We start from the raw sequence: 72,089 nt of genomic DNA on the forward strand, positions 1-72,089 counted from the left end.
GGAAAGTTTGCTGAACAAGGAAGTTAGCCTTCCAAGAAAGGGAGGTTTCAGTAGAGAAAAGGAAAAACCCAGATCTTAGTGCACCCACAATAAAGAGTGATGTATAACAATATACCTATTTATATTAAATTCAAATTTTAATAAAAGCTAAACTTTACTAAGTATTTACTAAAGTTAGCTTCTCATGTTAAGCACTTAATGTGTACTATTTCCCTTAATTCTCATAATCACTTTATGAGGTCAAATGAATTCATGCTCATTTTAAGTATATGTGATATTTAAAGTAGCTTAATAACTGAGCTTATAATTGTGAAAGAACTCATGTGTAGATCTTTATTACTCCAACTGGATGGTCCTGACCATTTCACTGTTCTTTATTTGCTATGTTCAACTTATTTGGTATCAATTTGAAAATACAGCACACTAACATATATTCAAATTTCTTCAATTCATTTATGAATGAATTATGAGTGGGAGCATTTATAAGATCCTGTTATGCCCTGAGTTTGTGTTCTGACTCTATCTTACAATAGCTCTTTGAACATGAATAGATCATTAATTTTTTGAGAATCTCTGATTCCTCATTTATATATAACAGAGATAAAATAGAAATTAAATATTAATTGCCTTGGCAATCTTACAATGTCATTTTGTCTACTGGACTAGGTATTATGTAGAAATGTAGACAATAAAATAAATTATATGTATATACAGTACATACATATGTATATACATATATAGTCATTATTACTGGAAAAGTTTTGACAGTCCACATGGAAAGAATAGAACATTAAAAAGATAAGGATTAGCTTATAAATGAAATGTTCATGATGTAATTCATGAACCTACCAAGCAAGTAGGAGCATTCAAAGAGAAATATTTGGAAACTTATCTGGAAATGTTGAACTATAATAAAGCAAAACATTAGTGCCAGACAGAGTATTTCAAAAAAAAATTCACCTTCCAATGGCCAGAGATAAAAACAAATTTCACCAGCTTCAATTCCCCTGACATTATTGTCATGTGTCCAGTGTTCTACTGTATCTAATACTTTGCAAAAAGAAAAAAAGGCTAAGTATTCTATTTTTATTAGTGCAATGAATACTCCACTATCTCTGCCTCAGTTTCCTGAATCAAAATGATCATGACAACTTTCCAACTGATGTATGAGTAAATATTTGTGTAGCCTAAGGTGATGATGGACAGGATCCTTCAAATTTAAAGCAATGTCTGGAAGATGTTCATTATAGAGGACAAAAAAAGACAGAACAAACTATAAACCACAGTCAATATTAGAATTATACTAAAAATGTTTACAGGTTATATATTGAGAATAACAGATCCATCATTATAAATGCAGATACATTTCCTCTTATATCAGAGGATCTGTAAGTGAATGCTATAAAACACAATTGAAATAGTGCAAAACTGCAGAAGTATCAATTTAGGTGATCTATAGTACAGAGAAAATGGAAGCCACAATGTCCAAGTTTTTGTCATGTTAATTAGCCTAACTCCCTATTTCACACAGTCAATAAAAATTCAAGGTAATTCCCCAAATCTGTGCAGGACGTGAGAGTAATCAATGTTCACAGTCCAGTTGTGAGTTAAGATGATCCAACGTTGAGGTTAACTGACAAGAAGGTAAGAGAGACTAAATCTATATGCCTTTCATCACAAATAAGTGCTACCTGAGCGAATAATAAGAGGTCAATGAATCAGTAGCTAGGTTTAAAATGTTTACTGTCAATAGAACTTGCAAATACTCAAATAAAAGTCCAAATAGCTTTCTAAATTATTGTATTAATGCATCAGTAAGTAGCTTTTGAGTATCTACCATCTATCCAAAATTGTGTTGCTGTTAGCTCCTGTCTTGTTTCCTCTTCAGTAATTGCTCAAATCTACACATTCACCTTTATCCCCAAGCAACATACCTGTTCCAAATCTATTCTAGTTTGAAAGTCAAAGCCAAAGAGAGCAGTGTGGTTGTCAGTAGCCTCAGGTGTGCTCATCATTAGAATTAGTCCCAATGATTGTAAACCTATCTGTCCCCAACGAGTGATCCCAAAGCACTTGTAGTGTCCCGGCTAAAGCTTTCCCATATAACCTACTCTTATCTACTCCATTACACAAACACTGTAGACCAATTGACTGTGTTTAGATTTAAGTTTCACTACCTCTAACTCACATTTCTGGCACAACCAGAGCATGTGGGTGTTCCCATGACATTTTGCTGATCTCTTGCTAATGCAGTGAGCTGAACCCTATTTCCCATAAGACACACATTCCTCTCTTAGTCATTGTCAAGATGAGGCCTAGATTACACCAATTGTTTCAAACCAGAATGAGAAGATTTAACCTTTATATTCCTCTGGTTTGGTATAGGAAAAGTATCCTAAATCATATGCTGATGGGAACCTAGAAAGTCATCTATCATTATCCTTTCATTAAAGATAATAACCTGACACTCACTGTCACTGTGATCTTGGATGAAGTGGAAGATTGCCAATACTCATTACTAGGATAGTCACACTTCAAAGCTCACGTTAATTCTTCTTTCCCATGAAAGTCTGACAGCAAAGGAGTAATACATAGGTAAAATGGACCCAGATTATGGACAGCCCTGAAAACCATGCAGAAGAGTTTACAATTTATTTGATATGTTGTTTCCCTGAGTAGGAAAAATCTAAGTCAAAGTAGAATTTTAGTCTAGTGACCATGCACTAATTTCTTCACAAAATAGCTAGTTTTTACTTATGTCTGATGTAACTTTTAGTAGTGCTATATTTCAATGTCAAGAGATTTCCTATTTGGACAAAAAATTATTGTCCCCCTGTATTTTATGGAGTTGATAAAGCGAGGTTGTTTAGATTAATGGGCAAAGTATCCATTGTCTATAATGCCTTTGAGACCATCATTGACCAAAGAGTAATATTTTGCAGTATTCTTTACCTACCACCTCTTGATCAAGCAAACATGCTCTTCGTTCACATATCTCTTCAATCATCCTGCTTCTGCCTAGGATAGTTTTTGTCCTGTGTGGATAAAAATAGAATGACTTCTTAGATCTGATTTGCCTGGGGGTTAATATTTTTAATTACTTACCATATTTTCTCAAAATACCATTTTTCCATAATAACTTTTTTATTATTGAAACTTGATTTTTTTAAATATGCTACATTTATTTTGTTTTCTGGACACCCAGGTTCTGGAATCCAAAAAAAAAAGGATACATCTGTATCTATCTCCCCATGAAGTTGCAGATATAATTAGCCATCTAAATCTTTAAACACTTGCTAGGAAAGGTGGGGATGTGTACTCAGATATCCAACCCTCTCTTTAAAATTCAGACTTAAATCCTGATAATTTACAAATTCCTATATCAGCTCTGAAGACTCTGAAAATTACAACATAAATCTCTTCTAGATATAAAGCTACATTCTCCCATACCATCACAAAATAACCTCTCATGAGAGGCAGCAGTAATCTCTAAAAGAAGTGGGACAGAAAAACTCATAGAGATATGTAGAGAATCTTAATTGAACTTTACCTGGTTACTCTATCTTGATAACATCTAAACGTATCAGGGAAGTGCAGGTGTATACTTGAAGCAGTGATCAATGGCACTAAGAAATAGACTGGGTTTATTCATAGAATATCCCTGGCATAAAGGTCATTTAAATACAAGACAGATACGTACAGTTTGTCTTGATAAATGGCCTCACCTAACATAGAGGAAAACATGGTGCAGAGAAACATCTGATTGAGATAGTCAGAGTCTATCGTTCTATGCACAAGATTATGAACAATCAAGAATATCATGATAAAATCAAGAGGAAATAAACTAGATACATATATGTACAGATACCAATCTTTATCAGACATTTTTTTTTTAAAGGGAGAGTACCTCAGAAAAAAAAGACTTATGAAAAAACTTATCAATAAGAAAGATAAAACATCAATTTAAAATGCTAAGTAAAAGCATAATTTAAAATTATTTACTATACAAATAAAAGAATATTTTGGGAATCATACTTTGTGTTTCCACATAATTCAAATAGATTCTATGAAGTAAAATATATTTAAAAAAAATAAGACAAAGGGTTAAATATAAAACTAAACAAAATATATAAAATAATGATAATTAAGATATTGGACATCAAGCAATAAAGAACAGTGACTCCTGAGACAGGAAAAAAATGAATTGAGCCCTACAGTGACTCAACTTTATGGGAAATACATGCAGAACCCACTGTATCCCTCTATTGAGGAGATGAAGCTTGAAGTTTGGGGAAGCCATGGAGACTAGTGTACACAGAACAGACTAGCAGAAACAACAGAGCTGCATGAAGAGGGAGTTACATGTATTTGCATAACTCTTGTAGCTTCCTGAACATATAATCATAACTTTTTATGTTCTTTCTATTAATTCTATCACTTATCATTTTTCACTCACTTTTGATTTATTGATTTTTTTTTTCTTGTTACGAATTGTCTTATCATGATTCTTTGCATTTCTGGTAATTTCTGATTTTATGACAGAAATTAATTTTATCTTTTTGGATAAATCTTTATATTCCTGTAAATACTTTTGAACTTTGTTTTTTTGACACAGAAATTTATGTAGAAGCCATTTGATGCTTTCAGGTCTTGCTTTTAGGTTGGCTAGATGGAACCAGAACTTCATTAATCTAGGTTTAAATTTTTTTCCTACTCGTGAGGTTAAGACCTCTCTACTCAACATGATTCTCCCTGAAATATGATAGTCTGAGTCTGGGTAGTGTTTACAACTGCTGTTCTTGGCATTGTCTAATTTCTGGACACTGTTCTAGCCAATACGTTGAGGTGGTTCTTTCCCCTATCCTCAGATTCATGCACTTACCAGTACTTAATTAAATTCTCTATGAGATTATCAGATTGGATTACAGAAAACCCAAGACCCATGTATGCTGCCTGAAAAAGTCATTTAAGTATAAAGACACAAATAAAGGTGAAAGGTTAGAAAAAGAGACCATGCTAACACTGGAAACAAAGAAAGCTGGAGTAGATATATTCATACTAGATTAAGGAGACTTCAGAGCAAAGTCTTTAATGAGGAATAAAGAGGATCATTTCATAATAACAAAGAGGTCAATTTATAGAGATTGTATAACAAAAATGTGTATGCACCCAATAGGAGAGTTTTGAAGTACCTGAAGCATAGAACTGCAAGGAAAGATATGTAGTAGACAAATCATCAAATATATTTAGGGATTTCAATATTTCTGTTTCTGTACAAGCAGAGATAGAAAACCAAATAAAAATATAGAAGACTTGAACAACAAGATTAGCCAATTTTGACCATTCCATATTTATAGAATAGTCCAAACAAGGACAGCAGCAGAATATACATCTTTTCCCAGTGCACATGGAGCCTTCAAAAAGATGGGTCATATTTTGGGTTGTAAAAATTTGTTCAATAAATTTAAAGGAGTCAAGCCATACAAAGTATGCTCCCTTATTACAATGGAATTAAAGTAAAAATCAATAACAAAAAAATGCAGAGAATCCCCAAATATTTGGAAACTAAGTAACACAATTCTAAATAATCAACTGGTTAAACATGAAATCAAAAGTGAAATTTAAGAAGTATTTGAAATGAGATACAAAATGAAAGTACAACATTTTAAAAGTCACAGATTCAGCTAGAACAGTACTTCATGAGAAATTTATAGAACTAAGTTCTGTATTAGAAAAGAAGATGATCTCAATCAAAAGCTTTAGCTTTCACATTAAGAAAGTAGGAAAACAAACTATTAAACTATAAAGAGACTTAAAGTAAAAGAAAACCAAAATCAGATAAATCAAAATAAAGAAAATATAAATAAAGATCACACAGAAAATAAGCAAAATAGAGAACAAGCAAGAGAGGGAAGGAAACAGATCACAATGAAGGACCACTACACATTTATTAGGATGTTTAAAATATAGAAAACTTACTTATACCGAGTATTTTTTATCCACTTTTTAAAAATAAATTTATTTACTTATTTATTTATTTACTTTTGGCTGTGTTTGGCTGTTGCTGTACATGGGCTTTCTCTAGCTGTAGTGAAGGGGGTTACTCTTCATTGTGGTGTATGGGTTTCTCATTGCAGTGGCTTCTTTTGTTGTGGAGCATGGGCTCTAGGCATATGGGCTTCAGTAGATGTGGCACACAGGCTCAGTAGTTGTGGCTCTGGGACTCTAGAGCCCAGGCTTAGTACTTGTGGTGCATGGGCTTAGTTGCTCCATGGCATGTGGGATCTTCCCAGACCAGGGCTTGAACCCATGTCCCCTGCATTGGCAGGTGGATTCTTAACCACTGAACCACCAGGGAAGCCCTTAGACCAAGTATTGTCAAGTGTGTGGATCAACTCAAAATTTCATAGACTGCTGATAAGAATGCAAAATGATGCCACCATGTTGGAGAGTAATTGGCAGTTTATGAAAATGTTAAACAAACACCAATCATATAACTCAGCTAGTCCACTCCTAGGTATTTACTCAAGAGAAATAAAGCATGTGTTTACATAGTATTCTACATGAATATTTATAGCAGCTTTATTTACAGTAGCCAAATACAAGAATCAACCCAGATGTCCTTTAAGGAGTGACTGGATAAACTAATCATTGTATATCCATACAATAGAATACTACTCAATAATAACAATAAAAAATAATAAGGTATCAATCCATCCAACAACACAAATGAATAAGTATGTTGAATAAAAAAATAAGCCAATGAAACCCTTTAAAAAACAGAAAAGTATACATGTTGTATGAATCATTTATATAAAAAATTCTAGAAAAAACAAGCTAGGCTATAATGAGAAAATTAGATTTATAAGTGCCTATGAATGAAGGAAGGGAAGGAATTCTGAGGGAGTATGAGATTAGGAAGGGACATCAGGACAATTTGGGATTGATGAATATCTCCATTCTCTTACTGCAGTGTTGCTTAGTGAATGCATATGTATGCCAAAATGTATCAAATTGTATATTTTAATGTGTACAATTTATTGTATTTCAATTTTACTTCAATAAATCTCTCTGTGTGTGTTTGTGTGTGTTTAAGGAACTGGTTGATAAACAAGAAGAAAACAAATAAGTGGGATGAGATAAGAAAGATGTTAAGAAAAATAATATTTCAAAAGCAAAATTAAAAATAACATTAGAAATAATAAAAGGCAGACAAAAATGAATGACCTTTAATAATTTATTTAGGGATAAATTTGAGAACATATAAAAAAATCCTGATGAGATGTCAGCAAGATGACAGAATAGGAAGCCCCAGACCCTTTTAACCCTCATAGAGACATTAACTAAACAGCAATACATGGACTAATTTTGTTTCTGAGAAACCCAGAAATCAGTTAAGAGGATCTTATATCCAAGGTGAGTGCAAAACCAGCCACATTAAAATTTATGAAAATTGGTGGCACTCACTACCATAGTTGCCTTCCCCAGCTCAGTGTGTTGTGATCAGGAGAAATGTTTCAGTTCCCAGCTTCTTTCTGGGGAGGGAAAGACAATATTAACACATACATCCAAGGTTCATACATTTTGAGGGGCTGCCCAAGGGACTGCTTTCTACCCTGCCTGAATCTCATGCTGAGAGGAAATGTCACTAGGATGGGGACCACTGAGAACAAAGGTGGTGGTTTGGAGAAGCATGCACTAACACGCAATAGTCCCTTCCTCCAGCTCAGTATGGAACAAGTGGGAGAAAAACCACTAGTGTATTCTCTCTGAAAAGAAAATGATCTGATGTACATATCCAATATTTAGGCTTTTTGGGTGGCCTGCCTGAGGGACCAGTCTTTCTGTCTTGCCTGAGTTAGAGCACTGACAGTGTCCCACATATTGTAAAACTGGAGAGGCTGCTGAGGAGAAAAGGAAGTTGAGCAGTTTGCAGCAGTCCAGAGAACCTGCAGCACTGCATACAGACACTAGAGGAATCAAGAGGTTATGAAATCCTAAAAAAAAAGAAAGAGGCAACCTTCTCTAATAGTGAATTTACCCACACAAGCCCTGAGAAGATTCATCCACTGAAAATGTTTGAGAGGCCCCAGCATCTCTAGGTGGGCTGATTGGTGAAGGTTTTTCCCTGAATGTGGTCAGTCTATAAAGACTGGGAGTGGAAGCTATTTTTTCAAATGTGTGGATTCTAACACAAAGTTACAAAGCACATGAAGAAATACAGAAACATGGCCCAATCAAAGGAACAAAATAACTCTCTAAAACCAACCCTAAAGAAATGGAGGTATATGAATTACCAGAAAAAAAGGTCAAAATAACCAACACAAAGATGATTGACATGCTGAGCAAAGCAGTGAACAAAATGAGAATATTAACAAAGAAATAGAAAACATAAAAAATAATGAAACAGAAATTTTGGTGCTAGAAAATACAATAACTGAACTGATAAATTCACTAAAGGAATTTAACAACAGACTAGATGAAGCAGAAGACAGAATCAGTAAATTTGAAAACAGATCACCCGAAAGTATCCGGTCAGAACAGCAAAAAGCAAGAAAAAGAGTTAAGGAAGCCTAAGTGACACCATCAAATAGGCCAATATTATGCATATTATGATAATCTCAGAAGAAGAGAAAAATGGGCAGAAAGCTTATTTGAGGAAGCAATTGCCAAAAACTTTCCAAATCTGGAAGAAGGAAATGTACATTCAGATTCAAAGAGCCTGGTGGACCCTAACTAATATAAAATCAAAGAAGTCCAAACAGTCACATTACAATCAAATTGTCAAAAGTCAAAAACAAAGAGAGAATTTTCAAAGAAGCAAAAGAAAAATCACATATAAGAGAGCTCCCAATGGACTCTCAGTGGACTTCTCAGAAGAAACCTTGCAGGCCAGAAGGGAATGGGATAATTAAAACAGAACAACAAAAGAAAAAAAAAAAAAAAGAAAAGCTGCCAACCAAGTGTAATATAACTAGCAAAATTATTCCTCAAAATGAAAGAGAAATAAAGACTTTCATAAATTAACAAAAACTAAGAGAGTTCATCACCAATAGACTTGTATCACAAGAAATGAAACAGGGAGTTTTTCAAATTGAAACAAAAGAAGTCTAGATAGCCCTGTGAAAATATGTGAAAGTACAAAGCTAACTGGAAAAGGAAAATATATAGACAAATACAGAATACTGTAATGTACTGTAATGGTAGTGCACAAATCCTTTAATTCTGGTAATGATATTAAAAGACAAAAGGCTTTTTAATGTAACTATAAAATATATTAATGCATAAACCATATAAAAAGATGTATTTTGTGACATCAAAAACATAAAGTGTATAGGAAGAAAATTAAAAGTACAGAGTTTTTTATGCTATTGAAGTTATTATCAGCTTAAAATAGATTGTTATAATTATAAGATGCTTTATGTAAGCCTCATGGTAACCACACAAAATACCTACAGAGGATACTGCAAAGAAAATGAAAATGGAATAAAAACATGTCATTACAAAAACACAAAGGAAGATAGAAAGTAAGAGAGGGTCAAAAAGTGACAAGATCAGACAGAAAGCCATTAACAAAGAGTCAACAGTAATGCCGTATTTACTGGTAATTACTTTAAATTAAATGAATTAAACTTCCTAACAAAAAGATATAGAATGGCTGAATGAATGAAGAAAAACAAGATCATACTATATACTCTCTATAAGAGACTCACTTTAGATGAAAGAACACACATATGCTGAAGTGAACAAATGAAAATAATATATTCCATGCAAATAGTAACCAAAAGAGTGCAAGATGGTCGTTTATGTTAGACAAGGTAGACTTTAAGTCAAAAACTGTTCGAAGAGACAAAGTAGTATATTGTACAACAATAAAAAGAGTCAGTTACCTGGAAGACATTGCAAACTTAATTTAACAGCAAAAATAGGATTATACACTATGACCAAGTGAGATTTACCTTGGGATTCAAGGATGTTACAACATTTTAAAATTAATGTGATAAATCACATTAACAAAACAAAAGATAAAAATCACATGCTCATCTAAATGGATGCAGAAAAGCATTTGACAAAATTAATACATGTTCATGATAAAAACACCAGGAATAGAAAGAAATTATTTCAACATTATAAAAGTCAAATGGAAAACACACAATTAACATACTCAGTGATGAAAAACTAAAAGCTTTTTTCTTCTAACATCAGTAACGAGGTAAGGATGCCCACTCCAGACACTTCTATTCAACATAGTATTGGAAGTCAGAGCTAGAGCAATTAATCAAGAGAAAGAAATAAAAGTCACCTAAACCAAAAAGAAAGAAATAAAATTATCTCTATTTGCATACGACATGATATTATATGTAGAAAACCTTAAAGATTATACATATACACACACACTAATTTATTAGAACAAATAAACAAAGTCAGCAGAATTGCAGGATACAAATCAGCATCTAAAATAAGCTGTGTTTTTGTACATTAACAATTAACAATCTGAGAGTAATGAAGACTATAATCACATTCATAATAGCATCAAAAAAAATAAAATACTTAGGAAAGAACTTAGGAATAAACCAAGGAGGTAAAAGACTTGTTGGCTAAAAACTACAAAACATGAGAAAAATAAATGGAAAGACATCTTAGTTCATTGATTAGAAGATTAATATTGTTAAAATGGCTATACTACTCCAAACGATCTACAGATTGAATGCAATCCCTATCAAAATTTCAGGGATATTTTTTGTGAAAATAGGAAAACACATCCTAAAATTCATAGGAAACAACAAAAGGTCTTGAAGAGCCAAAACAATCTTGAGACATAAGAATAATTTCGCACACCTGACTTCAAAATATATCACTAAGCTACAGTGATCAAAACAATATGATGCTGGTATAAAGACCAATGGAACAGGGCAGACAGCCCAGAAATAAACCCACGAGTATACAGTCAAGTAATCTTTGGCAAAGGAGCCAAGAATAAGCAATTGGGAAAAGGATAGTCTTCTTAACCTATGGTGTTAGGAAAACTGGAAAATTATATGAATAAGAATGAAATTGAATTCTTACTTAATGCTATAAACAAAAATCAACCTAAAATGTATTAAAGACTTTAAAACTCCTAGTAGAAAATATAGAGGGAAACTTCATGACATTAATTTTGAGAATGATTTCTTGGATATGTCACTAAAATCATAGGAAACAGCAGCAAAAATAGACAAGTGAGACTACAGCAAACTAAGTAGCTTCTGTGTAGCAAAGGAAAAAATCAAAAGAGCAAAAAGACAATCTAAAGAATGGGATAAAATATTTGTAAACCATATATTAGATAAAGGGTTAATATCAAATTATGTAAATAAATTGTTCAACTCAATAGCAAATTAAATAAATTGATTTTAAAAATTGACAAAGAATTTGAGTAGATACATATACAAATGTCAATGGGTATATGAAAATGTGTTCAACATAACTAATCATCATATAATAATGTCTGAACATTGCTGTCCCCCTAAAATTCCTTTGTTAAGATCTCAACTCCCAATGTGATGGTATTAGGAGGTGAGGTCTTTGGTATATGACTAGGTCATGAGAGTGGAGCCCACAAGAATGGAATTAGTACCCTTATAAAAGAGGCCCCAGAGAGCTAGCTCTCTCTTCCAATATGGAGACACAGCAAGAAGTCAGTAGTCTACACTCAAAAGAGGGCCTTCACCAGAACCAGACCATGCTGATGCCCTAATTTTGAACTTCCAGCTTCTACAACTGTGAGAAAAAAATTCTGTTGTTTATAAGCCACTCATTCTGTGGTATTTTGTGATAGCATTCCAAAGAGACTAAGACGTCATGTAAATGCCATTTTAAACCACACATCTGTTAGAATGAGCTTTATCAAAAGACATAAAATAAGTCTTGACAAGAATTTAGAAAAATTGGAACCCTTGTGCACTATCATTGGTGGAAACATAAAGTGGTGTTGCCACTAAGGAAAACAGTTTGAAGCTTCCTCAAAAAATTTAAAAAATGGAACTACCATATAATCAGCAATCCCAGTTCTGGTATATATCCAGAAGATTAGAAAATAGGATCCTGAAGAGATGTTTGTACTGTCATGTTCATTGTAGCATTATTCACAATAGTCAAGAGGTGAAAACAACCTAAGTGTCCAATGACAGATGGATGGATAAAGAAAATGTGGCATATACATACAAAGACATGTTATTCATCTTGAAAAAGAAGTAAATACTGTCATACCCTACAACATGAATGAATCTTGAGGACGTTATGCTAAATGAAATAAACCTGTCATATAAGGACAAATAATGCATAATTCCAATTATATGAGGTATCTAAAGTAGTCAAACTCATAGAAGCAGAACATAAAATGGTGGTTATCAGGGTTTGGGGGAGGCGAAAATGGGGAGATGTCATTTGATGAGTATAGAGTTTCAGTCGTGAAAGATGAAAATTTCATAGATCTGTTGTAAAACAACATATATATAGTTAACAATAATGTACTGTACTCTTAAAAAATTAAGAGGGTTGATTTTATGTTATGAAGGGTTTTTTTTCCTTTTACCACAATGCAAAAAATGCTGATGAAGACTACAATTCATTCAGAAAAACAAAGATACAACATTTGAAGAGATGGTCTTAAAAATTGAGAAGAAAATAAAAGAATTTGAAGCAATATCTAAATTTAAATTATAAGAAATCATTTATTGGCCAAAGAAAGGTTTAAATTCATAGATCAAGAATTTTAATAGAGTAATAGAATAAAGATAAAAGACACATAGTGATAAAATTAATTGCTGTATTATTGATATAAAAATTAAACCTAATAAAAGGGGAAAACGGATACCTTTTGTAAAGGAACAAAAATCAGAATAATTTAGACTTCTCTTCTGCCTCCCTAAATACCAGAAAATAATGGATATAATCTTGAGCACATGGAAATTAATGTGAACCACAAAATAATAAACCCAATCCACAAAAGCAAAAGAGTAAGTCCCAGCATGACAGCTGTGCAAAAGGCTTAGAAATCATTTAGGCCTGATTGAGGTTAAAAGACATGGGCCTTCTGGATAAAAATATAAGTATACCACAAAGGTTTCTTTCTTATTTTTCCTACACAACTGGTCTGAAATTATTGTACTAAAATTCAAATTTAACCACATTGTTCTTCCTATCCCACAGTATTCAAGAGTTACCCATTACCTTCAAAAGAAACTTTAAGAATGACATACAAACTTAAACCCTGAATACATTTGCAGCCTTACCACTTTCCTGTTATATTTTCTTAATTTTTAGCAATATTAGTATGCTTGCATGTCCCTAGCTTAATCATGTTCTTCCTATTCTTTGTGCTTTGGTCCTATTCTTTCTGAATTGAGTATCTTCCACATTTGTCTACTTTAAGCTTCACTTCAATGGCTTGTTTATCTTAGAAAATGTTTACTAATAGTGTCTGCCTTAGTTAAATATTGCATTTTGTGCTCATCCTCTATTATCCCATATTAAAAAAAATATTTTTCTTACAGCACCACTAATATGGTGTTGTGATAATTTATTTTATTGTCTACTATTAGAGATATAAACACCTGAGGAGTAAGTCTTGTCCATCATTATTTTCCTAGAACATGTAATAAATGCAGAATATCTGTGTATGTGCATGTGTATATGTGTTTGTATGTATTTTTATTAAATATTTGTTGGATAAACCAATGAATAAAATTAAAAACTGTGCCTGTCTAACACCATACACAAAAATAACCTCAAAATGGATTAAAAACCTAAATGTAAGACCAGACACTATAAAACTCTTAGAGGAAAACATAGGCAGAACACTCTATGACATAAATCACAGCAAGATCCTTTTTGACCCACTTCCTAGAGAAATGGAAATAAAAACAAAAATAAACAAATGGGACCTAATGAAACTTAAAAGCTTTTGCACAACAAAGGAAAACATAAACAAGAAGAAAAGACAATCCTCAGAATGGGAGAAAACATTTGCAAATGAAGCAACTGTCTGACAAAGGATTATTCTCCAAAATTTACAAGCAGCTCATGCAGCTCAATATCAATAAAACAAAGAAACAAATCCAAAAGTGGGTGGAAGACCTAAACATGCATTTTTCCAAAGAAGATATACAAATTGCCAACAAACACATGAAAGGATGTTCAATATCACTAATCATTAGAGAGATGCAAATCAAAACTAAAATGAGGTATCACCTCACACTGGTCAGAATGGCCATCATCAAAAAATGTACAAACAATAAATGCTGGAGAGGGTGTGGAGAAAAGGGAACCCTCTTGCACTGTTGGTGGGAATGTAAATTGATACAGCCACTACGGAGAACAGTTTGGAGGTTCCTTAAAAAACTAAAAATAAAACTACCATACAACACAGCAATCCCACTATTGGACATATACCCTGAGAAAACCATAAATCAAAAAGTGTCATCTACTACAATGCTCATTGCAGCTCTATTTACAATAGCCAGGACATGAATGCAATGTAAGTGTCCATCAACAGAAGAATGTATAAAGATGTGGTACATATACACAATGGAATATTACTCAGCCATAAAAAGAACCGAAATTGAGTTATTTGTAGTGAGGTGGATGGACCTAGAGTCTGTCATACAGAGTGAAGTAAGTCAGAAAGAGAAAAACAAATATCATATGCTAACACATTTATATGGTATTTTTTTTTAAAAGGGGGGCTTCTGAAGAACCTAGAGGTAGGACAGGAATAAAGGTGTGGAAGTAGAGAATGGACTTAAGGACATGGGGAGGGGGAAGGGTAAGCTGAGACGAAGGGAGAGAGTAGCATGGACTTATGTACATTACCAGATGTGAAAAAGATAGCTAGTGGGAAGCTACCACATAGCACAGGGAGATCAGCTCGGTGCTTTGTGATGACCTAGAGGGATGGGATAGGGAGGGTGGGAGCTAGAGGCAAGAGGGAGGAGATATAAGGATATATGTGTATGTATAGATAATTCACTTTGTTGTAAAGCAGAAATTAACACAGAATTGTAAAGCAATTATACTCCAGTAAAGATGTTAAAAAAATAAATAAGTAAATTGTGCCTCCTTCCATGTTATTCCAGTGTTTTAGCATTCCTCTGAAACTATTTACTTAATTTAAATATTACCCTATTTTCTTTTTCTACATTGAGATAGAAAAAATATTCATCATAATTTTCACCTCAATCCTTCTGATATTAATTATTGTTGTCTATACAAGGATAAAACTCCATGAAGATAGGCAGAGAATAACTAAGAGTTAAAAGCTGAACCATCCCATAGCTCATATAAGCTTGGAAGACATTCAAGTTTCAACAAACAGAGCAAGAGTCTTATTTGAACAAGCAGGGCATTCAGTGGAGAACCTAGAATCATCACACCATGATAACAGGGTCAAAGTCCTCCTAGAGCAGTGGTTCTCAACAAAGGGAAGTTTTGTCTATGAGTGGACATTTTGTAATGACTAGAGACATTTTTGTTTGTCTCAACTGTGATGAGTGAGAGGTACTATTCCTATCTGGTGAATAGAAGTTTGGGATGCTGCTAAATATCCTACAATTCTCAGGAAAGGCCCCTGCAACAAAGGATTATCTGGAGTCAAATATTAATAGTGCTGAGATTGAGAAACATTATCCTACATCTAAAGGCTACCCTAAATCTTTCCTAATAAAACTTAAAAGTCTTAAAAGGATCAAGCTGATTGGCAAGAAACTTAATAGCCTTGACTTCCAAAACACTCTTAAATGAGTCAACAACACCATACATTCAAATAATATGGTATTCCCAATATCCAGCACTCAATAAAAAAAAATTACAAGGAGTAAGAAGTGTAAATTACACCCAGGAGAAAAATCAAGTGAAAGAAACAAAGCAAAAATGACAACGATGATGGAATAACTTTAATAAAGATATTAAGCAGGATTCTAATAAAAATTTAAACAGCTTTTAAAAATATGCTTAAGGATTTAAAGGAAAAGATTAACATAATTAGAAGAGTCATCAAGGAATTTAAAAGAACCAAATGGAAATGTTAATTTTAAGCATTCACTAGATTATATTAATAACAATTAGATACTTCAGGAATGATCAATGCCTTTAAATACATTACTGAAGCACAGAGTTATGTCTAATGAAAATTGTAAGGTAAGGTAAAAATTAAATAAACAGAGCCTCGATGATTGTGGACAAATAAGAAGTTCTCTAATACACATTTAATTAGAGGGGAAAAAAAGGAAGAGAAAGAAAACTATATTTGAAAAACTACTAACCAAAACAACAGCAAAAAAAAAACACACCAAATTTGATGAAAACTATAAATTCACAGATGTAAGAACATTCCAATCAAAAACAATATAATAATTGTTTCTTTGGGTGCACATACAACCCTCACTAAGATAGACCATATTCTAAGTTTTAAAATAAATCTCAATAAATTTAAATAAATTAAATCATAGAGTATTTCAGAATTAATCTAGATATCAATAAAACAAATCTGTATTTTTAAAAATCCCCAAATATATGGAAATTTTAAACTACACATCTAAATAATGATGGGACAAAGAAAAAAATTGCAGACAAAATTAGAAAATATATTGAAATAAGTTGAACTGAACAAAAATGAAAACAGATCAGATCCATTGTTTCCAGCTTCTGTTTCAGTATTTAGAGATCTGAAAAGAGTTTACTCTGAAGATTTTACAATGAAAAAACAAACAAACAAAAAACCCATCAGACAAACTGCTAATTCATTAGATTTCTTGAAGCCATAAGAGAGTTTAGGTCTCAGGGCAAACAACGAGTCCAAAATCTAAGGAGAGCCAGACACCTGCAGGGAGGAATGAGACATGAGCATTGTTTTATCCAAAGTACATACAAGCAGACACCAGAAAGAATAGTAACCTGATAGAATTCAGTTAGGAGTGGTTGGCAAATTGGTGGAGACGAAGTGTGCACTGGTGAGAGTATGATGCCCTCGAGTAGCTAAAGAAATTGGATAAATCTGTACACTGGGACTTGTGTTCTTCTACAAGGATTTCCATAACAAAGTACCACAAACTAGATGACTTAAAAAAAATTTTTTTTAAATATTCTTTCACAGTCCTGGAGGCTAAAATTCCAAATTCAAGATGTTTGCTGGGCCATGCTCTCTCTGAAGCCTTTAAGGGGTGATCCTTCCTTGCCTTTTCCAGCTCTGGTAGCCCCAGACGTTCTGTGGTTTGTGGTAGCATAACATCAGTCTCTGCCTCTGTCTTCCCATGGTCATCTGCTCACTCTGTCTCTTTTCTTCTTTAACAGAACTAGTTCTATTGGATCAAGTACCCAATCTACTCCAGCATGACCTTACCTTACTAATTATATCTGCAATGATCATATTTCCAAATGAGGTCACATTCTGAGGTACCAGGGGATAGGACTTTGACATGTCTTTTGAAAGGACACAATTCAATGCATTACAGGGCTCAAAAAATTCGGGAGGGAGTCCTAAGATCTAGGGAAGTGGAACATCAACCCCTGGGGAAGTGCAAGAAAATCATTCACGTCCTTCTCTCCTGTTTTCTCTCTATAAAAAAGCTTTAATGTCTGGAAAAGAAATGTAAGAAACACTGATTCCCATTGTGACTGAGGTGAGAAAACAAGAAATAAACATTCCCAGCTCCCATCTAGAGACTGATATATTCTTTTTTTGGTTGTTTTTCTGTTATTTGTTTGTTTGTTTGTTTGCTTTGCTTTGTTTTAACATTTTTATTAGACTATGGTTGCTTTACAATGGTGTGTTAGTTTCTGCTTTATAACAAAGTGAATCAGTTATACATATACATGTATCCCCATATCTCCTCCCTCTTGCACCACCCTCCCTTCCACCCTCCCTATCCCACCCCTCTAGGTGGTCACAAAGCACCGAGCTGATCTCCTTGTGCTATGTGGCTGCTTCCCACTAGCTATCTATTTTACATTTGGTAGTATATATATATCCATGCCACTCTCTCACTTCGTCCCAGGTTACACTTCCCCCTCCCCATGTCTGCAAGTCAATACTCTATGTCTGTGTCTTTATATCTGTCCTGCCCCTAGGTTCTTCAGAACCATTTTTTTTCTTTAGAATCCATATATATGTGTTAGCATATGGTATTGGTTTTTCTCTTTCTGACTTACTTCACTCTGTATGACAGACTCTAGGTCCATACACCTCAGTACAAATAACTCAATTTCGTTTCAATTTATGGATGAGTAATATTCCATTATATATATGTACCACACCTTCTTTATCCACTCTTCTGTCAATGGATACTTAGGTTGCTTTCATGTCTTGGTTACTGTAAGTAGAGCTGCAATGAACATTGTAGTAGATGATTCTTCTTGAATTATGGTTTTCTGAGGGTATATTCCCAATAGTGGGATTGCTGGGTCATATGGTAATTCTATTTTTATATTTTAAGGAACCTCCATACTCTTCTCCATAGTGGCTGTATCAATTTACATTCCCACCAACAGTGCAAGAGTGTTCCCTTTTCTCCACACCCTCTCCAGCATTTATTCTTTGTAGATTTTTGATGATGGCCATTCTGATTGATGTGAGGTGATACCAATTGTAGTTTTGATTTGCATTTCTCTAATGATTAGTGATGTTGAGCATCCTTTCATGTGTTTGTTGGGAATCTGTATATTTTGTATGGAGAAATGTCTATGTAGGTCTTCTACACATTTTTGGATTGGGTTGTTTGTTTTTTTGATATTGAGCTGCATGAGCTGCTTGTAAATTTTGGAGAATAATACTTTGTCATTTGCTTCATTTGCAAATATTTTCTCCCATTCTGAGGGTTGTCGTTTCATCTTGTTTATGGTTTCCTTTGCTGTGCAAAAGATTTTAAGTTTCACTACGTCCCATTTGTTTATTTTTGTTTTCATTTCAATTTCTCTAGGAAGTGGCTCAAAAAGGATCTGGCTATAATTTATGTCACAGAGTGTTCTGCTTATGTTTTCCTCTAAGAGTTTTAAATTGTCTGGACTTACATTTAGGTCTTTAATTCATTTTGAGTTTATTTTTGTGTATGGTGTTAGGGAGTGTTCTAATTTCATTCCTTTACATGGAGCTGTCCAGTTTTCCCAGCACCACTTATTGAAGAGACTGTCTTCTATCCATTATATACTCTTGCCTCCTTTACTAAAGATAAGGTGACCATATGTGCATGGGTTTATCTCTGGGCTTTCTATCCTCTTCCATTGATCTATATTTCTGTTTTTGTGCCAGTACCATACTGTCTTGATTACTGTAGCTTTCTAGTATAGTCTGAAGTCAGGGAGCCTGATTCCTCCACTCCATTTTTCTTTCTCATGATTGCTTTGGTTATTCAGGGTCTTTTGTATTTCCATACAAATTGTGAACGTTTTTCTTCTACTTATGTGAAAAATGCTAGTTGTAGTTTGATAGGGATTGCATTGAATCTGTAGATTGCTTAGGGTAGTATAGTCATTTCCACAATATTGATTCTTCCAATCCATGAACATGGTATATCTCTCCATCTGTTAGTATCATCTTTAACTCCTTTCATCAGTGTCTTACAGATTTTTGCATACAGGATTTTTGTCTCCTTAGGTAGGTTTATACCTAGGGTTTTGTTTTATTGAGCAGTGGTAAATGGGAATGTTTCTTTAATTTCTCTTTCAGATTTTTAATAATTAGAGTATAGGAATGCAACAGATTTCTGTACATTAATTTTGTATCCTGCTATTTTACCAAATTCATTGATTAGTTCTACACGTTTACTGGTAGCATCTTTAGGATTCTCTATGTATAGCATCATGTCATCTGCCGACAGTGACATCTTTACTTCTACTTTTCTGATTTGGATTCCTTTTATTTCTTTTTTTTTTCTTATTAACATAGCTAAAACTTTCAGAACTATGTTGAATAATAATAGTGAGAGGGGACAACCTTGTCTTGTTCCTGATCTTAGAGGAAATGATTTCAGTGTTTCACCATTGAGGACTATGTTGACTGTGGGTTTGTAATATATGGCCTTTATTATGTTGAAGTAAGTTCCCTCTATGCCTACTTTCTGGAAGGTTTTAATCACAAATTGGTGTTGAATTTTGTCAAAAGCTTTTTCTGTATCTATTGAGAAGATCATATGTTTTTTCTCTTTCAATTTGTTAATATGGTTTATCACATTGATTGATTTGCATATGTTGAAGAATCCTTCAATTACTCGGATGAACCCCACTTAAGCATAGTGTATGATCCTTTCAATGTGGTGTTGGGTTCTGTTTGCCGGTATTTTGTTGAAGATATTTTATCGATGCTCACGAGTGATACTGGCCTGTAGTTTTTTTTGTGTGTGTGTGACGTCTTTGTCTGGTTTTGGTATCAGGGTGATGGTGGTCTCTTAGAATGAGTTTCGGAGTGTTCCTCCCTCTGCTATATTTTGGAAGAGTTTCAGAAGGGTAAGTGTTAGCTCTTCTCTAAATGATTAATAGAATTCACCTATGAAGCAATCTGGTCCTGGGTTTTTGTTTGTTGGAAGATTTTTAATCACAGTGTAAATTTCAGTGCTTGTGATTTGTCTGTTTATATTTTCTATTCCTTCCTGGTTCAGTTGCAGTAGGTTTTGCCTTTCTAAGAATTTGTCCATTTCTTCCAGGTTGTCCATTTTATTGTCATAGAGGTGCTTGTAGTAATAAATCATGATCCTTTGTATTTCTGCAGTGTCAGTTGTTACTTCTCCTTTTTCATTTCTAATTCTAATGATTTGAGTCTTCTCCCATTTTTCTTGATGAGTCTAGCTAATGGTTTATCAGTTTTGTTTATATTCTCAAAGAACCAGCTTTTAGTTTTATTGATCTTTGTTATTTCTTTCCTTAATTTCTTTTTCATTTATTTCTGATCTTATCTTTATGATTTCCTTCCTTCTGTTAACTTTGGGGGTATTTTGTTTTTCTTTCTCTAATTGCTTTAGGTTTAATGTTAGGTTGTTTCTATGAGATTTTTCTTGTTTCTTGAGGTAGGTTTGTATTTCCATAAACTTCCCTCTTAGAACCGCTTTTGCTGAATCCCATAGATTTTAGGTCATCCTGTTTGCATTGTCATTTGTTTCTAGGTACTTTTTGATTTCCCCTTTGATTTCTTCAGTGATCTCTTGGTTATTTAGTAGTGTATTATTTAGTCTCCATGTGTTTGTATGTTTACAGATTTTTTTCCTCTAATTCATATCTAGTCTCATAGCATTGTGGTTGGAAAATATTCTTGATATGATTTCAATTTTCTTAAATTTGCCAAGGCTTGATTTGTGACCCAAGATATGATCCATCCTGAAGAATGTTCCATAAACACTGGAGAAGAAAGTATATTCTGTGTTTTTTGGATGGAATGTCCTATACATATCTGTTAAATCAATCTTGTTTAATGTATCATTTAAAGCTTGTGTTTCCTTATTTATTTTCATTTTGTATGATCTGTCCATTGGTGAAAGTGGGGTGTTAAAGTCCCTTGCTATGATTGTGTTACTGTCGATTTCCCCTTTTATGGCTGTTAGCATTTGCTTTATGTATTGAGGTTCTCCTATGTTGCATAGATATTTACAATTGTTATATATTCTTGTATTGATTTCTTGATCATTATGTAGTGTCCTTCTTTGTCTCTTGTAATAGTCTTTATATTAAAGTCTATGTTGTCTGATATACGAATTGCTACTCCAGCTTTCCTTTGATTTCCAGTTGCATGGAATATCTTTTTCCATCCCCTCACTTTCAGTCTGTATGTGTCCCTGGGTCTGAAGTGGGTCTGTTGTAGACAGCATATATACGAGCTTATTTTTGTATCCATTCAGCCAGTCTATGTCTTTTGGTTGGGGCATTTAATCCATTTACATTTGATGTAGTTATCAATATTGATGTTCCTGTTACCGTTTACTTAATTGTTTTGGTTCATTATTGTAGGTCTTTTCCTTCTCTTGTGTTTCCTGCCAAGTGAAGTTCCTTTAGCATTTGTTGTAAAGCTGGTTTGGTGGTGCTGAATTCTCTTAGCTTTTGCTTGTCTGTAAGGTTTTCAATTTCTCATTGAACCTGAATGAGCTCTTTGCTGGGTCGAGTATCTTGGTTGTAGGTTCTACCCTTTTATCACTTTAAACATGTCCTGCCACTCCCTTCAGGCTTGCAGAGTTTCTGCTGAAAGATCAGCTGTTAACCTTGTGAGGATTCCCTTGTATATTATTTGCTGCTTTTCCCTTGATGCTTTTCAAAGTTTTTCTTTGTATTTAGTTTTTGATAGTTTGATTAATATGTGTCTTTGTGTGTTTCTCCTTGGATTTATCCTGTATGGGACTCTGCACTTGACTATTTCCTTCCCCATATTAGGGAAGTTTTCAAATATAATCTCTTCAAATATTTTCTCAGTCCCTTCCTTTTTCTCTTCTTCTGGGACCTCTATAATTCAAATGTAGGTGCATTAAATGCTGTCCCAGTGGTCTCTAAAACTGTCCCCAATTCTTTTTTTCTTTATTATGCTCTGCAATAGTTATTTACAATATTTTATATTCCAGGTCCCTTACCCGTTATTCTGCCCCAGCTATTCTGCTATTGATTCCTTCTAGGGAATTTTTAATTTCATTTATTTTGTTGTTCATTTTTTTTTTTTTTTTTTTTGGCTCTTTAGTTCTTCTAAGTCCTTGGTAAACTTTTCTTGTATTTTCTCCATTCTATTTCCAAGATTATGGATCATCTTTACTATCATTACTCTGAATCCTTTTTCAGGTAGACTGTCTAGTTCCTCTTCATTTGTTTACTGGTGGGTTTTTAACTTGCTTCTTCATCTGCTCTGTGTTTCTCTCTTTCTCTTTTTACTTAACTTACTGTGTTTGGGGTCCCGTTTTTGCATCCTGCAGGTTCGTAGTTCCCATTGTTTTTGGTGTCTGGTCCCAGTGACTAAGGCTGGTTCAGTGGGTTGTATAGGCTTCCTAGCGGAGGGGACTGGTGCCTGTGTTCTTGTGGATGAGTCTGGATATTGCCTTTTAGGTGGGCAGGACCTTGTCCGGTGGTGTGTTTTGGGGTGTCTGTCTCCTTATTATGATTTTAGGCAGCTTCGTTGCTAATGGGTGGGGTTGTGTTCCTGTCTTGCCAGTGGCTCGGCATAGTGTGTTCAGCATTGTAGTTTGCTGGTTATTGAGTGGAGCTGCATATTAGCATTCAGATGGAGATCTCTGGGAGTGCTTTCACCATTTGATATTGCATGGAACTCGGAGGTGTCTCATGGAGAAATATCTTGAACTCAGCTCTCCTACCTCAGAGTCTCAGGCTTGACACCAGACCAGAGCACCGAGACCCTGTCAGCCACATGGCTCAGAAGAAAAGGGAGAAAGGAAGAAAGATGAAAAGAAAGAAAGAAAGAAAGAAGCAAAGAAGATAAGATAAAATAGAATTATTAAAATAAAAAAAATTATTAAAAATAGAAAAAACTAAAAAATAATAAAAAGAGAAAAAAAGAAAAAGAAAGAAAGAAGAGTGCAACCAAACCAAACAACAAATCCACCAATGATAACAAACACAGAAAAGTAAACTAAAAAAAAAAAAAAAAAGCAGGTAGACAGGACCCTAGGACAAATGGTGAAAGCAAAGTTATGTAGACAGAATCACACAAAAAACATACACTTACGCACTCACAAAAATAGAAAAAGGAAAAAATATATATATATATATATAAAGGTAGAGGGTAACCAAACCAAGAAACAAATCCACCAATGATAATAAGCTCTAAATACTAAACTAAGATAAACATAAAACCAGAAACAAATTAGATGCAGAAAGCAAACCCCAAATCTACAGTTGCTCCCAAAGTTCACTGCCTCAACTTTATGATGATTTGTTGTCCATTCAGGTGTTCCACAGATGCAGGGTACATCAAGTTGATTGTGGAGATCTAATCCACTGCTCCTTAGGCTGCTGGGAGAAATTTCCCTTTCTCTTTTTTGTTCGCACAGCTCCCAGGGTTCAGCTTTGGATTTGGCAGAATCTCTGCCTGTAGGTCACCTGAGGGCATCTGTTCTTCGCTCAGACAGAACAGGGTTAAAGTAACTGCTGATTAGAAGACTCTGGCTCACTCAGGCCCTGGGGTGGTAGGGGTATGGAATGTGGGGTGAGCCTGTGGCGACAGAGGCTGGCACAATGTTGCAACAGCCTGAGGCACTCCGTGTTTTTTCCCTGGAGAGTTGTCCCTGGATCTTGGGACCCTGGCAGTGGTGAGCTGCACAGGGTCCTGGGAGGGGAAGTATGGATAGTGACCTGTGCTTGCACACAGACTTCTTGGTGGTTGCATCAGCAACCTTAGCATTTTATGCAGGTCTCTTGTGTCCACGCTGATAGCCACAGATTGTGCCCATCTCTGGAGCTCGTTTAGGTGGTGCTCTGAATCCCCTTTCCTTGTGCACCCTGAAATAATGGTCTCTTGTCCTTTAGGCAGTTCTAGACTTTTTCCTGGACTCCCTCTCAGCTAGATGTGTTGTACTATCCCTCTGCAGGTTGTGTTCATGCAGCCAAACCCAGTCCTCTCCCTGGGATCTTACCTCTGAAGCCTGAGCTTCAGCTCCCAGACCCCACCCCCGCCCCAGTAGGTTAACAGACAAGACTCTCATGCTGGTGAGTGCTGTTTGGCATGGATCTTCTGTGCAGGAATCTCTCCTCTTTGTCCTCTACACCCATGTTGCACTCTCCTCTGTGGCTCTGAAGCTTCCCTCCACCACCTGCCGTTTGTGCCAGTGAAGGGGATTCTAGTGTGTGGAAACCTTTCCTCCTTCACAGCTCCCTCCCATAGGTGCAGGTCCCGTCCCTATTCTTTTTTCTCTGTTTTTTTTTTTTTCTTTTTTCTTTTGCCCTACCTAGGTACGTAAGGAGTTTCTTGCCTTTTGGGAAGTCTGAGGTTTCTGCCAGCATTCAGTAGGTATTCTGTAGGAGTTGTTCTACATGTAGATGTATTTCTGATGCATTTGTGGGGAGGAAGTGATCTCCACATCTTACTCCTCCACCATCTTGAAGGTCCCCCTTTGATACATTCCTTTTTTTATGATACTCCTACCTATCCTTAGTTTAGTGTGTGTGTGTGTGTGTGTGTGTGTGTGTGTGTGTGTGTGTGTAATGATACAGAGGAACAGATTTAACTAGGCTCAGTCATTTAATATTTAGTACAAATTTGTTTTTTTCCATCAACTAGGATTGGGCAGAAAGAAGGGGAAGATTTTCTTAAGTTGAATCTCCAACAACAACACAGTTTAGCAGAGGGCATAACTTCATTTTTCACACTAGCATGTTCTGGTTATCAGTTAATTTTTATTTTAAGTAAAAATGTATTGACAGCAGAATTCTGGAGTGTCACATTTAGGGGACTGTCTGGCTTTGGGATAGCCTTGTTCTCTCATTGAAATAGCCATTGCTGTGATCCATCAAACAGTGGTTCACTCTATATGTATTTAAAACCCAAATTTCATGAGAAATTGTGGTGTTGCAGAATCACTCTCACTGTGGCAAGATAAGATGTTAATGGACCCTGCTGCCTTTCTATGAACTGTCACCGGAATATCCCATTAATCAAATGAAGAATAAGCACTGGACCAGAAAATTCAAAACAGAGGAGCCAGTAGCAGTAAGTGAGAAGGAACTCAATTTTCCACTTTCTGAAAGCCCATCAGTTTGTATGCTGATATTCTAAGTTCCAAAATATGAAAACAATAATGTTGGTTACTAACCTAAATATTATTCTTAAATGAATAGCAAGAAATCTTTTAATATTTATAATGACTTAGAGAGGCTGAGCTTTCACTGAGGCAAGTTTCAAATGTGTGAATGAAATAGAAATTTTATTTTTTAGTAAAATGTATCAATCATCAGTGAAAGTAGAAAGGAATGATCCAGAGACTCTCCAGTACCTTCATTCTCCCTGGTAACATCTGAGGCTATGAGAGAGATACAGGTATACCTCCAAGGCAGTATGAGACACTTTTACTCCAATGAGGATTCAGACTCTAATGGCTCATGTTTTAATTTTTTAAATGTAAGATTTTTAGAGCTATCATGGCAAAGGTATGGAGAATGGGTATAAGTCTCTTCCCTTTACCATTCTTAGAATGAGAAATGTGTTACTGACTTCATACCTTCCCTTCGCTCAGGATTCCTTTCCTTAGCTAAAATGTACTAAACACTTACCAGGTGTCAGGAATTCTGGCAAGCACTATATATAATTAATTTTATTCAATTGTCACAATTACCTCTTGGGAGGGTATTGTTATTATTTTCATCTTTCATTTCATGCAACTCATGGTACAAAGATATTTTGATGAAATTCCCACAGATTTCTAAATTCTCCCTTTCTTCTTAACTTCTTTGCAACATTCCCTCCAAATATCACAAATACCTAAATACCACAAGGGATATTGCATAGTGTTGGTTGGGGCTAATTTCTTTTAACTGATGGACAAACTAGCTGAAAGAACTATTTTAATTTTTCCCAAGGAATATATGATTTTAAGAAGGAACTATTGAAAACCATATGCAGCAAGTACAATAAAATCTCAGTGTCTTACAAAAACAAAGGTTTGGTTTTTGCTCCTATATTTGACCACAGTAGTTCATCTAAGTTTCAACTCCGTACCTTTTTTACTCCATATGCACATACTCTAGTTGGGGTATCCCTCTCTCATGTCAGAGTAAAGAGAGGATGGCCACAGAATAACTTTTAAAACTTTGTCTTGTAAGTGGCATATATCAAATTTGTTGACCAAGTCTGACATTAGGAGGATGATAATCTTTGAGTAGGTTGGTATCCTGAATAGAATAACGGTAAACATTTTGAATGATAGTATAATTTATTGAAATAATTGCATCTTATCTTATTAGAGTAAGGTCATGAATTAAAATATGCTTCAAAAATCTTTAAAAGAATATTTACTTTTTTAAATGACAATGGTTAAAAGTGATCTAAGAGGAATTAAAGATGACTTTAACGTTTCTGGATAATTATTAACAAGTCAAAAGATTGGGCAGTAAAAATTATATAAAGCTCATTTTAAAAGTATTTTATTTGCAGTTTCACTAAATAAATGGTCCATTTATTAGGCTTGTACTTGTAGCCTAGGCCAGCTTTTGAAATAGAGGCTTGTGAATGGTCAGTGTATAGCTCATTATTAAAATCCAGAAAGTAGAGGAAATTGTCCTTAGAGAAAACCTAGAGTGAAAAGTGAAGTGACTGTGGATGGCACATAAGAAAACATCATAATTAAGGAGAAATAAGAGGTTAAAATCTATTAAAATAGACTCCAAAAGAAAATAATAGCTACAGAAAATCAGAAAATCATGGGACAAAAATCAGCTTAATCAATAGGAATCTCTGAATTTTCTACAAAACTGAGATTTGATCATAGCTGCATCTTGAAATTTCATGCTGTATCCTGACTCTGCTGGTGAAAAATGCTGTCCAATAAAAACAAGCAAAACCCTTCTTCTGGAAAGAGAAAATTCAATATCACTGCCCTTTTCCCCCTCCAACTGGATTCCATCCTTCATACTCTGACATGTAGTTCAGACATGCTCTAGGGTTTGGGGTCAGTTGGTAAGCAATACTAATCAACAGAGACAGGAAAAGGAATGGTGAATAGAACCTGAGAATAGAACAGATGGGAACCCATGTTATGTGAATACAGGGGAAATAAATCAGAAAAACTGCACAAATGTCAAAAGTCCTGCTTGTAGAATATTATTGTTTTAGCTTAGGTCTTAGGTCTCCATTGCCTATTAAAATGCAAAGCTCCCTGTGAGACATAACACTATGAACTGTGTTCCCTTCGTCATATTCACAGAAGTGCCTCTAGCATTTGTGGATGATATGGTAGCAGGAAGCACAAAAACATTTCATTAATGGAAAACAATTTTACTCTGATACTTTTTTGAGAACAGATTTTGATAGGATATTGATAACATCTTTTCACTTGCTCAATTCAAACATAGAGATCTTATCCTTGATTTTGTTCATTTCCCTGATGTCCATAAACAATCTATCACCAATTGGGTGAGCTCCACTTCCTAAATTTTTCTTGAATCTGTTTATCTTCATCTCCTTGCCACTACCCTTGCAAACTCTTACCTCTTACATGGATGACTGTTGATCTCTTTGCTTCCATTTTTGCCAATTTCACAGAATGAGTTTTTTTTTTTTAATGTTAAGTAGTATATTTCTCTCCTCTGATCAAAGGTCCTCAGTGGTTTCCACTTTCTATTAAATTTAAATCCAACACTTTTTACCATGGCCCAGAGTGTTCATCACGATCCTGTTTCCCCTGATTTGTATTTTGCTTCTGTCTCTCGACAATCCAGGAGCATTCACGTCTTTTTGTTTCTTTTCAATTCTTTGCACAGTGGGCTCATTTCATCTTTTAGATCAGTTCAAATGCCACCTCCTCAGAGAAACACCGTCAATGTTCCCATTGAATCTGATTTCCCCTTACTCTTTACTTTGTTATAAACTTGTTAATTTATTCATATAACTTTCAGAATTATTAATAATCTGGGGTATTTTTACAATGACTTATTACTGTATATTTCCCCCAGTTGGAGGAGGAGAGATCTCATCTGACCTGCTTACAGTATCTTCAGAAATTAGCAGAGTGCCCATCACAAGTCTGTATTTCACGTATTTATTGAATAAAACAATTAATGGATGAACAAATAAAGAATAGTTTCAGAGAAGGAAATAGGGATTAAAACTGGGGGATGGAGAATGAAAAAGACAAATTCCACCAAATTCACCATTTTGCTGAAGTCTGACCACAAGTGTGTATGTGCCAGTGTGTCAAGCCAGTGTGTGTGGAAGAGAGAGAGAGGAATGGAGAGAGCTCAGATGAAGCATGCTTCAGAGAAAAGCCTCCCAGATTCCCTGGGGAACAACAGATGGATGTTAAGCTTCCATTTGTTCCCAGTGAACCTTTAAAATTTCACCCTATTCCCAGCTCTGAGTCAAGGGGAAACATCAGAAGAAATATGAATTTTTAAAAAATTGTTTTATCATAGCATTGCTCCAGTGACCTCTCTCCCAGCACTGTTCACATGCCACACAAAACCTTTGCCATATTGCTGGAGCATCAGAGACATGCTTAATAAAATTTAGAAATGTACTTAAGACTAGACCTCTATATGACAAGATTTTTATCTTGTGATTCCTCTTCCTCCTCCTTACCCATTAAAAATTTACTCTGAATCTTTCCCCCAAAATTTTGAGGAACTCAACCACCTCTTGTGCCATATTAATAATAACAATTATTTTACCTAGTGTTTACTATGTATAATGCACTGCGTAGTACTTTCTATGTATTAACTCATTTCATCCTCATTTAATCTGCAAAACAACCCTGTGAGTCCAGCATCTGTTATCCCCATTTTATGCATAAGAAAATTGATGTTAATCCTTTAGAGATTAGAGAATTTACCTAAAGTCATGAACCTGGAAGTGACAGAAATGGATTTAAGCACTGGTAGTTTGTAACTGCTTAACAGATTGTCTATCACTGCAGCAGGACCAAAAGGGACAATTCAGATAACTCCAGAGCAGGATATCTAAAAATCCCATCTTGACTATCCATGTAATTTTTCCTTAAACAAGTTTAACTCATTCCTTGCAAAATATCTTCCAAAAGTTTTATGTCAAATGTTTTATATCAAATGCCATAGAAATAAATCTGCTCTCTTAGACCCTGGAGTAAACATTTAAACCAATTCTCACCCTCACTCCCCAATTTCAGCTTCAATTTTTGTCAAGATATATGGAAGAAACAGGTAGGTAGCTCTGGTGGACTAGAGACATATGCTTTTCTGTATCACTTTAACTGAGGTCATGGTTAAGATCTTAATCCTTGAGGTGTAGTAATTACGTGAGTCTCTGAAGAGCTGTATGGAGCTAAAAGAAGTAATTGCTATATATTGGATTGGCCAAAAAGTTCATTCAGGTTGTTCCATGATTTGAAGGACCCAGTGTAAAATTAAAATGAGGGACCTCTCCTTCAAAAACTACTAAGAATTTCAACTCACCAACATCAAAACATTAAGACAAGTGCAGGGACCACTTAAGCACATGGGCTTGGGCAACTACACAGGTTGCAAACATGTAAAACTGTCCCTATTTGTAGACAAGCCCTTAGGAAAATTGCCAAGTTGGCCAAAATTTTCCTTTGTTACATTAACCATCTGGTCTCTTCCAGTTTTCACCTTGACCAATACCTCTTCTGTAGTTTTCTTCAGCAGCCTGACCTCAGCCAACAATGTCCTCACTGAGTTTTTCCTTTTCCTGTCTCCATCATCAAACTTCCCTATATTTTCCATGTCTCGACATTTATGGATCATGTATTATATAACTGACCTTTAATAAATACTGAACTAAGCAATGAATTTGGTAGAGTAGCAGGATACAAAAATAATGCAGAGAAATCTCCTGCATTCCTATAAACTAATGATGAAAAATCTGAAAGAAAAATTAAGGAAACACTCCCATTTACCATTGCAACTAAAAGAATAAAATACCTAGGAATAAACTTACCTAAGCAGTAAAAAGACCTGTTGGCAGAAAACTATAAGATACTGATGAAAGAAATTAAAGATGATATAAACAGATGGAGAGATATACCATGTTCTTTCACTGGAAGAATCAACATTGTGAAAATGATTATACTACCTGAAACAATCTACAGATTCAGTGCAATCCCAATCACACTACCAATGGCATTTTTCACAGAACTGGGACAAAAATTTCACAAGTTGTATGGAAACATGAAAGACCCCGAATAACAAAAGCAATCTTGAGAAAGAAAAATAGAGCTGAAGGAATCAGGCTCCCTGACTTCAGACTAAACTACAAAGCTACAGTAATCAAGACAGTATGGTACTGGCACAAAAAGATAAATAGAGATCAATGGAGCAGGATACAGAGCCCGGAGATAAACCCATGCACATATGGTCACTTTATCTTTGATAAAGGAGGCAAGAATATACAATGGAGAAGAGACAGACTCTACAATAAGTGGTGCTGGGAAAACTGGACAGCTACATGGAAAAGAATGAAATTAGAATACTTCCTAACACCATACACAAAAATAAACTCCAAATGGATATAAGATATAAATGTAAGGCCAGACACCGTTAAACTCTTAGAGGAAAACATAGGAAGAACACTCTATGACATAAATCACAGCAAGATCCTTTTTGACCCACTTCCCAGAGAAATGGAAATAAAAACAAAAATTAACAAATGGAACCTAAGGAAGCTTAAAAGCTTTCGCACAGCAAAGGAAACCATAAACAAGACGAAAAAACAACCCTCAGAATGGGAGAATATATTTGCAAATGAGTCAACTGACAAAGGATTAATCTACAAAATATACAAGCAGCTTATGCAGCTCAATATCAAAAAAACAAACAATCCAATCCAAAAATGGGCAGAAGACCTAAATAGACATTTATCCAAAGAAGATATACAGATTGTCAACAAACACATGAAATATACAGATTGCCAACAAACACATGAAAGGATTCTCAACATCACTAATCATTACAGAAATGCAAATCAAAACCACAATGAGGTATCACCTCACATAAGTCATAATGGCCATCATCAAAAAATCTACAATCAATAAATGCTGGAGAGGGTGTAGAGAAAAGGGAACCCTCTTGCACTGTTGGTGGGAATGTAAATTGATACAACCACTATGGAGAACAGTATGTAAGTTCCTTATAAGACTAAAAATAGAACTACCATATGACCCAACAATCCCACTACTGGGCATATACCCTGAGAAAACCATATTTGAAAAATAGTCAATGTTCTTTGCTTCACTATTTACAATAGCCAGGACATGGAAGCAACCTAAGTGTCCATTGACAGATGAATGGATAAGGAAGATGTGGCACATATATACAATGGAATATTACTCAGCCATAAAAAGAAACAAATTTGAGTTATTTGTAGTGAGGTAGATGGACCTAGTGTCTGTCATACAGAGTAAAGTAAGTCAGAAAGCAAAAAACAACTACCATATGCTAACACATATATATGGAATCTAAAAAAAAAAATAAAAGGTTCTGATGAACCTAGCGTTAGGACAGGAATAAAGATGCAGACGTGGAGAATGGACTTGAGGACATGGGGCGTGGGAAGGGTAAGCAGGGACAAAGTGAGAGAATAGCACTAACATATATACACAACCAAATGTAAAATAGATAGCTAGTGGGAAGCAGCTACATAGCACAGGGAGATCAGCTCAGTGCTTTGTGACCACCTAGAGGAGTGGGATAGGGAGGGTGAGAGGGAGACATAAGAGGGAGGGGACATGGGTATATATATACACATATAGCTGAATCACTTTGTTATACAGCAGAAGCCAACAAAACATTGTAAAGCAATTATACTCCAATAAAGATGAGAATGATATAACCTCTGCATTAAAGGGGAACATAAGCTAATGGAAGGGAAGAACAGTAAATATAATTTGCTATCTAGTAGCACAGTGGTATTGTAAAACCAAGGAAGAGAGGTGAAAGAAAGAAAGAAGGAAAGAGGGAGAAAAAGAGGAAGAAAAATCCTATCTAGAGTAGTTGAAAAAGAGACACATGCACCAATCTGGAAATCAGAATTCTTCCTATCAGGAGGAATATTCTAAGGAAAAAAAAAAAAAAAAACATAGTCTTCTTAGCATCCAGTTGTTTACAGCATTAAAAATCTTTCATTTGAAATAACTATAGTGATTTTCAACAGATTTGGAAAGAGAATGGAGAATCATCAGAAACTCACAGGAAACTTTTTGAATCTATGGAATATCCATGACCTACCCAACCACCACTGCTCATCCGTGCCCCCTGCTGGGGCTCATTCCCTCAGGACACATTCAAGATTTACTGCCATGGTGAGTCATGTCTGCTGACAGGCAAGGATGGCAATTTCCTTCAGGTGGGTTGTCACAAAAAGTTGACAATTAATAATTATTCACATATACTCAACTATAATAAAATCAAGTATTAACTAGCCATGTTTCAGTCTCCATAACAAGCTAAGGTAGTGGAGGAGGGTGGTAAGAGGAAGGGGGACAGAGATGTACATACATAAGGCTAGCATTCCTAGTATTATTTAATATAAAGGTCTGGATTGTCTATACCCTCCCCTCTCCAAAAGACCTAATGAGGAACTGGAGTAAAACTGTACTTGCAGGTGCTAAGGGCATTATGGAATTCACATTGTGAGTTTTCTGTAGGTGACTCATGAAAATATACTTTAAAGTACCCCACTCCTGATGATGGGACTTTCAACAACTGTACCTGACTAAAAGAATTATTCTAACAGATAGAGGCCCTTTTGACACCCCTTACTAACCATATACAGTGTTACATATCTTAATATAGTCTAGGAGTAGCACATGCTCTATATACTTCTCACATACGAAGAACTCAAATACATTACATATATATATATATATATATATATATATATATATATATATATATGTTTTTCCACTTTCTTTTGAAAAAAGATTGAGCCTAAATATGTGGTATAAGAAGAAGTAACAGCAGAATAATAATTTTATAAATACCTTTGAAGATTTCTAAAACTACAGGTGATATATTTTAAAATAGAACAAAATTAAAATAATGAATTTTCTTATGAATAGTGTAATTGATTTTCTTGATGTTTTCATACACAGAAAGCCAATGCAATAAAAATAGACTTCTTGGAGTGGCCAGATGGGAAAATATAAAGGCAGAAGATCAGAAATATTGATTAATGAAGAGATGGAACCTTAGAATCTAGGCCCAAGTGGGCTTCAAAACTTCCTATCAAAGCTGATCCCCAAATCTTGTGGCATTGCTGTGGCTAATTAGAGGCATGGGTAGGACTCATGTGTCTGCACCATAATGGGAAACAGAAGCAAGTTACCTTGCTTCAAGACTATGCAACGTCCTGGATGCCAAGATAAGGAAACCAGTCTTTAAATTTGAAACTCAAGAAGATATACAGAGACAGTTACTGTCTAAGATTATTCTAAAGTTCATAGGACTACGTTTTTGAGCAAGCATTCCTTTACAGAAGATCCACACTGTTTATAATGTAAATGACAGCACACCTTACATTTGTGCCGTATATGTTACTAACTTTATGGATTTTGATGCATAATATGTGGAATGTGCTCTGTAGTGTCTCAGGTAGCTTCCCAGGGGAGACCTGAGAGACAAACTTTCTGAGGAAACTGAATTTATCTCCAGAAAACAAGGAATACTGTGTGATTTGCCTAAATATATATAAACAAGAGGAAGAAACATACTGATCATTCAATAATATTAGAATTTCCTTCATTTTCATATATTGCATCAAGAAAAGAGATCATAAGGGCTCCCCATGCCTATGAATCAACAGGCAAGAGAGAGACCTTCAAGATGGCAGAAGAGTAAGATGTGGAAATCACCTTCCTCCCCACAAATGCATCAGAAATACATCTACATGTGGAACAACTCCTACAGAACACCTACTGAATGCTGGCAGAAGACCTCAGACCTCCCAAAAGGCAAGAAACTCCCCCACGTACCTGGGTAGGGCAAAAGAAAAAAGAAAAGGCAGAGACAAAAGAAGAAGGATGGGAGACCTGCACCAGTGGGAGGGAGCTATGAAGGAGGAAAAGTTTCCACACACTAGGAAGCCCTGTCACTGGCAGAGACGGCAGGTGGTTTGGGGGAAGCTTCAGAACCATGGAGGAGAGTGCAGCAACAGGGGTTCAGAGGACAAAGCAGAGAGATTCCTGCAAAGAAGGCTGGTGCCAACCAGCACTCACCAGCCTGAGAGGCTTTTCTGCTCACTGCCTGGGGCGGGTGGGGACTGGGAAATGAGGCTCAGGCTTCGGGGTCTGATCCCAAGGAGAGGACTGGGGTTGGCTGTGTGAACACAGCCTGAAGGGAGCTAGTGTGCCACAGCTAGCTAAGAGAGTCTGGGGAAAAGTCTGGAACTGCCGAAGAGGCAAGAAATTTTCTCTTGCCTTTTTGTTTCGCAGTGTGCGAAGAGAGAGGATTAAGAACATGGCCTAAAGGAGCTCCAGAGATGGGCGCGAGCTGCGGCTATCAGCCTGGACCCCAGAGATGGGCATTAGATGCTAAGGCTGCTGCTGCAGCCACCAAGAGCCTGTGTGCAAGCACAGGTCACTATCCATACCTCCCCTCCAGGGAACCTGTGCAGCCCAAAACTGCCTGGGTCCCATGATCCAAGGACAACTTCCACGGGAGAACACACGGTGTGCCTCAGGCTGTTGCAACGTCATGCTGGCCTCTGCAGCCTTAGGCTCACACCACATTCAGTACCCCGCCCTCCTTCCGGCCAGAGCGAGCCAGAGCCCCCTAATAAGCTGCTACTTTAACACCATCCTGCCTGAGTGAACAACAGATGCCCTCAGGTGACCTACATGCAAAGGCAGGGCCAAATCCAAAGCTGAACCCCAGGAGCTGTGTGAACAAGGAAGAGAAAAGGAAATCCTTCCCAGCAGCCTCAGGAGCAGCAGATTAAATATCCACAATCACCTTGACGTACCCTGCATCTGTGGAATACCTGAATAGACAAAGAATCATCTCAAATTGAGGCAGTGGCCTTTGGGAGCAAAGGTGTATATATATATTTTTCCTTTTTCTCTTTTAGTGAGGGTATATGTGTGTGCTTCTGTGTGTCATTATGACTGTATAACTTTATTTTACCATTTGCCTTAGGGTTCTGTCTGTCTGTTTTCGTATTTGTTTTTGTTTGTTATGGTTTATTTTTAGCTTTTGTTATCATTGGTGGATTTGTTGTTTGCTCTCCATTTTCTTCCTTTTTTCTTTTTTTATTACTTTTTAGTTTTTTATTTTTAATAATTAAAACTTTCATTTCTTTTTTATATTAATAACTTTTATTTATTTATTTATTTACTTTTTTCTCCCTTTTCTTCTGAGCCATGTGGCTGACAGTGTCTTGGTGCTCTGGCCGGGTGTCAGGCCTGAGATTCTGAGGTGGGAGAGCCAAGTTCAGGACATTTATCCACAAGAGACCTCTCAGTTCCATATAATATCAAATGGTGAAACCTCTCCCAGAGATCTCCATGTGAACACCAAGATGCAGCTCCACTCAATGACCAGCAGTTACAATGCTGTACACCCTGTGCCAAACAACTAGAAACACTGGAACACAACCTCACCCATTAACAGAGAAGCTGCCTAAAATCATAATAAGGTCACAGACACCCCAAAGCACACCACCAGACATGTCCTGCCTACCAGAAAGACAATATCCAGCCTCATCCACAAAACACAGGCACCAATCCCCTCCACCAGGAAGCCTAAACAACTCACAGAACCAACCTTAGCCACTAGGGCCAGACATCAAAAGCAGTGGGAACTATGAACCTGCAGGCTGCGAAAAGGAGACCCAAAACACCATAAGTTAAGCAAAATAAGAAACAGAAACACAGAGCAGATGAAGGAGCAAGTTAAAAACCCATCAACCAAACAAATGAGGAGGAACTAGGCAGTCTACCTGAAAAAGGATTCAGAGTAATGGTAGTAAAGATCATCCAAAATCTTGGAAAGAGAATGGAGAAAATACAAGAAATGTTTAATAAGGACCTAGAAGAACTAAAGCGCAAACAATGATGAACAATGCAATAAATGAAATTAAAAATACCATAGAAGGAATCAATAGCAGAATAACTGAGGCAGAAGAAAGGATAAGTGACCTGGAAGATAAAATATTGGAAATAACTACTGCAGAGCAAAATAAAGACAAAAAGAATGAAAATAATAGGAAAGTCACCGATACCTCTGGGACAACATTAAACATGCCCATATTCGAATTATAGTGGTCCCAGAAGAAGAAGAGAAAAAGAAAGGGACTGAGAAAATATTTGAAGAGATTATAGTTGAAAACTTCCCTAATATGGTAAAGGAAATAGTTATTCGTGTCCAGGAAATGTGGAGGGTCCCATATAGGATAAATTCAAGGAGAAACACACCACGATACATATTAATCAAACTACAAAAAACTAAATACAAAGAATAAATAATAAAAGTGGCAAGGGAAAAACAACAAATAACATACAAGGGAACACCCATAAGGTTAACAGATAAACTTTCATCAGAAACACTGTAAGCTAGAAGGGAGTGGCAGGACATATTTAAAGTGATGTAATGGCAAAACCTACAACCAAGATTACTCTACCCAACAAGGATCTCATTCAGATTCAATGGAGAAATTAAAACTTTAAAGACAAGCAAAAGTTAAGATAATTCAGCACCACCAACCAGCTTTACAATAAATGCTAAAAGAACTTCTCTAGGCAGGAAACACAAGAGAAAGAAAAGACCTATAATAACAAACCCAAAACAATTAAGAGAATGGTAACAGAAACATAGATATCAATAATTACCATAAATGTAAATGGATTAAATGTCTCCAACCAAAATACATAGACTTGCTAAGGGATACAAAACCAAGACCTGTATATATGCTGTCTACAAGAGACCCACTACAGACACAGAGATACATACTGATTGAAAGTGAGGGGATGGAAAAAGATATTCCAAGCAAATGGAAATCAAAAGAAAACGGGAGTAGCAATTGTCATATCAGACAAAGCCGACTTTAAAACAAAGACTATTACAAAGACAAAGAAGGACACTACATAATGATCAAGGGACCAATTCAAGAAGAAGGTATAACAATTGTAAATATTTATGCACTCAACATAGGAGCACCTCAGTGGCAAATGCTAACAGCCATAAAATGGAAAATAGACAATAACACAATCATAGTAGGGGACTTTAACACCTCACTTTCACTAATGGACAGATCATAAAAAATGAAAATAAATACAGAAACACAAACTTTAAATGATACATTAAACAAGATGGACTTAATTGATATTTATAGGACATTCCATCCAAAAACAACAGAACACACTTTCTTTTCCAGTTCTCATGGAACATTCTCCAGGGTAGATCATATCTTGGGTCACAAATGAAGCCTTGGTAAATTTAAGAAAATTGAAACTGTATCAAGTATGTTTTCTAACTACAATGCTATGAGACTAGATATCAATTACAGGAATAAATCTGTAAAAAAAAAAAAAAAAAAAAAAAAACATGGGGGCTAAATAATACACTACTTAATAACCAAGAGTTCACTGAAGAAATCAAAGAGAAAATCAAAAACTACCTAGAAACAAATGAAAATGAAAACATGATGACCCAAAACCTATGGGATGCAGCAAAAGCAGTTCTAAGAGGGAAGTTTATAGCAATACAATCCTATCTCAAGAAATAAGAAACATCTCAAATAAACAACCTAACCTTACACCTGAAGTAATTAGAGAAAGAAGAACAAAAACTCCCCTCAAAGTTAGAAGGAAAGAAATCATAAAGATCAGATCAGAAATCAATGAAAAAGATGAAGTAAAGAAATAGCAAATATCAATAAAACTAAAAACTGGTTATTTGAGAAGATAAAAAAAAAAATGATAAACCAATAGCCAGACTCATAAAGAAAAAAATGGAGAAGACTCAAATCAATAGAATTAGAAATGTAAAAAGAGAAGTAACAACTGACACAGTGGAAATTAAAGTAGTAATCTCATGAGAGATTACTACAAGCAACTATATGCCAATAAAATGGACAACCTGGAAGAAATGGACAAATTCTTAGAAAAGCGCAACCTTCTCATACTGAACCAGGAAGAAACACAAAATATAAAAAGACCAACCGCAAGCACTGAAATTGAAACTGTGATTAAAACTCTTCCAACAAACAAAGGCCCAGGACCAGATGTCTTAACAGGCGAATTCTATCAAACATTTAGAGAAGAGCTAATACCTATCCTTCTCAAACTCTTCCAAAACATAGCAGAGGGGGGCTCACTCCCAAACTCATTCTACAAGGCCACCATTACCCTGATACCAAAACCAAACAAAGATGTCACAAAGAAGGAAAACTACAGACCAATATCACTGATGAACATAGATGCAAAAATCCTCAACAAAATACTAGCAAACAGAATCCAACAGCACATTAAAAGGATGATACACCATGATCAAGTGGGGTTTATCCCAGGAATGCAAGTATTCTTCCATATATACAAATCAATCAATGTGATACACCATATTAACAAACTGAACAATAAAAACCGTATTATCGGGCTTCCCTGGTGGCGCAGTGATTAAAAGTCTGCCTGCAAATGCAGGGGACAAGGGTTCGTGCCCTGGTCTGGGAAGATTCCACATGCCATGGAACAGCTAGACCCATGAGCCATGGCCGCTGAGCCTGCGTGTTCGGAGCCTGTGCTCTGCAATGGGAGAGGCTACAACAGTGAGAGGCCCACTTACCGCAATAAACAAACAAACAAAAACTTATGATCATCTCAATAGATGCAGAAAAAGCATTCAACAAAATTAAACACCCATTTGTGATAAAAACCCTCCAGAAAGTAGGCATAGAGGGAACTTAGCTTAGAACTTAGATTCTAAGGTAAGTTACCTTAGAACTTCTAAGGGAAGTACCTTAGAACTTCTAAGGGAACTTGCCTTAGAACTTACCTCTAAACATAATAGAGGCCATGGACAACAAACCCACAGCCAACATGGTTCTCAATGGTGAAAAACTGAAACCATTTCCACTAAGATCAGGAACAAGACAAGGTTGCCAACTCTCACCACTATCATTCAACATAGTTTTGGAAGTTTTATTCATGGCAATCAGAGAAGAAAAAGAAATAAAAGGAATCCAAATAGGAAAGGAAGAAGTAAAGCTGTTACTGTTTACAGATGACATGATACACTACATAGAGAATGCTACAGATACTACCAGCAAACTGCTAGAGCTAATCAATGAATTTGGTAAAGTAGCAGGATACAAAATTAATGCACAGAAATCCCTTGCATTCTTATACAATAATGACGAAAAATTTGAAAGAGAAATTAAGGAAACACTCCCATTTACCATTGCAACAAAAAGAAGAAAATACCTTGGAATAAACCTTCCTAAGGAGACAAAAGCCTTGTATGCAGAAAACTGTAAGACACTGATGAAAGCAATTAAAGATGATACAAACAGATGGAGATATACACCATGTCCTTGATTGGAATAATTGGCATTGTGAAAATGATTATACTATCCAAAGCAATCTACAGATTCAATGTAATCCCTATCAAACTACCACTGACATTTTTCACAGAACTAGAACAAAAATATTCACAATTTGTATGGAACACAAAAGACCCCAAATAGCCAAAGGAATCTTGAGGAAGAAAAACGGAGGTGGAGGTATCAGGCTCCTGGACTTCAGACTATACTTCAAAGCTCCAGTAATCAAGACAGTATGGTACTGGCACAAAAACAGAAATGTAGATCAATGGAAAAGGAAATAAAGACCAGAGATAAACCCATGCACATATGGTGTCCTTATCTTTGATAAAGGAGACAGGAGTATACAATGGAGAAAAGACAGCTTCTTCAATAAGTGGTGCTGGGAAAACTGGAAAGCTACATGGAAAAGAATGAAATTAGAACACTCTTTAACACCGTACTCAAAAATAAACTTAAAATGGATTAAAGCCCTAAATGTAAGGCCAGACACTACACAACTCTTAGAGCAAAACATAGGCAGAACACTTTATGACAAAAATTACAGCAAAATACTTTTTGAGCTGCCTCCTAGAGAAATGGAAATAAAAATAAACAGTGGGACGTAATGAAACTTAAAAGCTTTTGCACAGCAAAGGAAACCATAAACAAAATGATGTTTGCAAATGAAGCAACTGACAAATGATTAATCTCAAAAATATGCAAGCAGCTCATGCAGCTCAATATCAAAAAACAAACAACCCAATCCAAAAATGGCTAGAAGACCTAAACAGACATTTCTCCAAAGAGATACAGATTGCCGACAAACAAATGAAAGAATGCTCAACATCATTTGTCATTAGAGAAATGTAAATCAAAGCTACAATGAGGTATCACCTCACATCAGTCAGAACGGCCATCATCAAAAAATCTACAACCAATAAATGCTGGAGAGGGTGTGGAGAAAAGGGAACCCTCTTGACCTGTTGGTGGGAATGTAAATTGATATAGCCACTATGGAGAACAGTATGGAGGTTCCTTAAAAAGCTAAAAATAAAAATACCATACAGCCCTGCCATCCCACTACTGGGCATACCCTGAGAAAACCATAATTCAAAAAGAGTCATGTACCACAATGTTCATTGCAGTTCTATTTACAATAGCCAGGACATGGAAGCAACCTAAGTGTCCATTGACAGATGAATGGATAAAGAAGATGTGGCATGTATATACAATGGAATATTACTCAGCCATAGAAAGAAACAAATTTGAGTTATTTGTGGGGAGGTGGATGGACCTAGAATCTGTCATACAGAGTGAATTAAGTCAGAAAGAGAAAAACAAATACCGTATGCTAACACATATACATATAGAGTCTAAAAAACAAAAAAGAGGTCATGAAGAACCTAGGGGCAAGACAGGTATAAAGACGTTGACCTACTAGAGAATGGACTTGAGGGCACAGGGAGGGGGAAGGGTAAGCTGCATCAAAGTGAGAGAGTAGCATGGACATTTATACACTACCAAATATAAAATTGATAGCTAGTGTGAAGCAGCCACATAGCACAGGGAGATCAGCGTGGCACTTTTTGACCACCTAGAGGGTTGGGATAGGGAGGGTGGGAGGTAGCAAGATGCAAGAGGGAACAGGTATGAGGATATATGTATATGTATAGCTGATTCCCTTTTTAATAAAGCAGAAACTAACACACCATTGTAAAGCAATTATATTCCCATAAAGATGTTAAAAAAGCAAAAAAAAAAAAAAAAACAATTAGAAGAGATCATTTAAATATGAAAATGGAACGCTAATGACTTACTGACATTTTTTTGCCATTAGAAGTCAGATTGTGGTCCCAAAGGGGAAGATTTCTTCTCAGTGTTTAACATATTACCCAGAAATTTCTGGCTTCCTGGAATTTTCAATAATAATTCCAAATCTCTTGGCAATAGCTTTCAAGCACCACAATTTCTGCCAATAAAAGAATGATCATTAAGCATGCTCTCACTTTGGTTGTTTAAGAGTCCAGCGATGGGAGGCCAAATTGTTATTATTCTGCAGGGACTGCTTGATATGAAGAGTATGTTTGAAGTGGAAATCACACGACACTGCTTGATGCAATCACCTGATTGACTAGGTGATTATTTAATTTGGGGAAAATATTATCATAGTATAAAGACTTCACTTGGAATGAGAAAAAATTCATTTTAAAAAGCATTTGTCGGGGCTTTCCTGGTGGCACAGTGGTTGAGAGTCTGCCAGCCAATGCAGGGGACACGGGTTCGTGCCCCGGTCCTGGAAGATCCCACATGCCGCGGAGAAGCTGGGCCCGTGAACCATGGCCGCTGAGCCTGCACGTCTGGAGCCTGTGCTCCGCAACGGGAGAGGCCACAGCAGTGAGAGGCCCGCGTACCGCAAAAAAAAAAAAAAAAAAAAAAGCTTTTGTGAGTTAGAGCTCAACCTTTCCATCCCCTCAATTTATGATCTTTGTATAAATAAATGTGCTCCAACACCATGTATAGCTTTCTTGAAGAAAGCAGTTTACATTTAGGGAATCTGAAGTTGAGGAGTTACTGAAGGGGACTCAGACACTTGAAAACTTACAAATGGCCTATTGAAATGGAAAAAAGTCATATGAGCCCACGCAAATGAAATACTTGGGAAATGTAGCATAAAAGGAATTGAGCAAAGAGTCCTATTAGAGAAAGCCAGATGTTCTTTTTCAGATGAAGAGGACAACTACATCAAGCTAGATAAATTGTGTTTCATTGGAAGTCTGATCTGAAACAGGAAATATTTGTTGCCATGTGCTATGAGACACGGAAACTACATAATAAACCATTAATTATCTTGCATTCTGTTTTCATTTGCCAAATATATACAGTGACAGTAACTTAATCAACAACATTATAATAAAGTGACCATAGAGACAATACTCACTGCTCTGGATTCAAACAGACCTGGACTTGAGTCCAGCTGCATGACCTTGATGATGTTACTCAACTTCCTCAATTCTTAGTTTCCTCATTTTATTGTTTTTTCTTTTAAACCAAGAAAAATATAATAATAATTCCTGTCTTCATAGAGTGGTATTAAATGAGTTATTACAGATAAAGGAATATGTGTGTTAACTTCAAAGTTCTGTAACATTTTTGAGCACTCAAAAATATTATTTTATGTTGTAATAGAAGTAGCAGTATATACAAACTGAGGCTAAGGGAACTAATGATTGGCATGGTGAATTATTGGTGGCAGAAATGAGTTTTGAATTACACGTCCAATCTCCCTCTCCAGGGCTTTTTCTACTACATCTCATCCCAAGAAAAAACCTCATCTCTGAGCCTTGACTATTACATGTTTCAATATGATCAGGACCTATCTGGCCTCTTCAACAATGAACTTCCTTTATAGTCTAATAAAAAAAAATGACAAGAAAATAGAGGCAAGCAGTAGCAGCAAGTCAGGATTTCACCAAGGAAAAATGTAAAATCCAGTTAGCTATTATTGCTTTCAATTTGCCAGTTCACTTTTTAAGTTCTCCAACTGCTTCCAGCATGTGATATACAATCTTCATCATGAATTGTTACATTTGTGTTTGTAATGTTACTTGCAAATTCGATTTTACTCAATTGCAGCCAAAAATTTTACAAAAACAAACCAAAAAATGGGTTATTTAAAATAACGCAGAAGGAAAATTCAGAAAACACAAAGACCTCTTATTTAAGCATTTATATACTCAAATATTTATTATCTTAACCAGCAGCTAAACAACCTAAAAAGATCTAAGTGTTTATAATCTGAATACTCACATTGGCCAATCTCAACTGCTCCTAGGTGTCTTCTGATAATTTTTGGAGTGATGCACCTGGCTTGCTAGATAAGAAGTGAATCAGTGAAGCTGTGGCAGACAGATTTTATGTTAGCCACAGACCTGGATATTAATATTATAGAAATTTCTCTGGCTGGAAGTGGAGGGATGATGCAGGAAAAAAAGTCAAAGACTTTTGAAGCATAAGAGGTATTATTGTTGAAGTGCCATTGTTGCCTTTGAAGATGGGAGAAGGAAGGAATCTACTAGCCAGGAAATGCAGACATCCTTAGAAATGCAGACATCCTGCATCCTTAGATGCAGACATCTAAGGTTCTTCATCCTTAGAAGTTGAAGAACCCCCACTCCACCCTCCCTGGGCCAACAGCCAGCAAGGAAATGGGACCTCAGTTCTATAATCACATAGAACTGAATTTTGCCAACAACTTGTGTGAACATGGAAACAGGGTTTTCTGCAGTCTTTGGTGAGAAATGCAGGCTAACACCTTGATTTCCAAGCAGAGGAATTAGCTGAACCCACTGGGCTTCTGATCTGCAGAACTGTGATATATAAATGTGTCTCATTTTAAGCTGCAAGATTCATGTTAATTTGGTACAGCAGCTCACAATATAGATCTTTAAATAATGTCTTAACCCAGTTCTGAGGACCCTACTAGAGACAGGTAAGTTTCTCTTCTTAAGCAGTAAAGTACACTCCCCCAATCACATGCCTTACCTGGCTCTTACACTCCAGGCCACCATACACCCACCCTAATATACCCATGGTCAGGTACCAGACAGCCAGGGGTAGATCCTGTGTTACCTGCTGTAATTATTCAAATGAGCCTATCCTAAACCTGTTTGCCTCACCTATTTCTTCCCCAGGAAACCACAACAAATGTGCTCGTCGACAGTTCCCCTGTATCTTTTGCCATCTCACCAATCCCTGTGCTTCCCCTGAGAGGTTCTGTGTGGTATGCTATGGTCTCCCCAGGCAACCATGAGTATTTTTTTGATTATGGTTTTCTCTGGGTATATGCCCAGTAATAAGATTGCTAGGTAATATGGTAGTTCTATTTTTATTTTTTTAAGGACTCTCCATAGTGGCTGTATCAATTTACATTCCCACCAACAGAACAAGAGGGTTCCCTTTTCTCCACATCCTCTCCACCATTTGTTGTTTGTAGAATTTCTGATGATGGTCATTCTGACTGGTGTGAGGTGATACCTCATTGTAGTTTTGATTTACATTTTTCTAATAATTAGTTATGCTGAACATCTTTTCATGTTTTTGTTGGCCATCTGTATGTCTTCTTTGGGAGAAATGTCTATTTGGTTCTTCTGCCCATTTTTTCATTGGGTTGTTTGTTTTCTGGATATTGAGCTGCATGAGTTGTTTGCATATTTTGGAGATTAATCCTTTGTCAGTTGCTTCATTTGCAAATATTTTCTCCCATTCTGAGCATTGTCTTTTCATCTAGTTTATGGTTTCCTTTGCTGTGCACAAGCTTTTAAGTTTAATTAGATCCCATTTGTTTATCTTTGATTTTATTTTCATTACTCTAGGAGGTGAGTCAAAAAATATCTTGCTACAGTTTACATCAGAGAGTGTTATGCCTATATTTTCTGCTAAGAGTTTTATAGTATCTGGCCTTACATTCCACATGCACCCCAATATTCATTGCAGCACTCTTTACAATAGCCAGGACATGGAAGCAACATAAATGTCCATCAACAGAGGGATGAATAAACAAAATGTGATACATATATACAGTGGAGTATTACTCAGCCATAGAAAAGGAACAAAATTGGGTCACTTGTAGATATGTGGATGGACCTAGAGACTGTCATACAGAGTGAAGTAAGTCAGAAAGAGAAAACAAATATGGTATAATAATGCATATATGTGGAATCTAGAAAAATGGTATAGATGATCTTATTGGCAAAACAGAAATAGAGACACAGATGTAAAGAAAAAACATGTATGGACACCAAGGGAGGAAAGGCTGGGTGAGATGAATTGGGAGATTGGGATTGACATATATACACTATTGGTACTATGTATAAAATAAATAACTGATGAGAATATAATGTATAGCACAGGGACCTCTACGCAATGCTCTGTGGTCACCTAAATGGGAGGAAATCCAAAAAATAGGAGATATATGTATATGTATAGCTGATTCACTTTGCTGTACAGTAGAAATTAACACAATATTGTAAAGCAACTATACTCCAATAAAAATTAATTTAAAAAAATATGAAGCTGTAAATCACTTTCAGTTTTCTCTCTCTTGATCTGTGTCTGGTCTCACCATACCTCACCTATGGTTAAAACACAGGAATAGAAAACCAACGCACTAGATTACACTATTCAAATTTAGACTTTCACTTTCTGATGTTCCAGCCCTCACCATTTACTAAACTGTCCTGGCAAGGAGGCATAGGTTTATAGGGGAAATTGATGGCACTTTCTGACCCTCACTCTCATTAACATTTCAGAAACTCTGTCCTCTTGTGACATGCTTCTTTATTGGTCAGACTGGAACTGAGCAGAACCCTGCAGACCCCCCAAGTACAAAAGCTCCTCCATGTCCCCTTCCTTTTTGTTGTAGAAAAGCTGAAATCTCCCAGACTTCCTTAAGTCAAAAAAAAAGGAACAAGCTCAAGAAGTTAATGATTAGGACAACTGAGTCACAGACTCACTGACTGATGCACATTTCTGAGTTGTTTTACAGATACTATAACTGCCCTCAGCAGGAAACTCCTTTTGCCTCATCACTTTAGCAAAGCTTTATTGTAACTAAACTTAAACTAGGCACATCCATGCTCTGTTCATCTCCGGCGCAAGCACACTTTTCAAATCTTTTGGTCATACAGTACCTTGCCTGACCTGTTGGTTCTTTCCATAGATCAAAGAAGTAGAAATGAGTAAGTAATTAACAGATGACCAGATCTCTTCTCTAGCTTCCCCTTCAGTAATCCTGCAAAGAAACTGTGTGAACAAACAGCGTGAACAAGATAGCCTCTAAAGAAAGATCACAAGATGTTGACAAGCCTGCACACAGTGGGGGATGGTTACAACTCTGACCCCCATCTCAATGATTAACTGAGATTACTTCCCCTTTTCCCTTTACAACTTTCATGGCCAAACAGAATCTTCAGAGTTAGTTTTGGGAGAACATGAGTCTGCCTTCTCCCCAGATTGCTGGCTTTCTGATTAAAAGCAACTTTCCTTTCCACCAACAACTGCTTCTCAGATATTGATTTTCGAGCGGTGAGCATCTGGACCTGAGTTCAGTAACAATTCAGAAATGAAGAATAGAGGTCTCAGAATGAAATCTTCAACTAGTTTCTGTTGGACTTTAACATCTCTATACATGTGTTTTCTCACCTATGAATTAATATAGTAAAATAACCTAATCAGGTTGCTGTGAGCATTAAGAGAATAAAATATGGTAATACATACCAAATCTTAGTAGACTGCCTGATATTTAGTGACACATATAACAGAGTAGCTATTTATATTACTATTATTGTTGTTTTTATTAACTTTGGGATTATTCTCCTTTGCATTGACTTGTTCCTCTCTTCTATTCTCTCTTCCTCTGGCTCCATATTCTCTCTTTCATTTAAAAAATGGATTCATTTGCAAATATTTTCTCCCATTCTGAGGGTTGTATTTTCATTTTGTTTATGGTTTCCTTTGCTGTGCAAAAGCTTTTAAGTTTAATTAAGCCCTATTTGTTTATTTTTGTTTTTATTTTCATTACACTAGGAGGTGGATTGAAAAAGATCTTGCTACAATTTATGTCAAAGAGTGTTCACCCTATGTTTTCCTCTAAGATTTTTAGTGTCTGGCCTTACATTTAGTCATCAATCCATTTTATTTTTGTGCATGTTGTTAGGGAGTGTTCTAATTTCATTCTTTTCCATGTAGCTGTCCAGTTTTCCCAGCACCAGTTATTGAAGTGACTGTCTTTTCTCCATTGTATATTCTTCCCTCCTTTGTTATAGATTAGGTGATCATAGGTGTATGAGATTATCTCTGGACTTTCTATCCTGTTCCATTGATCTATATTTCTGTATTTGTGCCAGAACCATACTCTCTTGATTACTGTAGCTTTGGAGTATAGTCTGAAGTAAGGGCACCTGATTCCTCCAGCTCTGTTTTTCTTTCTCAAGATTGCTTTGGCTATTCAGGGTCTTTTATGTTTCCATACAAATTGTAAAAATTTTTGTTCTAATTTTGTGAAAAATACCATTGGTAATTTGATAGGGATTGCATTGAATCTGTAGATTGCTTTGGGTAGTATAGGCATTTTCACAATAGTGATTCTTCCAATCCAAGAACATGGTATATCTCTCCATCTGTTTGTGTCATCATTGATTCTTTTCATCAGTATCTTATAGTTTTCTCAGTACAGGTCTTTTGTCTCCTTAGGTAGGTTTATTTCTGCCTAAGATATATTATTATTTTATTCTTTTTGATGTGATGGTAAATGGGATTGTCCCCTTGATTTCTCTTTCTGATCTTTCATTGTTAGTGTATAGATATGCAAGAGATTTCTGGGTATTAATTTTGAATACTGCGACTTTACCAAATTCATTGATGAGCTCTAGTAGTTTTCTGGTATTAACTTTAGGGTTTTCTTTGTATAGTATCATGTCATCTGCAAACAGTGACAGTTTTACTTCTTCTTTCCAATTTGGATTCCTTTTATTTCTTTTACTTCTCTGATTGCCAAGGTCAGGAATTCTAAAACTATGTTGAGTAATAGTGGTGAGAGTGGATATCCTTGTCTTGTTCCTGATCTTAGAGGAAATGCTTTTAGTTTTTCATCATTGAGAATGATGTTTGATGTGAGTTTGTCATATATGGCTTTTACTATGTTGAGGTAGGTTCATTCTGTGCTCACTTTCTTGAGAGTTTTATCATAAATTGGTTTTTAAATTTTTCAAAAGCTTTTTCTGCATCTACTGAGATGACCATATGGTTTATATTCTTCAATGAGAATGGGAGAAAATATTTGCAAACAAAGCAACCAACAAGGGCTTAATCTCCAAAATATACAAACATATCATGAATCTCAATATCAAAAAGACAAACAACCCAATCAAAAAAATGGATGGAAGACCTAAATAGACATTTCTCCAAAGAAGACATACAGATGACCAACGAACACATGAAAAGATGCTCAATGTGACTAATTATTAGAAAAATGAAAATCAAAACTACAATGAGGTATCACTTCACACTGGTCAGAATGGCTATCATCAAAAAATCTACAAACAATAAATGCTGGAGAGGGTGTGGAGAAAAGGGAACCCTGTTGCACTGTTGGTGGGGATGTAAATTGATACAGCCACTATGGAGAACAGTAAGGAGGTTCCTTGAAAAACTAAAAATAGAACTACCATATGATCTAGGAATCCCACTTCTGGGAGTATATCTGTAAAAAACCATAATTCAAAAAGATACATGCACCCCAATGTTCATTGCAGCTCTATTTACAATAGCTAAGCCATGGAAGAAACCTAAATTTCCATCAACAGAGGAATGGATAAAGAAGATATGGTACATATATATAATGATGTAGTACTCAGCCTTAAAAAAGGAATGAATTAATGCCATTTACAACAACATGGATTGACCTAGAGATTGTCATACTGAGTGAAATAATCAGAGAAAGAGAAATATCATATGATATTGTTTACATATGGAATCTAAAAGAACAAAAAAGGATACAAATAAACTTATATACAAAGTAGAAATAGAGTTACAGAAGTAGAAAATAAACTTATCGTCACCACTGTATAAGGGAGGGAGGGATAAATTGGAAGATTGGGATTGACATATACACACTACGTCCTATATATAAGGTAGATAACTAATAAGGACCTCCTGTATAGCACAGGGCACACTACTCAATATTCTGTAATGGCCTATATGGGAAAATAATCTACAAAAGATTGGATATATATATATATATATATATATATATATATATATATATATATATATATATATATAAACTGATTCATTTTGCTGTACACCTGAAACTAACACAACATTGTAAGTAAACTATACGCCAATTAAATTTTTTTTAAAAAAGGTGGATTCACACCAAAGTTTGTTTGTCAGTGTTTTCACTGACTTCTGCTTCTCCTTTTCCTCCCCTTCTCCCACCATATTGAGCAGTAAGGGAAAAAGAAGAAAATGTTTCAATAAATTTGACAAATATGCCAAATATACCAAAGTGATTTAAAGAACCATAAAAAAAAAATATTCTATGTGCAAAAGCCAGGCAACTGGACCACATATGTTTTCTAGGATTTCCTTTTCAGTTCCCAGATGGGCTCCTGTTTGCCTCAACTGAAATCACAACCTCAGGCAACTGAGATGTTGCCAGCCATTTGCTATTGTTTTGGAAATGCCCTAGGGGTAGGCTTCAACTCCTCATGAGCTGAGCTTGGAATCAAATCAAATTGCCACTTTATGTGTGAGAATAGAAATTTACCAGAGAACTACAAGTTTGAACAAATATTGACTATGCCCTAGAGATGGTACTTTGAACAGATCTCCAAAAGTGGTCGGATATCTGTTGTCCAAAGTGCTGTCTGATTTTGCTAACAGTAGCACTGGAAGGGGCGGGAATAACCCTAAGTTAAAATGTCCCAGACCCTGCTATTTTACCTAGGTTCAGTAATTTTCCAAGGATAGAAAACTTTCAGTTTATTCTATGGATTTTTTTTCAATTGCCAGATGTCCAAAATGGTTGATTTTAGTTGTTTTGTTTTTACTTTTTTGTTTTATACAGAGGGCAAGCTCATCTACTTCTCATCCACAATTCCAGAACTGATTAAACATTATTTTTACATTTATCATTAATCTCTTCTATATGCTTGCTGATTTTTCATTTATTTTGTCTGTCAGTGATAAAAATGTGTTAAATATCTTGCTATAATGATAGATTTGTTTCCTTTTCCTAGTTCTGTAATTTTCATCAATTATGAATATAGTTATGCCAGCTTTAATTTGATTATAATTTCCATAGCATATATTTTTCGATTCTCTCAGGTTTATGCATAATTAAGACACAATGTTTCTTTACAACAGGTGTCTGGATTTTAAAATATTTATCTATTCTGACAATTTTTCTCTTTTAAGTGAAACTTTTGGCTCATTTACATTTATTGTAGTTAAACTATCACATTTAGGTTATCTCTATCACTATTTTTTGTGCTATTTGCACCCTTTTTAAAAAAATTTCTCTCCTTTCTTATCCTAATTTTCTTCTTTTTTACAAATTTTTCATACATTTCTCTCCATTAGTTTGAAGGTTATATACTTTATTTCTACTATTTTAGTATTTTGATATGCACATTTAATTTATCATACCCACAATTTAATCTTCATATTTTTCATGATCTGAAAAATATTACAAGAATTGTGAAACATTTCAACTAATAATTACTAAAAATACATGGTATTATTATCATTTTAGATCTGCATTGTCATTTTTAACTGAACATTATACTTTTGTCTTATACACTCAAATTTTGTTGAGGTTTATCCATAAGGTCACCATTTTCTTTGTTCTTCATTAGTTTATGCTTCTCAGATATTCCACCTAAGACTGCTTTCCTTCTGTATGAACAATAATCTTAAACTTTCTACTGGTTGGTAGAAAATTGTATATTTGTCTGAATAAATCTTTACTTTGCCCTTGTTACCAAAAAAACTGTTTTGTCAGATATAGAATTCTAGATTGACAAGGATATTAATATATTGATAGTATCATTCTTGGTCATCTGGTTTCTATTATTTTTATTGAGAAGATAGCTATCAGTACAATTTTTAGCCCTTGTAAGATAGTCTTTCTTTTCTCTCTGGCTGCTTTAAAGTTAGTTTTTATTTTGATGTTATATTGATTAACTATGATGTATCTTGATGGGGATTTGTTTTTATTCCTCTTGATTAGGATTTTTGGCTTCCTGAATCCATGAGGTTGAAGTCTTTTATAAATTCTTAGAAATCTTTGTTTTAAACTGAATTATGTCTCCCCAAATTCTTATGTTAAATCCCAACCCCCAAAGTGATGGTATTTGGAGATGAGGCCTTTGGGAGGTAATTAGGCTTAGATGAGGCCATGAGGGTAAAGCACTATGATGGGATTACTGCCCTTATAAGAAAAGACACCAAAGATGTTTTCTTTATATCTCTCTCTTCCATGTAAGGACACAGCAAGAAAGTAGCTCTCTACAAGACAGGAAGAGAGCTGTCACCAGAAATCGAATTTGCTGGTGGATTAAAGCTTGGACGTCCCAGCTTTTGAACTGTGAGAAATAAACTTCCATTTTTTTAAGCTATCTTACCAATAGTATTTTCTTATGGCAGCCCAAGCTGAGCAACACAATTGTAAATCATTAATTCTTCAAATATTTCTTGGCTCAAAAAGTTTCCCTCTACTCTTCTATTTTTTTTTATTTCTGTCTCACTCTGCTACTCTCTAGGTATTTTTTTACCCAAATCTATCTTACAGTTAGTAATTTTTTAGTCACTAACCCTGTCCAATGTATTTATTTTAATTTTTAATTTTGGTTATATAACTTTTCAGCTCTAGAATGTTTGATTATTTTGTGAGTATAATTTACCTTTACTCTTAGTTTCTGATCTTTTATTTGGTGTGCAATTCCTTTTTTTAATTTAAGTATATTAACAAATTCTGATATTTTCTCCACTTGATAGTCACAATATCTGTTTTCATACAATTCAGCACTAATTTATTTTAACATCTTTACTGGAGTATAATTGATTTACAAGGTTGTGTTAGTTTCTGCAGTATAACAAGGAATCAGCTATATGTATACATATGTCACTATATCCCCTCCCTCTTGCACTTCCCTCCCACCCTCCCTATCTCAGCCTTCTAGGTGGTCACAAAGAACCAAGCTGATCTCCCTGTGCTGTGCAGCAGCTCCCCACTAGCTATTTTACATTTGGTAGTGTATATATGTGAATGCTACTCTCTCACTTTGTTCCAGCTATGCTTCCCCCTCCGTGTGTCCTCAAGTCCATTCTCTACATCTGTGTCTTTATTCCTATCCTGCCACTAGGTTCATCAGAACCTTTTTTTTTTTTTTAAGATTCCATATATATGTGTTAGCATATGGTATTTGTTTTACTCTTTCTGACTTTCTTCACTCTCTATGAGAGATTCTAGGTCCATCTACTTCTCTATAAATAATTCAATTTTGTTTCATTTTATGGCTGAGTAATATTGCATTGTATATATGTATATATATGTATATGTATATATATGTATATATATGTATATATATGTATATGTATATATATGTATATATATGTATATATGTCACATCTTCTTAATCCATTCATCTGTTGATGGACACTTAAGTTGCTTCCATGTCCTTGCTATTGTATATAGTGCAGCAATGAACATTGTGATACATGACTCTTTTTTTTTTTTAACATCTTTATTGGAGTATAATTGGCTTACAATGCTGTGTTAGTTTCTGCTTTATAACAAAGTGAATCAGCTATACATATACATATATCCCCATATCTCTTGCATCTCCCTCCTTCCCACCAGCCCTATCCCACCCCTCTAGGTGGTCACAAAGCACTGAGCTGATCTCCCTATGCTATGCAGCTGCTTCTCACTAGCTATAGGTTTTACATTTGGTAGTATATATATGTGAATGTTACTCTCTCACTTTGTTCCAGCTGACCCTTCCCCCTCCCCATGTCCTCAAGTCCATTCTCTACCTCTGTGTCTTTATTCCTGTCCTGGCCCTAGGTTCATCAGAGCCATATATATGTATTTTTTTTTCAGATTCCATAAATATGTGTTAGCATACGGTATGTGTTTTTCTCTTTCAGACCTACTTTACTCTGTGTGATAGACTCTAGATCCATCCACTTCACTACAAATAACTCAAATTCCTTTCGTTTTATGTTTGAGTAATATTCCATTGTATATATATGCCACATCTTCTTTATCCATTCATCTGTCAGTGGACACGTAGGTTGCTTCCATGTCCTGGCTATTGTAAATGGAGCTGCAACGAACATTGTGGTACATGACTCTTTTTGAATAATGGTTTTCTCAGGGTATATGCCCAGTAATGCGATTGCTCTGTCATATGGTAGTTCTATTGTTAGTTTTTTCAGGAACCTCTATACTGTTCTGCATGGTGGCTGTATCAATTTACATTCCCACCAAGAGTGAAAGAGGGTTCCCGTTTCTCCACACCCTCTCCAGCATTTATTGTTTGTAGATTTTTTGATGATGGCCGCTCTGATTGGTGTGAGGTGATACCTCACTGTTGTTTTTATTTACATTTCTCTAATGATTAGTGACGTTGAACATCCTTTCATGTGTTTGTTGGCAATCTGTATGTCTTCTTTGGAGAAACGTCTATTTAGGTCTTCTGCCCAGTTTTCGTTTGGGTTGTTTGTTTGTTTTTTCATATTGAGCTGCTTGTATATTTTGAAGATTAATCCTTTTACAGTTGCTTCATTTGCAAATATTTTCTCCCATTCTGAGGGTTGTCTTTTCGTCTTGTTTAGGGTTTCCTTTACTGCGCAAAAGCTTTTAAGTTTCATTTGGTACCATTTGTTAATATCTGTTTTTATTTATACTTCTCTAGGTGGTGGGTTAAAAAGGATCTTGTTGTGATTTATGTCATAAAGTGTTCTGCCTATGTTTTCCTCTAAGAGTTTTATAGTGTCTGGCTTTACATTTAGATCTTTAATCCATTTTGAGTTATTTTTTGTATGGTATTAGGGAGTGTTCTAATTTCATTCTTTTACATTTAGCTGTCCAGTTTACCCAGCACCACTTATTGAAGAGTCTGTCTTTTCTCCATTGTACATTCTCACCTCCTTTATCAAAGGTAAGGCAACCATATGTGCATGGCTTTATCTCTGGGCTTTCTATCCTGTTTCATTGATCTATATTTCTGTTTTTGTGCCAGTACCATACTGTCTTGATTACTGTAGCTTTGTAGCATAGTCTGAAGTCAGGGAGCATGATTCCTCCAGCTCTGTTTGTCTTAGTCAAGATTGCTGTGGCTATTCGGGGTCCTTTGTGTTTCCATATAAATTGTGAATTTTTTTGCTCTAGTTCTGTGAAAAATGCCATTGGTAGTTTGATAGGGATTGCATTGAATCTGTAGATTGCTTAGGGTAGTATAGTCATTTTCACAATGTTGATTCATCTAATCCAACGCATGTTATAACTCTCCATCTGTTTGTATCACCTTTAATTAATTTCATCAGTGTCTTATAGTTTTCTGCATATAGGCCTTTTGTCTGCTTAGGTGGGATTATTTCTAGGCATTGTATTCTTCTTGTTGCAATGGTAAATGTGAGTGTTTCCTTAATTTTTGTTCCAAATTTTTCATCATTAGTGTATCGGAATTCAAGAGATTTCTGTGCTTTAATTTTGCATCCTGTTACTTTACCAAATTCACTGGTTAGCTCTAGTGGTTTTCTGGTAGCATTTTTAGGATTCTCTATGTATAGTATCATGTCATCTGCAAACAGTGACAGCTTTACTTTTCTTTCCTCATATGGACACATTTTATTTATTTTCTTCTCTGATTGCTGTGACTAAAACTTCCAAAACTATGTTGAATAATAGTGGTGAGCATGGACAAACTTGTCTTGTTCCTGAAATTCGTGGAAACGGTTTCAGTTTTTCAGAATTGAGAACAATATTGGCTGTGAGTTTGTAATATATGGCCTTTATTATGTTGAGGTGGGTTCCCTCTTTGGCTACTTTCTGGAGGATTTTTGTCATAAATGGGTGTTGACTTTTGTCAAAAACTTTTTCTGCATCTATTGAAATTATCATACGGTTTTCATCCTTCAATTTGACAGTATAGTGTATCACATTGATTGATTTGCATATGTTGAAGAATCCTTGCATTCCTGGGATAAACCCGCTAGATCATGGTGTATGATTCTTTTAATGTGTTGTTGGATTCTGTTTGCTAGTGTTTTGTTGAGGAGTTTTGCCTCTATGTTAATCAGTGATATTGGCCTATAATTTTCCTTTTTGTGACATCTTTGTCTGGTTTTGGTATCAGGGTGATGCTGGCCTCGTAGAATGAATTTGAGAGTGTTCTTCCCTCTGCTATATTTTGGAAGATTTTGAGAAGGATAGGTGTTAGCTCTTCTTTAAATGTTTGATAGAATTCACCTGTGAAGCCATCTGGTCCTGTGCTTTTATTTGTTGGAAGATTTTTTTTTTTTTTTTTTTTTTGCCGTACGTGGGCCTCTCTCTGTTGTGGCCTTTCCCGTTGCGGAGCACAGGCTCCGGACGCGCAGGCTCAGCGGCCATGACTCACGGGCCCTGCCGCTCCGCGGCATGTGGGATCTTCCCGGACCGGGGCAAGAACCCTCATCCCCTGCATCGGCAGGCGGACTCTCAACCACTGCGCCACCAGGGAAGCCCTATTTGTTGGAAGATTTTTAATCACAGGTTCAATTTCAGTGCTTGTGATTTGTCTCTTCATATATTCTATTTATTCCTGGTTCAGTCTTGGAAGGTTGTACTTTTCTAAGTATTTGTCAGTTTCTTCCAGATTATCCATTTTATTGGCATATGGTTGGTTGCAGTAATCTGTCATGATCCTTTGTACTTCTGCAGTGTCAGTTGTACTTCTCCTTTTCATTTCTAATTCTGTTGATTTGAGTCTTTTATCTTTTTTTCTTGATGCTTCTGGCTAATAGTTTAATATTTTTTTTATCTTCTCAAAGAACCAACTTTTAGTTTTATTGATCTCTGCTATTGTTTCCTTCATTTCTTTTTCATATATCTTTTATCTGCTCTTTATGGTTTCTTTCCTTCTGTTAACTTTGAAGTTTTTTGTTCTTCTTTCCCTAATTGCTTTAGATGTAAGTTTAGGTTGTTTATTTGAGATTTTTCTTGTTTCTTAGGTAGAGTTCATTGCTATAAACTTCCCTCTCTGAACTGCTTTTGCTGCATCCCAAACTGCTTTTGCTGGACCCATAGTTTTCAGTTTCATTTGTTTCTAGTTATTTTTTGATTTCCTCTTTGATTTCTTCAGTGATCTCTTGGTGATTTCATAGCATACTGTTTTGCCTCCATGTATTTGTATTTTTTACCATTTTTTCCCTGTAATTTATATATAGTCTCATAGTGTTGTCTGAAAAGATAATTTATATGATTTCTATTTTCTTAAATTTACCAAGGCCTGATTTGTGACCCAAGATATGATCTATCCTGGAGAATGTTCCATTAGCACTTGAGAAGGAAGTGTTTTCTGTTGTTTTTGGATGGAGTGTCCTATAAATATTAATTAAGTCCATCTTGTTTAATATATCATTTAAAGCTTGTATTTCTGTATTTATTTTCATTTTGGATGCTCCGTCTATTGGTGAAAGTGGGGTGTTTAAGTCCCCTACTGTGGTTGTGTTACTGTCAATTTCCCCTTTTATGGCTGTTTACATTTGCCTTATGTATTTAGGTGCTCCTATGCTGGGTTTATAAATATTTACAATTGTTATATCTTCTTGGATTGATCCCTTGATCATTATGTAGTGTCCTTCTGTGTCTCTTGTAATAGTCTTTGTTTTAAAGTCTATTTTGTCTGATATGAGAATTGTTACTCCAGCTTTCTTTTGATTACCATTTGCATGGAATATCATTTTCCATCTCTGCACTTTCAGTCTTTATGTGTCCCTAGGTCTGAAGTGGGTTTCCTGTAGACAGCATATATATGGATCTTGTTTTTGTATCCATTCAACCAATATGTCTTTTGGTTGGAGCATTTAATCCATTTACATTTAAGGTAGTAATCAATGTGTAAGTTCCTATTATCATTTTCTTAATTGTTTTGTTTTTGTAGGTCTTTTCCTTCTCTTGTGTTTCCTGCCCAGAGAAGTTCCTTTATCATTCCTTGTAAAGCTTGTTTCTGTGGTGTTGAATACCCTTTTTGTTTGTTTGTTTTTTTTGTGGTATGCGGGCCTCTCACTGTTGTGGCCTCTCCCATTACAGAGCACAGGCTCCAGACACACAGGTTCAGTGGCCATGGCTCACGGGTCTAGCCGCTCCGCAGAACGTGGGATCTTCCCTGACCAGGACACGAACCCATGTCCCCTGCATTGGTAGGCAGACTCTCAACCACTGCACCACCAGGGAAGACCTGAATACTCTTAACTTTTAACTTTTACTTGTCTGTAAAGGTTTTAATTTCTCCATCGAATCTGAATGCGATCTTTGCTGGGTAATCTTGGTTGTAAGTTTTTCCCTTTCATCATTTTTTTTTTTTTTTAACTGTACATGGTCCTCTCACTGTTGTGGCCTCTCCCGTTGCATAGCACAGATTCCAGATGCACAGGCTCAGAAGCCATGGTTCATGGGCCCAGCCGCTCTGCAACATGTGGGATCTTTCTGGACTGGGGCACAAACCTGTGTCCCCTGCATCGTCAGGCAGACTCTCAACCACTGTGCCACCATGGAAGCCCTCTTTCATCACTTTAAATATATTCTGGCACTCCCTTCTGATTTCTATAATTTCTGCTGAAAGTTCAGTTGTTAACCTTATGGGGAATTCCCTTGTATGTTAGCATTTTTTCATCTTTTCATCACTTTAAATATATTCTGGCACTCCCTTCTGATTTCTATAATTTCTGCTGAAAGTTCAGTTGTTAACCTTATGGGGAATTCCCTTGTATGTTAGCATTTTTTCCCTTGCTGCTGTTAATAGTTTTTTTTTTTTTTTTGTATTTAATTTTTTATAGTTTGATTAATATGTGTCTTGGAAAGTTTCTCCTTGGATTTATCCTATATGGGACTCTCTGGACTTTGTGGACTTGATTGACTATTTCCTTTCCCATATTAGGGAAGTTTTCAACTATAATCTATTCAAATATTTTCTCAGTCCGTTTCTTTCTCTCTTCTTCTTCTGGGGCCCCATAATTCAAATGTTGGTGCATTTAATGTTGTCCCAGATGTGTGTGAGTCTGTCCTCAATTCTTTTTATTCTGCTCTGTGGCAGTTATTTCCACTATTTTATCTTCCAGGTCACTTATCTGTTCTTTTGCCTCAGTATTCTGCTATTGATTCCTTCTAGAGAATTTTTAATTTCATTTATTGTGTTATTCATAATTGTTTGTTTGCTCTTTAGTTATTCTAGGTTCTTAAGTGTTTCTTGTATTTTCTCCATTCTATTTCCAAGATTTTGGATCATCTTTACTATCATTACTCTGAATCCTTTTTCAGGTAAACTGCCTCTTTACTCTTTATTTGTTAGGTCTGTTAGGTTTTTACTTTGCTCCTTCATCTGTTTCATATTTCTCTGTCTTCTCATTTTGTTTAACTTACTGTGTTTGTGGTCTCCTTTTTGCAGGCTGCTTATTTGTAGTTCCTGTTATTTTTTGTGTCTGCCTCCAGTGGGTGAGGTTGGTTCAGTGGCTTGTGTAGGCATCCTGGTGGAAGAGACTGGTGCCTGTGTTCTGTTGGGTGGGGCTGGATCTTGTATTTCTGGTGGGCAGTGTCGCATCCAGTGGTGTGTTTTAAGGTGTCTATGAACCTAATATGATTTTAGGCAGCCTCTCTGTAATGGGTGGGGTTGTGTTCTTGTCTTGCTAATTGTTTGTCATGGAGCATCCAACACTGGAGTTTGCTCAACATTGGGTGGAGCTGGGTCTTAGTGTTTAGACAGAGATCTCTGGGTGAACTCTCCCTGATTTATTTACATGGGACCGGGAAGTCTCTCTTGGTCCATTGTCCTGGACTCAGCTCTCCCACTTCAGAGGCTCAGGCCTGACACCTGTTGGAGCACCAAGACCCTGTCAGCCACAACATTCAGAAGAAATGAAGGGAAAAAAAAGCAAGAAAAGGGCTTCCCTGGTGGCGCAGTGGTTGAGAGTCCGCCTGCCCATGCAGGACACATGGGTTCGTGCCCCAGTCCAGGAAGATCCCACATGCCACAGAGTGGCTGGGCCCGTGAGCCATGGTCACTGAGCCTGCGCGTCCAGAGCCTGTGCTCCACAACGGGAGAGAACACAACAGTGAGAGGCCCATGTACCACAAAAAAAAAGCAAGAAAAATAAAATTAAATAAATAAAAAGAAAAATAATAAAATTTTTAAAATATTAAAAATAAAAAAGTTTTTAAAGTTGAAAACAATCAAACCAATAAAGAAATCCACCAATGATAACAAGCACTAAAAACTAAAATAAAGTAAACATAAAAATCAGAAACAAATCAGTTCCAGACAGCAAACCTCAAGGCTACATATGGTCCCACAGTCTACCACTTCAATTTTGGAAACATTTGTTGTCTGTTTAGATATTCCACAGAGGAAGGGTTCATCAAGTTAATTGTGGGAATTTAATCTGCTCCTCCTGATGCTGCACAAAGAAATTTCCCTTTCTATTGTTTGTTCGAACAGCTTCAGGTGTTCAGCTTTGGTTTTGGCCCCACCCCTGCGTTTAGGTTGCCCTCTGGCATCTCTTCCCCATCAAGACAGGAGTGGCGTTAAAGCAGTGGCTGATTAGGGCTCTCTTGCTCTATCAGGCCAGGGAGAGGGAGGTGTATGGTAGTCATAAATGGAATGTGGAGCAAGCCTCCAGCAGCTGAGTCCAGCATGACACTGCAACAGCCTGAGGCACACCATGTGTTCTCCTGGGGAAGTTGTCCCTGGATCTTGGAACCCTGGCAGTGGCATGCAGCACAGGCTCCTGGGGTGTGTGGGGTGGCTGATAACTGTGTTTACACACAGGATTCTTGGTGTCTGTAGCAGCAGCATTAGCATATCATGTCCAAATCTGGGGGCTGAGCTGATAGCCATGGCTCCTGCCAGTCTCTGGAGCTCACTTAGGTGGTGCTCTGCCTTCTGTAGGTTCTCGAGGAAGGAATCTCCTCTCCTCATGCACCCTGAAACAATGGTGTCTTGCCTCTTTGGAAGGTCCAGACTTTTTCCCTGACTCCCTCCCAGCTAATTGTGGTGCACTAGATCCCTTCAGGCTGTCTTCACACAGCCAACTCCAGTCCTCTCCCTGGGATCTGAACTTTGAAGCCAGAGCCTCAGATCCCAGCCCCCACCCACCCAGGGCGTGAGCAGACAAGCCTCTCAGGCTGGTGAGTGCTGGTCGGCACTGATCCTCTATGTGGGAATCTCTCTGATTTGCCCTCTGCACCCCTGTTGCTGGGCTCTCCTCCATGGCTCCAAAGCTTCCCCCCTGCCCAAACCCTCTCTCCAGCAGTGAAGGAGCTTCCTAGTGTGTGGAAACTTTTCCTCCTTCACAGCTTCATCCTAGAGGTGCAGGTCTGTGCCTATTCTTTTGTCTCTGATTTTGCTTTTTTCTTTTGCCCTACCCAGGTATGTGGGGATTTTTTTTTTTTGCCTTTTGGGAAGTCTGAGGTCTTCTGCCAGCGTTCAGTAGGTGTTCTGCGGTAATTGTTCCACATGTAGATGTATGTTTGATGTATTTTTGGAGAGGAAGGTGATCTCCACATCTTACTCCTCAACCATCTTGAAGGTTCCCTTCTGATTTTTACTATTTTCTTTCTTCTGATTGCTTTTTTCCCCTTCTTTTTCTAAGTTCTTGAGATGGGGGCTTAGATTATTGATTCTAATTTTTCCTCTTTTATAAAGTGTGCATCTAGTACTATTTCTTTTCTTTTCAGCTCTGCTTTAGCTGTGCACCACAGGTTGTGACACATTGTATTTTCATTTTCTTTATGTTCCATATACTTTAGAATATCGATTTAGAGCTCCTCTTGGAGCCATGATTGTTTAGAAGTGTTTTTTTGGTTTTGTTTCCAAGTATTTACACATTTTTCTGTTATCTTTATTGGCTTCTAGTTTGATTCCATTGTTGATGGGAACATACTCTATATGACTTTTTAAAAATTTTATTCAGGTTTTTAATGGCCCTGAATACTATCTATCTTGGTATATGTTCTGTTATCATTTGAAAAGAATGTGTTGTTCAGTAGAGGGATTATATTTCATGTGATTATTGATATATTGAGACACAAGTCTTACATTTTATTTTTGTTTTTTATTTGTTCTCTCTGTTTTTTTCCCAATGTTTTCTTTTTAATGGCTTCCTTTCAATTATGTAAACATTTCTTTGCATTCCATTTAGATTTCCCTATAGTGATTTGAGGGATATCTCTTACAGTGTTTAATAGAGGTATTATATTTTATATATACCATATCACAGTCTACTGGTGTCACAGTCTTACCAGTTTAAGTATAGAAACCCTATTTCCTTCATGTCTCTTTACTCTCCTCATTTACCATATAGTTTCTTAAATATTTTCTCAACATACACTAAGAGCAACATCAGATGATATTATAAGTTTTTTGAATCAAGCATCAAAAACTATTTTAAAAACTCAAGAGAAGTCAAATCTACTATATTTACCCATATTTTTGTTACTGTGTTCTTTCTTCCTTCTTGATATGTCCAAGGCTCCTGTTTTTATCGTTTCCTCTCTGTTTAGAGTTATCATTTAGCCATTCTTTTAAAGTAATTCTATTGGTGACAAATCTTAATTGTTCTTCATCTGAGAGTTTCTTGATTTCTTCTTCATTTCTGATGGATATTTTCTAGAGTGGAATGGACTAATATATACTAACAAATGTAAAATAGATAGCTAGTGGGAAGCAGCCACATAGCACAGGGAGATCAGCTTGGTTCTTTGTGACCACCTAGAGGGGTGGGATAGGAAAGATGGGAGGGAATGCAAAAGGGAGGTGATATGGGATATACGTATATGTATAACTGATTCACTTTGTTATAAAGCAGAAACTAACACACAATTTTAAACCAGTTATACTCCAATAAAGATGTTTAAAACAAACAAACAAAGGATTCCAGAGGGTCCATTCTTTTCTTTCAGCACCTGAAAAATCTTGTTAATTTCTTTCTGGTTTCCATAATTTCTAATGAGAAATGTACTGTCATATAAATGTTTTTCATTTTTCTCATTGCTTTAGAAAAATTTTATTTTCTTTTTTTCTCTTATTGCTTTAGAAAAATTTTATTTTCTTTAGCTTTCGAATTTTGACTGTAATGTGTTTTGGTGTGGATTTCTTTGTGCACATCCTGTTTGCATTTGCTCATTTTCTTAAATTTGTCCATTGATATATGTTGTCAAATTTGGAGAGTTTCACATTATTTCTTCAAGAATCTTTTCAGCCCCAATCTCTTTCTCTTCTTCTTTGATTCCAAGACATATCCATATTAGAGTTTTTAATATAGTTCCACAGGTTCCTGAGGTGCTATCAATATTTTTCATGCTATTTTCTCTCTTTCTTTTGTTCTTTAATTTATTAATTTCTATTACTCTTTTCTCCAGTTCACTATCTTTTTCTCTGCCTCTCTATTCCACTGTTGTATTCATCTACTGAACTTTCTATTTTGATTATTATATTTTTCAGTTTTGTAATTTCTGTTTAGTTCTATTTATCTTCTATTCTTTGATTTTCTATTTCTGGGCTGACACTTATTTTCTGATTTACTGCAAGCATGTTTGTAATTTCTCATTGAGATATTTTTACCATAGTGCTTTAATATATTTGTCCAATAATTCTAACACCTGTCATTTCAGTGTTATATCTATCTTTTTTTTTTTTTTCAATCAGTTTGAGATTTAGCAGGTTCTTAGAATGAGGAGTGATTTTCAGTTGAATCCTGATCATTTTTGCATAATGTCATGAAACTTTTGATCTTTTTTACACTTTCTGTTTTAGCTGACTTTTTCTGACACCACTCTTTCAATGAAGAAAATTGCCTTCTCATTATTAACAGGAGGAGATAGAAGCTCAGATTCTCCAGTTGGATAATGAGGACACTTAAGGGAGGGTATTCCTCACTACTGTTGAGTGGGAGTGAGAGTTCTGGCTGCATGTGGTCTCCACTGACACTGTGGTTAAGTTGACTTAATAATTACTAGGCAAGGATGAAAGTCCTCACTCTCCATTAGGTCTCCTGTGACATCACTCCACTGGGAATGAATGTGGTCCTTGTTACTGATGTGAGTGTAAGTCTAAGCATCCACATGGTTTCTACTTACCCTCAGTGTGTGTGAAGTTGTTACTGCCTAGCAGGAATGAAGGTCCTGACTTCCTACTCATCCTACTCTGACCCCAATCAGAGCGATTTTGGCATACTTTATTAGAGTCTCCTAAGGGCAGAAACTTGGGCTTCCCATGTGATCTGTGTTGTCATAGGTGCAGGTGAGACTGTAATAGGAAAGAACAAATCTGACTCCATATTAGATCTGTTCCTTTTACTTTAAACTTTGGACTCTGTTTCCTGTGCTTAGTCAGGCTGCCTTGCACATTTTGTAAAAGAATGTTGCCTATAGCCTGAAATATACAGATAACCTATTCTCGGGCTCTGACCTTTGAAAGTCCATTCATATGGAGATAAAAATTTGCAGAACAAAAAGTAAGATTTGTTTTGTTGGAGGTTTATAGAGACGTCATAGCCTGACCTATGTGGACTTCTGCATGAACAAAAGATTCTTATACCAAGAAGTTTGTGACACCTATCATGCACTTCTTCACCTTGCCTTTAAAAGGACTTTGCTGAAACCCTTGGAGGAGTTCAGGGTTTTCTGAGCAAGAGGCACCTGTCTCCTTGTATGACCATGCAATAAACCTTTCTCTGCTCCAAATTCCGACATTTTGGTTTGTTTGGCCTCACTGTATATCAGGCACAGGAACTTGTGTTAGGTAACAAGAGCACAGTTTTTTTTCTGTGATGCTTGGCTGGAGTAGAGAAGATGTGGTCTAAGTGTTTTCTGTCTTGCTGAGCTATTTTCCTGGTTCTTGACTAGAGAGTTCAGACTTTTGTTTTTCCTTTTGTTTTCTTTTTGGCCTTTGCCCATTAGTGTTTCTGGGTTGCTAGCTTCTTCTGCTCCAAGTCTGGGATGAGTGAGGCAAAAAAGAAATTTCAGGAAATTCACCACCATGTCATTCCTCAGGTTACAAGTTCCCTAGGAGGTCTCCCTTCTTCTTTTCACTTTTCAGAGTCTTCTTATGTTGGGTTTATATATAATGCCCATATATTTAATTGTACTCAGGAAAATGGGAAACATATATCCACTCAATTTTCCTGAAAGCAGAAGTTTCAGATTGAGTGTTTTATATATTTTATTTCCAATATTGAATTATTTATATCTCTTTTAAAAATACTTTTATAGGTTACCATTGAGTTTGTAATATACATCTTAAATAATCACAGTCAACCTTCAAATAATATTACCACTTCATGTATAGGATAAGGACATTATTAACACTTGACTCCAATCCCCTCCATCTATTTTTTGCCAATATTATATCAATGTACTTTACCTTTTACATATTATATAAACATACTGGCTATTGATAATCTTTTTACTTTAGGCAATCATTCTTTAGAACAATTAAAATACAAAAAATAATATTTTATTTACCTTAATTATGTCACTTAGAGCACTCTTCCATTTCTTTGTGTAGATGAAAGTTGCTCTTTGGTTTCATAGTCTTTCTGCCTAGAGAACTTCATCTTAACATTTCTTAGAGAGCAAGGATGCTGGCAGTGAATTTTTTCTGTTGTTTGTTTATCTGAAAAAATAGTATTTATCTTTTATATGTTAAAGGTATATTTGCTGGTGGAGAGGGTCCCCCCTAACCCTTTTTGGACTTTAAAGACATTACTCTGTTGTCTTCTGATTTTCATAATAATTTTAACAAATGTTATAAGTAATTTTAATTGTAATTCTTATTTTCATTCCTCTATATATGTGTCTTTTATCTCTGATTAGCTTCCAGATATTTTATTTATCTTTAGTTTTCAAGAGTTTTCTTGGATATATATGTGTGTATGTGTGAATGTGTCTGGGTGGATGAGGGGAAGATTTATTTTGTTTAGTCTTATGTAAGATTTTTGGATCTATTGCTTGGTATCTTCATCTCTGTTACAGTGTTTTTATATCTACCATTTATATATTATTTTTTATTAGAGTTTCTATCTTTCTTCTGAAATCCCCCACCTGTCCATTCATATTATACACCTTTTCTACTAGTGCCTTTAACATATTAATCATAATTATTTATATTTCTCACCTTAATGTTTAAATATCAGTGTAATATTTGAATTTTACTGTTGATTTTGTCCTTTGCCAGTGTTTTGATTTTTCCCTATTCATTTGTATGTTTCATAATTTTTGGTTAAAAGAGATATAGTTTTGTAAGGCAATAGAGACTGAGTTAAATTTTATTTATTCTTGGAAATGGGCTTTCCTCTCCTTCACATTCTCTGCATGAAGCACTGAGTAAATTTAGTTAAGAGTTGAGCTGAGTTTGGGCTTTTTTGTTATTATGGTTTTACTCGGTTCATCACCATTCTTCAAATTCTTCTAACATTACCTCTGTTTAGGGTAAGGGCTAGAGGATTATTTATAATGTCTTTTCAATTCTCCATTTAAATTTTCTCTTTGCTCCTTTATCACAAATAGGGTATCACTTCAAGCTCCTGGTCCTTCCCAAACAGTATTTTGGATTGCTCTTACTTGTTCTTTTCACACTTGCTAGCTTTTAGGGTGGCCTGAATGAGAGGGTCTTCACTCTTGTTCTGGTTCAGCCTCAGTCTCAGGTGGATACTATATCCCTAAGTAGCATGTGTAGGTCTTTCTCAGTGATCCTGCCCTGCCCCTAGTGGTAGGGGATCTTTAACAATCTGGCCATCTGGTCCTAGGATGTTTTATCTGCCCCTTCCCCAAGGAATGAAGCAGTTTTGTTTGTCTGTTTTCCTTTCACCAGTGTTGATAGATATTTATCTGTGCTCTGACTGTGACAGACTTCACTGTCATTCTCCCAGCTGATTAAGACTTTTCTTCTGTGGAGATACAGGGAAGAAGTATCCAGGCAAGGTTTCAAGCCTTCCCCACAGCAGCCACTGTTCCCTTTCCCAAGGTCTTCACCATAAGAGATGCTCTTTGTAGTCTCTTGCCCTGTCCCCAACATTTCTCATGAGTAACTAGTGATGTCAGTGAAGAAGAGCATATGAGTTGGAGTGAATTTCTCTTGAGCTTGGAGTTTCCAGGATTTCTATACTTTCATGCTAACCCACAGTCAGCCTTCAGCTATTGGTTTACATTTATTAAAAATTATTCTTAATGACTTGTATGATGATTTGTGTCTTCCTTAGAAAACTGTCGACCAAAAATATGCACAACATAGAAGTTGAGAATTATGCTTTATTAGGCAGATTTACTGAGGACTTAAGCCTTTTTACAGTCTCTCATATAGCTCTGAAGGATTGTTCCAAATAGGTAAGATGAGGGCCAGGATATATAGGAGTTTTTGCAAAAACAAACAAACAAAAACAAAACAAAACAGAAACAGGTAGTTGGACGTCAAATGATTACTGCTAATTAAAGAAAACCCAGACATCTCAAGTTAATGAATTTAGCACTTTTCTATATATGGGAAGATACAAGAGTCTGGGCTCACTGAAATTATTCTTTTGATACGTGCCTTAACTATCTAGGGTCAGTGTCCCTTTTTTTTCTTCATCCTGAATTTCCCTCAGAGTTTATCATCTGGGCTGCTACAGTGGCTGGTGGCTTTATGATCATGTCATTCTTTGTTTACTGAAATGCCAGGTGACATTCTTTGTCCACATAAGGAAGTACTAATATTAATTCTATTCTTGGAAGAGTGTCATTCTGATATTTGGGTTAGTTGATTTCTCTGTAAATTCAGCTCTCTGATGTGTTCCAGAAGGTTGTGATTTTGTAGATTACCTAACTTTTGTTGTTTTTCTAACGGTGGGAGTGAAGTTCCTTCCAACTTCCATATACTAAGACAAAGTTGAAAGTTACAGTGACATTTTAAAGTAAATTGTACAATGGCATGTGTAGCTCTAAAATATAAAGGTATACTCTAGCCAAAATTTAGAATTACAAGTAACTAAATATGAGTACAAAGATAATTCAGCCCTTAGTGTCTTAAATGTTATGTGAAGTTTAATGAATATGGAACAGTATGCTTTAGATCATTCCAGAACACCCACATTAATTAAGTGAACACTACATATATCAAAGCTCTAAAACAATCTCAGAAGAGAAAACTTACACTATACAAGGTGCATAAAGCTCTTCCAGTGTCTTTCTGAATAGCAGGGAAAGAGGAAATCAAAAAGGGTTTGCAGACTTTGGAAGAATAAGCTGTCTCTAATTGCTAGCTAAATTCCTGAAATTAAATGAAATATGTGTAAGTTATGTACAAAGGTAAAAGATTGAACTAACTTCCTAGAATCTTCTCTACTTGGGGGCTTTCATTTACATCTCTCCCTTACAAAATGTTCCCCTAAACTTCAGGGATTATTGTATCTACAGACACAAGTAGAAAAGCTATTTGGGGTTCACTTTCATAATGCTGGGTGTTTTAGAATTTCTTCTAACAGAAGCAGTGTTTTTATTCTAGCAAAAGAGATATAGTGCAATTATATCCTCAAATATTTCTAAAATAAGTGAATTTTATAAAAGGAGGATAAAATGAGTCACATTTCCAATAAAACACTAACCAATCCCAGATTTTAACTAATAGTCAACGTTATAAATGTTTTCTTTCAAAATCAGCCTGCACGTATCCTTGAAAAATTCTTGAACTCAGAGTTATCTAGATATTACTACAAGAAAACAGAAAAGGAAGAGTGGAGGAAGACTGCTGAAACCTTTACTTTCTTTTTAATTTATCTTTGAGAGAAGCAACTATTTTTATCTTGCTGATTTATTTGTGAGACATAAGAAAGAAACCTGTAGTGGAACATTCTTCTGAACTGGATATGAGCATCAAGGAAAACCAAAAGGGATGCTTTGGTTAAAATAAAAGCCGACCCTACTAGTGCCCTGATTGTGAGTCATGGATTTTGTGACAGATGTTGTTTGAAATCATTTCCTTTGTTGATTAGCATTCATTCTCACCTGTTCTATACTGCTTGGTCCCTGATGAGCTGACCCTGAGAATAAAGGTGTTTTTGTGAAATTTTCAATTCTGTTCCCTGCCACTTGGAGTTCAAAGTTTGTCTGAACTCCATGAGCTTTCTTGATTCACATGCAACTTTTGGGCCTTTGAAATTTACCCAGTAAGAAAAGAACAAGGTTTTAGCCAGTATTAGATTAAAATCCTAGGATAATTTTGAGATCTTGTAAAACCCATTGTATACAACATATGTCACAAACATAACAGGAAGAACCCCATCTGATATCCATGACCCCTGGAGGTTGCTCCATCTGATAGGGATAGAGTAGGATAAAATGATAGGGATAGAGTAGGATTATTAAATAGTTAGATCAGAAATCCCATTAGGGGATTGTAGTTAGACAGGGAACTTTAAGGAGCTTTGGGAGACCACAGGAAGTTAATGATCACTTAAGAAAGCAGGTTTGCTTAACCACAAAACCAAGAAGTCTTGCTTAGTAACAAAATCATGCAACAGGAGTATAAGAGGAGGTCTCAAAACAATAAAACAATGGTGGCATGAGACCCACATTCTGCCCACTGAGCTCAGTGAGATAATGACCCACTAGGACATGCTCTCTGCACACATAAAATAAACAATAATTTATGGAAACATGACACTTCAAAGTGAAAGACCCTCATTGTACTGAGACATGAAATAATTTTTCCATAATGCCATGACAGTCCCAGCTTTACAACATAGGGACAAGAAAACTCCCCTGCCCAACCTGGAGGAGGAACTGATGATGGAAGTGTGACATCTACTCCAGAATGAGGAAGAAGGTGGTCTTTTCCCCCTTCTCATTTTTCCTTTGATTATAAAATGTAACCCGCTAAGTACTTGGGGCAGCACAACACTCGCCTGCCTGCTTGTAAACCTCACAAGCATCCTATCCTAATAAATCACTTCTTATCTATTACTTTGCCTCTTACTATATTTTTTCTGTGCTGAGATATAAAGGAATGGAGCTCCTTGGAGCCCCCTGAAATGCCACCTAACAGTTTCATGTCCACAGTCCAGAATGTATTAAAGAAAAATACATCTCTTATTTACATGTCTTTGCTGATTGGTTCTTTATAAGTCTAAGTATTCTGAACTTGAATAGATTAATTTCTTATTTAGTAAAGCACCTCAATGAGTTTCAAGATATGCAAATAATGGCCTTGTCTAGAGAAAGAGACTGTTCTACTAAATAGGTTAACAAGGATATGTAGCTCTTTAACACCTGGGGGAAGAGGATAGAGGGAATCTAATAATATTATGAGAGGCTGGGCCTAGGGAGTAAATACGTCTGAAGTACTTTTATGAAGAGAGAGGTCTAGTATTAAACTGGGGGGGTTTCCTTTTCGTGTACAGTTACACAATTCCCCCACCCCCATTACCCCTAAATCTTCAATAATTATCTGCTATACAATGTTATGTGTTGTAATATTTGATTAGATAAAGGCAAGGAAGATCATATTAATGGAAGAATATAAAGAACAATGGTGAGAGACACTACAAACAGGAGCTAAGTAAACAGGCAAACTTAAGGGGCTCTGCTTCAGCCTCTGGTTCTCTTCTTTGACAGACAAAAAAATAGAGACTATTGGATGGATAGCTGATGCTTATGCTCAGAATCACACAGCATATCAGTTTTCTTACAATATTTAAGGGCAGTAAGAATGGAAAGGATTATTAATAGTCAGACACTAACAGTTGTGGCAAATTCAAATGCCCCTAAAATATTTGGAATCAAAATGAAAGGTGCGTTACATATCTAGGAATTAAATGGGTCAAAGTAGAAATTTGCTGGGCTAACAAGGCAGCATGAAGTTTACATATGCTCAAATTTTTACTGATTTACATTTGTGGTAGATATTATTTTTGGTCACCAATATTCCCAGTTGTCTTCCTTACAGGAACAAATGGAGATTTCAATGTCCCATCTTCTTGATGTTGATCTTATCTAAATGACTTAATTTTAAACAAAATTTAATAAGTGAAATGTGTAAGTTCAGGTATAAGCATTCTCTTTCCCTGTTTCCATGAGCCAGGAAGTAAATATTTATAAGGAAGTAAAATCTTGATTCTTTATATGAAGCTCTGGTAACCTGGAAAATTGCCTGAAGCCTTAGCATACTTTACATAAGCAAGAAATCAATCTTTGCTGTTTTAAGCCACTACTATTTTGAGATTGTTAGCAGGACAAAATCTTGACTAACAGCATCATATGCACTTGCATTAAGCTTGTTTTTAGAGATGTCTTAATGTAGTTATATGATGCACTTAACTTATCTTAGGCTTTGAAGAACTTTCTCGAGCATTTGTAAAACTTGTTTGAGAATTCCATTATTTGCAGAGAGTATCATTTACGTATGTTTAATCTTCCTCACAAAACATCAAGTCATTGACATCATTTAAGACATAGGTCAATTCTTAAACCAATGGTCTCTCAATGCAAGTCTGTTGCACGTGAGGCATGTCTTTTTTTGAGGTATATCTCAAGTGATCTATTGCTAATTATTATTAAATGAATAAGTTCATGTATGGAGTAACATTTTGCAAACTAAAGTGGATTCACGTTTACCATATAAAGGAAATTCTACATCTTACTTTCTAATATTAAGTTGAGGTGAAAGGTGTGAAAGTAAAGTTATTTCAAAGAGCCAACCTGGGTATATCCATTGGACCACATCACACATATGACTGTCATCTTGTGTGTGTCATGATAAAAACAAATATGGAGGTGTTCTGTCACTGGTTGTAGAATACCAGTGGTGGAAGAGACCTTGCACAATTTAGTTACTGATTTTATATTATTTTCTCAACTGTGTTTTTGTAGTCACTTAAAGGCCATAGAATAGGCAAAATTAAATTTCTGCTGGGCAAGTGTCAAGCCCACCTCTTCCACCTCATATATTTTCACTTTTGTTTATATATAGGTCAGCTGCATTAACTTTAACCTTAGAAAATAATTTTATGGTTGGGGGGGAATTTTACAAGACAATGAAAACTCCCCATGGGTCAATCCTCTTTCTTTAATGGATAAACAAGTTCAAAAAAACTGAAGAATTTGCTTAAACATAGAAAGTGAATTTTACAA

The sequence above is a fragment of the Phocoena phocoena genome, chromosome 14, assembly GCF_963924675.1.
Source record: "Phocoena phocoena chromosome 14, mPhoPho1.1, whole genome shotgun sequence".
Lineage (NCBI taxonomy): Eukaryota > Metazoa > Chordata > Mammalia > Artiodactyla > Phocoenidae > Phocoena > Phocoena phocoena.